The sequence below is a fragment of the Bidens hawaiensis genome, unplaced genomic scaffold (genome assembly GCF_021521415.1).
Source record: "Bidens hawaiensis isolate Kalapana, Puna unplaced genomic scaffold, B.hawaiensis_p1.1 tig00044352_1, whole genome shotgun sequence".
NCBI classification, from domain to species: Eukaryota; Viridiplantae; Streptophyta; class Magnoliopsida; order Asterales; family Asteraceae; genus Bidens; species Bidens hawaiensis.
Genome location: NW_027505893.1, coordinates 22,307 through 94,395, shown reverse-complemented (window position 1 = coordinate 94,395; position 72,089 = coordinate 22,307). Strand labels below are relative to the sequence as shown.

At 35.6% G+C, this 72,089-nt stretch overlaps 3 protein-coding genes and 1 pseudogene across 3 annotated transcripts; 3 read left to right on the top strand and 1 right to left on the bottom strand.

Annotated features, from left to right (window-relative positions):
- Positions 1-21,141: 21,141 nt before the first annotated feature.
- Positions 21,142-25,117, top strand: LOC143615806 (coniferyl alcohol acyltransferase-like). The gene is made up of 3 exons (XM_077088832.1): positions 21,142-21,661; positions 23,255-23,812; positions 24,709-25,117. The coding sequence occupies exons 1-3, from the start codon at positions 21,212-21,214 to the stop codon at positions 25,114-25,116; spliced, it is 1,416 nt and encodes a 471-aa protein (XP_076944947.1). The 5' UTR covers positions 21,142-21,211; the 3' UTR covers position 25,117.
- Positions 25,118-30,282: 5,165 nt separating this feature from the next.
- LOC143615800 (UDP-glycosyltransferase 76B1-like) lies at positions 30,283-32,864 on the bottom strand (annotated as a pseudogene).
- Positions 32,865-44,731: 11,867 nt separating this feature from the next.
- Positions 44,732-46,801, top strand: LOC143615805 (coniferyl alcohol acyltransferase-like). The gene is made up of 3 exons (XM_077088831.1): positions 44,732-45,213; positions 45,601-46,158; positions 46,394-46,801. The coding sequence occupies exons 1-3, from the start codon at positions 44,797-44,799 to the stop codon at positions 46,799-46,801; spliced, it is 1,383 nt and encodes a 460-aa protein (XP_076944946.1). The 5' UTR covers positions 44,732-44,796.
- Positions 46,802-52,898: 6,097 nt separating this feature from the next.
- On the top strand, positions 52,899-56,741 carry LOC143615804 (coniferyl alcohol acyltransferase-like). Its single transcript, XM_077088830.1, has 4 exons — positions 52,899-53,126; positions 53,773-54,084; positions 55,524-56,081; positions 56,217-56,741. Exons 1-4 carry the CDS (start codon positions 53,022-53,024, stop codon positions 56,622-56,624), a joined length of 1,383 nt encoding a protein of 460 aa, XP_076944945.1. The 5' UTR covers positions 52,899-53,021; the 3' UTR covers positions 56,625-56,741.
- The last annotated feature ends 15,348 nt before the right edge of the window (positions 56,742-72,089 follow it).

The window sequence follows — 72,089 nt, the reverse complement described above, 5'->3', positions numbered from 1 at the left end:
GTAAACTGTCTCTTCCAAGTTGCCATGGAGAAAGGCATTAGTGACATCCAACTGGTGAATTGGCCAAGACTTGGATAGAGCAAGAGATAAAATGAGACGAATGGTAGAGGGTTTTACGACCGGGCTGAATGTCTCACCACAATCAATACCTGTCTGCTGCTTGCGACCATCACACACTAAACGGGCTTTATAGCGTTCCAAGCTGCCATCGGACCTGAATTTATGTTTAAACAACCACATGCATCGTATAATATTCATGTCAGGGGACCTAGGTACAAGTTCCCAGGTCTTGTTTTTAATAAGTGCACTAAATTCATTGGTCATGGCATTGTGCCATTCAGGAGTGGTCAAGGCAACATGAGGATTGTTGGGGAGAGGAACGATGGTAGAGGTGTGAAGGTTGAAAAGTTGTTTAGGTTTATGGATGCCACTCATGGAGCGAGTGTGCATGGTACGAGGAGGAGGAGGATTTGGTGGTGAAGGTTGAGTAGTGGTAGAAGTGTTCGGTGGTGGGAAACTGGTTGTGGGATGGGACGTAGGAGATGAAGTGCCTTGGGGTGTTTGGGTCGTGTGGTGTTGTATATGTGGATGGGTATGTTGGGCCTGGGTAGGGGTTGAGGGTGAAGGGTGATGAGGTGTTTGGCTGTGGGATGGGCCGGTTGTGTTAGAAGTATGAGGGGGAGAGAATTGTTGGGTACTATTATGGATTGGGCTGGATGATAATGGGCCTGTAACGGCGGGGTTAGGAGTGTTGGTGTTTGGTGTATGTGAGTTTTGTAAATAGGTCCAAACAAGAGGGTTGATGGTGGGATTAAGAAAATCATAAGAAGGTAGAGGTTTGGGAGATTGAATGGCGTATGGGAAAATTGACTCTTCAAAGTGTACATGACGAGCAATGATAAGTTGATGAGAGGTGAGGTCAAGGCATTTGTACCCACGATGATTATTGGGGTATCCAAGGAAAACACACGGGTGAGATCGGAAGTTGAGTTTGTGGATTTTGGTGGAGGGGGTAAGAGGATAGCAAAGACACCCAAAAATGCGAAGTTGTTCGTATTTAGGGGTGCAGTTGTAAAGGAGGGAAGTTGGGGATTTAAATTTGTGGAGTTTGCTGGGTAGAATATTAAGAAGGTAGGTGGCGGTTTCAAGTGCGTGGTGCCACATGTTGGGAGGTAGGGAGGCTTGGGCAAGTAAGGTACGGATCATGTTATTAATGGTGCGGATCTTGCGCTCTGCTTTACCATTTTGGGAGGAGGTGTAGGGACATGAAAAACGAAATTGCATGCCATTATGATTGCAAAAATTTTTAAAGTTCTGGTTTGCATATTCGGTGCCATTGTCGCATTGAAATTGTTTGATTTTACGTTCAAATTGTGTTTGGATTAAGTTGTGGAAGATGGTGAAAGTATGAAATACTTGGGATTTATTAGACATTGGGAAGGTCCACAGAAAATTTGTAAAATCATCCAAAAATAAGATATAATATTTATGGCCACCCGCACTAAGTATGGGAGATGTCCATAAATCACTGTGAATAATGTCAAACGCAAAACTAGTTGAATTAACAGAATCATAAAACGGCAATTTAACACTCTTGCCAAAAACGCAAGACTGACAAAGTGTTTTATCAAGTTTTCCATAATCAATAAAAGAGTCCAATTTCAAAGACTGAAGCAAATTATTTCCTGGGTGACCCAATCGTTGGTGCCAGCGATCTTGAGAAACAGCAACTAACGTGGACGGTTGGGAGGTCTTGATGGGTAGAGGTTTAGTCAGAGGATAAAGATCGCCGGTGCTATTGCATCGTAGGATAGGAGCCCGTGTTTTGAGATCCTTCACAAGAAAACCAAAGGGGTCAAATTCCACAGAAACTAAGTTGTCAGTGGTAAGGCGACGTACAGAAATAAGATTTTTTATTATTTGTGGAGCAAAAAGAACATTATTTAGTTTTAGGGGTGGGTAGGGTGGTGGTAGGACTTGGTTGCCTTGGGCCACAACGGGAATGGACATGCCATTTCCAACAACAATATTTTTATTAGTGCAAGTATTAAAATTAGACGGGGAATAAATACCTTGTTCGTTGGCGGAGTGAGAAGATGCACCCGTGTCCATTACGCCATGGTCCGGTGGGTTGAGAGCCAGCGAGTAGAGAGCCCGTTCAATGTCAGTGGGAGAGTAATTGGTATGAAGGGCTTGATCGGGCCGCGGGCCTAATATCCCTTGAGAGGATTGAGAGGTGGGCCGTGATGGGTAAGGACATGGTGGGGAGCCCGTTTTGTTATTAAGAACCGAGGCCCATTGAGAGGTGGTCCAATTGTTTGGAAACACTATGTATGGGTGGTTTGGAGTGGGCTGGCTGTCGGCCGAAGATCTGAATTTCCTGTTGGACCCGCGTCCACGTCCACGGTTATTACGTGGTCTGTTGGAGCTAGTTTTGGATGGTGAGGTATTGGAGGACTGGGAGGGACCTGTCGAGTGAGATGAGTTTGAGGTAAGAAGGGACGTGGCAGCAGTAGAGGAGACACGAGAAAGTTGTCTCTTCTTTTTACTTTCCTCCAAGTTGAGGCGAGAACGGACTTCAGGAAATGATGGCAGCGGGCGGTTTTGTAAGACTGTGGAGATGCTATCGTATTGTTCCGTTAAGCCCGTCAAAACCTGGAGAACGAGCATCCGATTATCCACCGGAGAGCCCACACTATCCAGTTGGTCTGCAAGATGCTTGGCGTGATCGCAGTAGTCGCCCATCGAAGAAAAATTTTCAAGAGACAGGTTCGCGAACTCCTGACCCAGAAAAATGGCACGGGTATTTTTGTTGTCATTGAATTCCCGTTCGACAGCCAACCAGGCGTCGTGAGCAGTTTGTGTCGGCTGGATTATGATCCGAAGAAGGGGTTGCGAAACAGTGGCATAAATCCACTACTTCACGAGGGCATCCACGCGGTTCCAAAACTGATCAGCAGCAGCAGCCTGTGCTTCAACCAAGGCGGCAGCGGCCGGATCAGAGGGTAAGGTAGCCGGAGCAGGGGCAGGCCGGGGGAGCAGGTGGTCAGCGACCTCATATGCTTGGCAGTGAACCTGGAAGAGGGTTTTCCAGGTATTGAAGTGGGATGAATCTTTTTCAAGGAGGAGAGGAATATGGGTCTTGATGTTAGATACGGTGAGGGCGGGGTGTATTTGTTTGGAATCCATGGAAGAGATGAAGGGGAAAAGAACGAAGGAAGAGGTGGTTGCGGCGGCGGAAGAGGTGGTTAAAAGGTAAGGATCGGTACCAAAAGTGATACCATATAAGAATTGAAAGCTTGCCTTCTCATTCCCTTTCATTTAGAATATATAATACAAGCTATGCACAAATCAAGGAGATAATTTCTAGAGTTTGTTACACAATTATCTCTTTCTAAATATATAGAGAATATTATAGAGAATATTCTAATTATACATATTAATTAAAGTGTAATTGTAATCAAACGATATATATCAATACAATCATACTTTAAACCTTGTACTATGTATTCCGATATCCTTAATGTCCCTCGTTCATTAGATTTTAATCATATATTCTTATATCTAGAAGTTTATTGTGCCCTAATCAACATGATAATATCAAACAAACAAAACAAATCAATCAAAAAATACAATGATGAGCCTAGCATCGGAAGAATTAAAGAATTATAATCATGTATCAATTGTGAATGGTGTGAGCAATTTGTCTACGCATCTTGGGGTATACAATAAATATCAATGTAAAAATGATGTGTTTCTAAATTGAGCCTAAGATCATTCAATAATGACCACACTTTTATATATCTAATAGACTAATACATATATTTTTCTAAACTAAACGAAAGTTAAGTAATTCATTTTTTGTAAATGGCTTAATGAGAAAATGATTAAAACCCAAAGTTAAGAATAATAAAACAAGTTCGAAAAATTTAAAAACTGTTTTATAAAATTGGAAAATTTAAAGTTAATAAAAACGGATATTTTTACAAAGTAGAATTGCAAGTAACAAATGGTTAGCAAAATCCTCCGTGAGAAAACATCAAACATGTTATTGTTGGAATATCGTATGCCCGAGACACATAATTAGGTTAATGTGGCTAGGTGTGTTTGATCCAAGTCGGGTCATACCCAATAACGAGTTAGACACACACCAATTATGTATTTGTTAAGATAAGATCTATAAGACAAATACAGAACACGACACATTCAGAAAATCGGGTTTCTGAATACTTTCTTGAAAGTGTTAAATAAATTAATTGGTTAATTTATTTATTCAAATAATTATTATTGGAATGATTATTTAACTATATGTTCTTTTGTAAAATGGTTTATAAAAGATGGGGTGTTTATATATTTTATAAAGTATAAAATAAAAAAAAAATATATATATATATATATATAATTTTGGGGCCGGTTTTGGGTGGGCCCCACACCCCAAAGATTTGGTCAAAAATCATGTCATGGATATGGTAGAGATGGAGTGATTCTTACTTAACCAAAACCTAACCAAAGATATGATATGATTATATATATAGTATGAAAGATACTTTCAAGTAACACATATAAAAAAACCACAAGTCTTTCTTTCTTTCTTGGTTCTAGCTTACGGCCAAGATCAAAAAGGAGGCTCGGGTCTCGGTTTTTCGTGTTCAAGCTCCCTAACATAGCTCGGTGTGTGTTGGAGGCTCGGGGTATATTCTGTTTGAGGATTTTCCCTTTGAAAGTCTAGCATCAACATCAACTACATTTCTTAAAGGTTTAAGAATGTAAGTTTTACAAGCTTTGATAGTTTAGTTTTCCCGTATCATTTGATCCTTGCTTCGGGTTTCTAATAAATAGATTATTGGTAATCTTATAACATGAATAAATTAGGTTGTTCATGTACACATTTCCTATAAACTTGTAATATATACATATATAAACACATGGATACATATGTTTAGTTTGTTTATATCACGCTTCCGCCTTAATTGTGACTAGTTAAATGGTTAACTAAGTTTAAAATATCCATAGAAACCCAACAAATGGCATCAAGAGCCGGGATACAGGAAACTAAGCTTCGGGTTTTCGGTTTTATATTTTCCCCTTGAAAGATTTTATACAAAAAATTAACATGCATAATTTTTTTTGTATTTAATCTAGTTATATTTTTTGGCTTTGTTCAAAAAAAAAAAAAAAAAATAAAAAAATAAAACCGAGTGAAATGGGCCGAAGCCCATTTTGGATGAATGGGCCGAAGCCCATAAGACCTTTCATTGGGCCGAAGCCCATGTGTTTTGGATATGTGGGCCGAAGCCCATAATCAAGTTATTGGGTCAAGCCCAAATGGGTTGGGCTAGGCCCGATAAGGTCAAGGGGTTTTGGAACGGGTTCCTAAGACATAATGGGTTATGTTTGTTAAAACTAGACCGAGCCGTAGACCAAATGGATGTTTGTTATGATTGTTATTAATTATTCAAAGTTTTGGTTTGTAATAATTAATTAGGGGCAATTTTGTAATTATTTATTCATATGGGTATGTAATAAATAGATTATTTGTAATATCTTTATTTTATAGAAAAAAATGTATTAGGACATTTGTTTTGTAAATTTAAAGAAGATTGCAAAATTGGAAGTTTGGGCCTTATTGGGCCGGGTATGGTGATAATGGGTCTCACAAGCCCATTAAAGGGATTCAAGCCCAAAAGAACCTAAGCCCACCTATTGAGCCCAAATGGAAGCTTATGGAAGCTAAGGCCCAAGTTCAAGCCCAATGGATCACAACGGGGTTGAAGAAGATGCTCGAAGCATTTGGATGCGGGATCGAGTGGGAGCTACAACATCCTTGTGTCATGTGTCCCTTAGGATCGGACCTAAGACACACACTTGTTTCGGCTAACAAGTGTGGTCTAACTTAGTGGCTCGTGTCTAGTATAACTGTGTATGCTTGTTAATGATTATTTGATTATGTGGTTGCTAGATATTAGGATATCAACTTCGTCACATAGAATTAATTAACAAAGCATAAAACGGGTTCTAATAATTATCGGTAATTATGTGACACGTAGTTTAATAAAATGGATTTATTAACTAGCCGTCTCACGCCCATAATAAAATGGTTTTATTATAAATTAGAATTTTGAAAATGGTTTCAAAATAATCATGTTACTAAATGCATGTTAGAACATGATTTAAAGTTTTACAACTAGAATTATTAAAACTAAAAATCCCTTTTAAAATTAAGGATAATAAGTCAAACACCATCCTTTTGTATAACGCTTAACATATTAGTAAGCTCTTAGTGGGAAAAAGGTCACCTAACCGCGTAGAGTAAATTAATATGTTGAGGTAATGTTGGCATATAAATCGGAAAAAGGTCACCTAACCGTTTGTATGTTAATATTACAAGTTGATACAAGTAGGACGACTTAAATTAGAACCATGTGAAGAGGGTCACCCAAGCATGGGGTCTAATAGGTGTTGATGGGATAAACATGCCGACACGAAATATGATTTCGAACCGGTCCCATAAACTCTAGAAGTTGCAAAAGGGTTTGCAATTGTTATGAATAACTACCTTGATAAACCGACAATGGGAAAAAGGTCACCTAACCGGAGTCGGGTTTATCGTTGGATTCTAGATTTTAGTTATTAATTATATTTGGTATATATAAAAGGGTATTAATAATTAAAAAGGTAAAACACTAAAATGAACTTAATTAAAATTCTGCAGATGGCCGCACACGTCGACGACAACATAATCCCTAACGTCCAAAATGTATCTCTCCGATCTATTCTCGCTAAAGACCGTCTTAACCACAATAACTTTTCGGATTGGTTCCGAAATTTAAGGATTGTTCTAAAACAAGAAAAATTATATCATGTTTTGGAAACACCTATCCCCAATGAACCGGAAGAGGGAAGTGAGGTCGAATATATGAATTGGGTCCAACACACGGAAGATTCCATTCAAGTGTCATGCCTCATGTTGGCGACTATGGTTCCCGAAATCCAAAAGGATTTCGAAAACCATAATGCGTACGACATGATTACTCAACTTAAGGAAATGTTCCTTAAGCAATCAAGAGTTGAAAGGTTCGAAACGGTTCGAGCCTTGCATGCATGTAGAATGGATGATAATCAACCAGTTTCAACTTATGTACTTAAGATGAAAAGTTACATTGATCGCCTCGCCAAGCTCAATTGTCCCATCTCAAAAGAGTTAGCAACGGATTTGATCCTTAACTCCCTGTCGAAAAGGTTCGACACTTTCGTGTTAAATTATAACATGAACGGGTGGGACAAAAACATTGGAGAACTTCACTCAATGCTTAAAACAGCCGAGGCGAGCATGGGTAAAAGGGTTTTACCCGTGTTTGCGATCAATGAAGGTAAATCCAAGAATCGATCTCAACCCAATCCTAAGGCTAAGGTAGCAAAAAGAAAGGGTCCTCCTGTGCATCTTAAGGGTAAGGGCAAATCACCGGTTGTGGCAAAGAAACAAAAGGTTGTGGAACCGAGGGGTCATAAGGATGATCCTTGTTTTGGTTGTGGGGAGACCGGACATTGGAAACGCAATTGCCCGGTCTACTTAAAGGAGCTAAGAGACAAGAGGAATGCGGGGCATACCTCGGGTAATGTCTTTATGATTAATATTGAGCTAAATCTTATTTCTTCTAACACATGGGTATTGGATACCGGATGTGGAACTCATATTTGCAATTGGTTGCAGGGGTTCAAAAGGAATGAAGACTTAAAGAAGGGCGAAGTGAGTCTTTTCATGGGCAACGGTGCAAGGGTGCACGTGGTCGCTAGAGGAGACTTCACTTTATCGCTTCCAAGTGGTTTGGAAGTTGTTTTGAGAAATGTTTTGTATGCTCCTAGTTTGACTAGGAACATTATTTCCGTGCACCTTCTTAGACAATGTAACTTTGACTTTAAATTTGTAAAATCAGAAATGCATGTATCATCTAATGGTATCTTTTATTTTAAAGCTGTACCAAACAACGGTATTTATGAATTGGTTCATGACAATACCTCAAATAGCTCATTATATCAAACTTCCACTAAAAGACTCAAAAAGGATTTGAGTGATTCCTACATTTGGCATTGTCGTCTTGGACACATAAACAAGAATCGTGTAAATACTCTCCAAAAGAATGGTCTTTTGAAAACAAATTAGTTAGGTTCGTATGATGAGTGTGAATCTTGTATTCAAGGCAAGATGACCAAAGAACCTTTTAAAGGTACAAATGAAAGGGCTAAGGACTTGTTAGGTATCATACATACGGATGTATGCGGACCTCTCAAGCCCACTAGTAGGAATAGTGAAAGGTACTTCATTACCTTTACCGACGATTTTAGTCGATATGGGTATGTGTATCTAATGAAACACAAACATGAAGCCTTTGAAATGTTCAAGGAATTTCAAAATGAAGTACAAAATCAGCTCGACCGAACAATCAAGGTACTCCGCTCCGATAGAGGAGGCGAATACCTAAGTGATGCTTTTCAAAGTCATCTTAGAGATTGTGGAATTGTTTCACAGCTCACTCCTCCTGGTACTCCTCAACATAACGGAGTATCCGAGAGGAGGAATTGAACACTGTTGGACATGGTTCGATCAATGATGGCACGAAGCTCACTACCACCATCATTTTGGGGATATGCGCTACTTACAGCGGCTCGTATTTTGAATATGGCCCCGACCAAAAAGGTGGATCGAATACCCTATGAAGTGTGGCATGGAAAGGTTCCATCCTTTTCATATTTAAGGGTATGGGGATGCATAGTTTATGTTAAACGTGACACCCCAAATAAGCTTGAGGCTCGATCCATCAGGTGTATCTTTATAGGATACCCAAAGGATGATATAGGATATATATTCTATGATCCTAGTGAACAAAAAGTGTTTATTTCACGCAAAGGATACTTCTTAGAAACTAAGTTCCTTATGGAAGGACCTAGTGAAAAGAGAGTGGAACTTGAAGAGGTTCAAGAATCACTGGATGATACACAGTTGGTCGATACTAGCTTTCAACACGAGGATGTTGAAGGTGATCAAATGGTTGATCATACACACGTTGCTCGCAGATCTAGTAGGGTTAGTCAACCTCCCGAGAGATATGGATTTCTCGTGGATGGTTGCTACTTGGTCGATTCGGATGAACCGATCTCCTACAAAGATGCTATGTCACAACCTGATTGTGAAAAATGGCTTGAAGCCATGAGCGCCGAGATGCAATCCATGCACGATAACCAAGTTTGGGAATTGGTTGATCGTCCACTTAACTCCAAACTGGTTGGATGTAAGTGGGTCTTCAAGAAGAAGACCGATATGCATGGAAATCTAGATACTTACAAAGCACGACTTGTAGCAAAAGGTTTCACACAAACTCAAGGGATTGATTATGATGAAACCTTCTCGCCGGTCGCGATGCTTAAGTCGATCAGGATATTATTTGCCATTGCAGCTCATTTTGATTATGAGATATGGCAGATGGATGTCAAGACCGCTTTTCTTAATGGATATCTTGAGGAAGATGTCCATATGGTTCAGCCTGAAGGTTTTGTCGATCCATCTAATCCTGACAAAGTATGTAAGTTAAGGAAATCAATCTACGGGTTGAAACAAGCATCACGGATGTGGAATCATCGTTTTAATGAAGAAATCAAAGCGTTTGGTTTCGTCCAAAACGGTGATGAGGCGTGTGTGTATAAATGGGCTAGTGGGAGTATAGTCATGTTCCTTATTTTGTATGTCGATGATATACTTTTATTTGGAAATGATATACCAAGTATGGAAAGCGTTAAAGCATGGTTAAGTAGTCGTTTCTCAATTAAGGATCTTGGAGAAGCGACATATATCTTGGGAATAAAGGTCTATAGGGATAGACAAAGGAAATTGATCGGACTCAATCAAAGTGCATACATTGATAAAATCCTGAAAAGGTTCAGGATGGAAAACTCTAAGAAAGGTTTGGTACCTATTCCTAGAGGAACCGTGTTAAGCTCATCCCAAAGTCCTAGCTCTAAGGAAGAGCAGGATAGGATGAAGCATGTTCCTTATGCTTCGGCAATAGGATCTATTATGTATGCAATGATGTGCACTAGACCGGACGTCTCGTATGCTTTAAGCATAACGAGTAGATACCAGCACAACCCAGGTGACAGTCATTGGATGGCTGTCAAGAATATATTAAAATACCTTAGAAGGACTAAGGATATGTTTTTAATATATGGGTCTGGTGAGGAGGAACTCGTCGTAAAGGGTTACGTGGATGCGAGTTTCCAAACTGACCGAGATGATTCTCGGTCACAGTCGGGATATGTCTTCATTTTGAATGGAGGCGCTGTCTCTTGGAAGAGTTCGAAGCAGGATGTTGTCGCCTTATCCACTACAGAATCTGAGTACATCGCCGCTTCAATGGCAGCCCAAGAGGCTGCATGGATGAAAAAGTTCATCATGGATCTAGGGATTATCTCTACCATTCAGGAGCCCCTAGAGATATTCTGTGACAATGAGGGTGCTATTGCACAGATCAAGGAGCCTCGTGCTCATCAGAAAACGAGGCACATTGAGCGCAGATTCAACTACATAAGGGATGAAGTTGAAAAGGGAAAGATATGTATTCATAAAGTTCATACCGATCAAAATATTGCGGACCCACTCACGAAGCTCCTCGATAGGCCAAAGCATGAGGGTCATGTTTGTGCATTAGGACTTCGGTATTCTAGTGAGTGGATTTAATCTGTATTTAGTGTTTGTATAAGAACAAATGTAATGGGTATCTCATGATAATTAATTATGTTTTAATTTTTCAATGAGTTATGTTCTATATTTGCATGTTTAATCCATGAATGACTTATGTTGTTCTAAACGTCCGTAGTCGATCATACTTGTGGGAACAAGTATGAAGGTAAGACTATTATGAACCCGGATTGGTTGATATTCATGTGATGAATATAGGGCATAGGTTTGCCACCAAGGTTCATAGATATTTGTGGGATACAAATATTGGACATGATCCGCTCTCAAGGATCACTGCATGGAGTTAGTGCAACTGATCATAAGTAATCCTTGAGTAAAGGCGAGTATCATTGTGTCCTTTGACCTGAGATGCATATTGGATCTGGTTTTTCATCAAGTCTGATATCTTGACTCTCTTCTTTGTTATTTCGGTAACACAATGACGTGTAAGAAAGAGCTCAGATATCATATGAGATGTCAACGAGGATGTATGCAGTCAAGATGGGATTTGTTCCTCTTATGTGTTGAGAGTTTAGATGTCTAAGGCCTGTTAAGTTAAATCATTGAGAGAATGATCACTCTGTGTCTCTTCGATTTGACAGGACATCTAGTAACAAAGGGATGTAATGATAAGACTTACCTATATCATATCAAGTATGGACTTGAAGGGGATGATGTTATTGAATGGCACTTAGTCAAACACACTAGGGGTGGTGACCTGTTGTTAGGCGGTATTCACCATTAGCATTAACTTCCTATGAGTCTCGTGCAAGTGGGAGATTGTTGGAATATCGTATGCCCGAGACACATAATTAGGTTAATGTGGCTAGGTGTGTTTGATCCAAGTCGGGTCATACCCAATAACGAGTTAGACACACACCAATTATGTATTTGTTAAGATAAGATCTATAAGACAAATACAGAACACGACACATTCAGAAAATCGGGTTTCTGAATACTTTCTTGAAAGTGTTAAATAAATTAATTGGTTAATTTATTTATTCAAATAATTATTATTGGAATGATTATTTAACTATATGTTCTTTTGTAAAATGGTTTATAAAAGATGGGGTGTTTATATATTTTATAAAGTATAAAATAAAAAAAATATATATATATATATATAATTTTGGGGCCGGTTTTGGGTGGGCCCCACACCCCAAAGATTTGGTCAAAAATCATGTCATGGATATGGTAGAGATGGAGTGATTCTTACTTAACCAAAACCTAACCAAAGATATGATATGATTATATATATAGTATGAAAGATACTTTCAAGTAACACATATAAAAAAACCACAAGTCTTTCTTTCTTTCTTGGTTCTAGCTTACGGCCAAGATCAAAAAGGAGGCTCGGGTCTCGGTTTTTCGTGTTCAAGCTCCCTAACATAGCTCGGTGTGTGTTGGAGGCTCGGGGTATATTCTGTTTGAGGATTTTCCCTTTGAAAGTCTAGCATCAACATCATCATCTTCTTCAACATCAACTACATTTCTTAAAGGTTTAAGAATGTAAGTTTTACAAGCTTTGATAGTTTAGTTTTCCCGTATCATTTGATCCTTGCTTCGGGTTTCTAATAAATAGATTATTGGTAATCTTATAACATGAATAAATTAGGTTGTTCATGTACACATTTCCTATAAACTTGTAATATATACATATATAAACACATGGATACATATGTTTAGTTTGTTTATATCACGCTTCCGCCTTAATTGTGACTAGTTAAATGGTTAACTAAGTTTAAAATATCCATAGAAACCCAACAGTTATACGTCTTCATTTTATTTTTTTCTGAACGACAAATTTCTATCGTTAGGGAGACTTTAACATAAAGCCTCTTAACCCTTTGGTGTTTTAAAGACTTTGCTTTTGTCAATTTGCCATGTCTTATTACTTTAAAATCTTATTACTTTAAAATTTGGCATGCCTTATTGCTTTTGTCAATTTGCCAAGCCTTATTGCTTTTGTCAATTTGCTTTTGTCAATTTGTCATGAATTTGTTGAAAGTTGATTTTTCACACTTAATCCTTTCTAAATTTGGCATGCCTTATTACTTTAAAATCTTATTATGCTTTTAAGTTATTAAGTGATGTCTAACCTTTCTAAGCTCGTTTAAGAGACAATCGATTAGAAAGATAACAAGTATTGAATAAATTTTAAAAATCAAAGCAATCAACATGGTCCCGATACCAATCGACATCGATGGGAACACCACCCCGTGATGGTTGGTATTGAGACAAAAACTGAAAACATCTCTTTTGGATAATATGACTGTTTATAATTTTTTTTTCAAAGATAGAAATACAAATTTAGTCCGTTAAACATAGATGTATCAGATTCTTTAAAAAGTTTACTTTTAGGCGGTATCCTTTATAGAAAATGTTTATTTGATTTTCGTCTTTTTGACTAACGGCCATCCAAAAACCCAGTTAAGTGGTATTATGTGAGCTGCATGTGATGGGCAATTTTGTAATTTAACTTCCGCCTAATAACGCTCATAAAAGTTATCCATAAAATCCAAGTACATGTAACTTAAGAAACCAAAATTATTACCAAAAGATGGTATCTAAAGAACAAAAATACAAAATTCGAAGTGTGATTTTAAGAAATGAATGGATTCCAAGAAAAACGAAAGAAAACTAGTAGCTTCTCTCTACTAGTATCTACCAATGATTTTAACATGCATTATATTGGTAGTCAAGAATGAATAACTATTTCTTGATTTCTTTTCACAATGATTGCAAGAAGTATTTTTATTTTTCTATTAAAATGTCACATTATAACTGAGTGTGCAAAACGAAATCTAATGAGAACTCAGTCTCAACAACTTACGACTTGAAATCACTCAATATCAAATGAGAAATATGCATTGAAAACCAGTTGCAAACTTATCCATTGAAAACCATTTGCAAGCTTATCCATTTATAAAAGGAAAGAGGATGAGCCGAGAAAAATGGTTAAGAGCATCAAGAAAAAGACCCTCCATTTATTTACTTTTTTTTCTCTTTTTTATCAACAAGAATAATTTAAAAGACAAAATATTATCTAAAACTTTAATACCGCTTACCATAATCCACTTTCAAGGATGACTCAAGAGAGAGTGGAATAGAGGTAAACGAATTTCCATTGTTTTATAAACCGGTTCAAATCAGACGGTTGTATCGGCTAAACTGAATTTTGCACAGTAGGTCGGTATTCTGAGTCTGGTATTTTTGACTGGTTTGCTAAACATTGTACCAACGGTTTTTTTTCTAAAATACCGGTTTTTACCGGCAAACCGGTTTTAAGCCCGATAAATTTTTATATTCGCGGCCCATATTTTTTCAAAATAACTTTTAACCCAACAATTAACATTCAAATGTGTAAACCTTAGAACTATTTTTTAAAAGACTGAGTCTTTTGCATTATTTTTTTAATATGGATTAACTTTTGGATTATTTTTTGTTATGGAATCAATTACTTTTGGGTTATTTTTGTATTGAAGTTACATTTATATAAAATTATAAGGTAAATAATTCAACCAACCTGGTTCAACCAGTTGTACCATTTTTTAATCCAATCCATTACAACTAAAATACCGGTTTTAAAACATTGCGAATTTCTAAAAGGTAACAAATTACATGTAGATAATTTTTGTTTTGATATTGTTTAACGCTGAGGCTTGTCGTTTATAATTTTACATATGCATAAATGACATAGGAGTCACATACAAAGGGCTTCGGGATAAGCCTCTAGACGGCCTAGCCTTTTAGTACCTTTTTATATTTACTGGCATAAATATACAATTATAGCGACATAATGGTAGAGGTGCACAAAAAACCCGTATCCAGAACCGGACCTGAAAAAATACCCGGAACCGGTTTTTTTTTATACCCGGGTATTCTATACCCGAAACCGGAACCGACCCTACCCGTAGGGTATGGATATGGTATGCATTTTGAGGTCAATACCCGTACCCGGAACCGTACCCGATTTATACCCGTAAATACCCGGACCCGGTCATACCCTATACCCGATACCCGGTTATACCCGATACCAATTTTCTAATACCCGAAATAATACATGAGTTTTTATAGTATATTTTTATGTTTACTTCACAACTTTTATATTTATGTTTTTGTAAAACATATTACTAAGTAAATAATTTATAATTAAGTGGATTTATGGTTTTTGTAATATAGTTTAATTATTTTTATAAATTACAAAGCAAATTTAAATTTTAAACAAATTAAAAAATATATAAAAAAACCACAAATTCAAAACCGTACCGGTCGTACCCGGTTCCAATACCCGAACCCGATCATACCCTACCCGGGTACATAGGGTTGAGTTTTTCTCCTCAATATCCTACCCGATTTCTCTCAATACCCGATTTTCCAATACCTGATGATACTCGAAACCAGTTCCATACCCGAACCCGGGTATTAAAAAAACCCGATTTGTGCATCTCTACATAATGGTACTAAATTAAAAAGAAAAGACACGGCAATTGCAAGTCGTCAAAAATTTCTTTATTAACCATTCATATTTTATTAATACTAGAAAAGTGTCTGTATGATGTAGTGCACGCCGGGTACAAAACTAATTTATATAAATAATAATCTTCATCTGTGTTGTATGTATATCTTTAACTATGTTATTATCATCATCATTATTATTATTATTATTATTATTATTGTATATCTTTATTTTTTAATTAAACAGTAATAACAATAACAATAATCACAATCAAGATAAGATTAGTAATCACATAACATTTAAACTAATATAATTTTAAGCACTTGGTCCGGGTCTAGCTAGGGGTGTTCTTCGGGTTCGTTTTTCGGGTTTCGGGTTTTTCGGGTCGGGTTCTTCGGGTTTCAAAGTTTTAAATCTTGACCGGAAACCCAACCCGAATCTCTCACGGGTTTTTCGGGTTCGGGTTTTTTCGGGTCGGGTTAATCGGGTTTCGAGTATCCGAGAAAACACAACAAAAATTTTAAAAAACCTACAATGCTATATTTAAAACAACACATTATTCTTCGCTTGTAAGCAAATAATCAAACTATAAACCAACATAATTTGACAAAACAATCCAAAAGAAGAGTAAAACTAACTAAAAGCATAATCGTCTTCAATCGGGTGTGATTTGGTCTTTTGATTACGATTGCTATTAGTAATAAGCGGAAAACATAAATTAACAATAAACAATCGATCTTTAATAGTTGTAATGACAACAATCGATTATGACAAGATTTTGATAACGTTAGTGGCTAAGACTAAGCCTATTATACCTAAAAATATATTTAATTTCAAAACTAAAAGTTTATTCGGGTTATTCGGGTTGACCCGAAAGTTATAAATCAAACCCGAGAACCAACCTGAATTGCTTCGGTTCGGGTTCAGGTTAGTCTTTTCTCGGGTTCGGGTTTTTCGGGTCGGTTTAGTTCGGGTTCGGGTACGTGTTTTTTCGGGTTGGATTTCGGGTAAAAGTGACAGCCCTAGGTCCAGCCACCTAAAACATACTTACTATATATATAGATAAATTTCACATCAATGTTATAAGATGAAGTAGGTGACGCTAACATTACAAGGGCATTTAAGTAATTTACCTACGACAAGAAGATAATCACAAGTATAAGTAGGTAAGCCAATAGTCCAATACTAGAATCGATTATATTATGATTTGAAATGCAAAAGCAGCTTTGAGGAACCTTTAACAAGTTTCCAAATGTGGGTTTGCTTTGGGGGTGCATGCATGTATGTTAATCCTTCACTATTCTAAGAAAATTAAATCATGTTAATCAATATTTAAAAAAAGTATCAATCAAGGAAAAAGATTTACTAGCTAGGTAAGAGTTAAGATATACGTAAAAACAGTCCAGCAGATTCATGAACACTTTTTGGTCCATTTTTCTCTCAAATTTGTTAACTATAAGTCTATAAGTTAAACGGAATATCTGTTAAACCTATTTAAATAGAAGTTTGAGAGTTTAACTTATTTGATAGGTTTTATGTAGTATGTATTGTTTTTTATTAAAATTTAATGATATTTTTGTTTGATGGATTTTATTTTATTTATTGTTTTTGATGAGGTCGAACATGAAAATTTGATATGAGCTCGATGCTCGAACACGATATGAACATGAATATAGTGTCGAACACGTGAACCCATACATGACATGTGTATTTAGGTTTGACACAAACACGACTCGTTAAACGTAGTATGCGTGTTTTATATTGCACATTATTAAGTTAAAAAACTAAACCAAAAAATAAATATCGTTATATATTTATTTATAATATATATTTATTTATAAAAATTCGGTAGGTGATGATATGCCGTAAAGTGACCCAGAGATCTTCGTATACGTATACGTATAAAGTATTGAAAATATTAAAGATTAAAGATTAAAATAAAATTTAAATGTCTAGTTGCACTATGCGTGGTTAAGCCGCCTGGTTATCTTCTATAGTTACTAATGTTATCATCATTTCTAATTAAGAAATGTTAAACATCCTAGTTATATTGCTAATGATCATCTTAATGAACACTTTCTAATAATAATTATACACCTACAAAATTCAACATTGAATAGTTAAATTTTACGTGGAAACCACTATAAGAGGATGATTAGAAAGAAAGTGATGAAGATTGTTAGTTTTGGATTAAACATCTAAATAAAATAATATTACCCAAAATCAGAAATTCAAAACCATTTAATTTACTGAAAGTTTACGCTACATCAAAGCGGCTCTTGATTTAGGTGTCGAATCAACGTCAATGGAATTTTAAATAAAAAGAACTTAAAATTGCATGACGATCGATATCATGTGAATGAAAGAGGAATGATGAACTTGTGCAAAATTGTTAGAAAAAAAAACTTATGTAAAAAGGGAGGAGTGAATAAGATGATATGATTATTGTGCAAAATTGCAAGAAAAAAAAAACTTACGTAAAAGGGGAGGAGTGAATAAGATGATATGAGTAATGTTTGTAGCTATGAATATGAGTGTTCTTGTACATAGTTGTCATATGAATCCATGATCTCATATGCGTATAATTTTTTCATGGTTGTTTAAACTGTCTTAAAAAGTGAGAAAAAAAATGCACGCAATCATATTTATAAAATAATTCTAATTTGTTTTAAACTAGTATTAAGCCCCACCGCGTTGCGGTGGGGGCGAAAACCATTAAAAAAGTAACCTTGAAACATTTATCGAACCCGTGTTGATGGGCCGGGGTCGTTGGACCCGTGCTTTGTGGCGGGTTTGTTATACCGAACGAAGTATACCTAAAAACGTTCGGTCACGCCCGTTTTTTGTGGATTGTTAACATGTGAAAAATAGACCGAAAAATATAACATACAAAATAATAACTAAGTCGTCTTAGACTGAAAAGTTGAATGGGGAAAATAGATGTAAGAACGTTGAACAACACATGTGTGTTGCAACCATAGGTGTCAATAGCGAATTGCGGTAAATAGCGATACACTACCTATATGCTACATAGCGAATAGCGGGAAATAGTGACCGCTATTTCGTGTTTAGCGGTAAAGTAGTAAAAAAATTTATAGATATAAAAGTTAGCTATTTATAATCTTTATATATAATTTCAATTTTAAACTTAATTATGTATAGATTTATAAGTTTAAGGACTAAATGTAAAGTAGTAATAATAGAAGGGTTAAATATTGAAATACACAAACTAATTTCAAACTTTTTATGTTAAAACCGATAAGTTTTAGGGACCAACTACAAACAATTGAAAGATAAAAGGGGTTAAATGTTATAATATGTAAATTTATTTAAACCTAAAAACATTTAGCTGCGACTTTTTATGTTTTTACGTGATCAACTTGTTAGACTTAATTCCGCTAATTCAACACTTTTCTCTCTTTTGAAGACAGACATATTGGGGGTGATGTTTAATTTCTCTATTAATGTAATTAAAGTAGCGGTGGTGGACTGACCACTGTTTACCCTTTACCAACTTTGATTTGATCATGTAGCCAGGTTTAACTTCAATCTTGTTCTACAAGAAACCCTTTTAAGGAATAAATTAATTTGTCAACGGTGTCACCCTTCAACCGCCAGCTAACCCTTCAACATGGTTAGATTTTAAATGTGTTCTATTATTATTATTTTTTAAATATTCTAGTCATAATTTCTTGAATAAAATGTTTTTATTCAATCAACAACTAATATTATACAAACTACTTTTACTTAAAGTCTAAACTAAAGGAACGTTGATATACAGTAACGAGAGACGTGAGATAAATCACAGTGAGAGAATGAAAAAAATGATGTTTAGTTGTTTAATGGAATGAACCTATTACATACGTCATTCCATTCGTCATAAAGTAACCTAAATTTATTTTATCCACCCTGTTTTTTTTTTTTAATTTAGTTTCTTCTTTCTCTCTACATCACCTCCACCACCGTCACCATTGACCATCGCTGCCACCCGCCCCCGTCACTGCCTGCTGCCACCAATCATTGCCGTCGCCTCCCGCCATCGCCACCATATTTAATTTTTATTCTTTCGTCTTTTCTTACTTAACAAACAATACAAAATAATGATTCATTCAATTGCCGTATGATACCTAAACATCTCAATGAAATAATAATAATCCATTTCATTACCTCGTCTTCATACCAAACAGAAAGTTTGTACCACTTTTATTCAAAACTAATTAAACTAACATTAGATATAAAACTTTTACATCAAAAAACTACAAAAACAAATATTAAAAGCTATATAAAGTAATAATTTAACTAAATAAATAGTTGACTTAACATTTTATGAAATTTGACTAAGACCATCTGTAATGCAGCGTTATGGGGCGAGTTATGGTCCAAAACGCTGGAAACACCGCCCCCGGGGTTTTGGGATTTTTTTTTGCGCGTTATGTGTAAAATGCTGGAAAAGGACGAGAGTTTAATAAAAAAAACAATATTTAATTCAAACGGTCATATGACCGTTACTAATTAAAAAAATATATAATTTTTTCTATATATTAAACACCTTCATCCCCAATCAAAACTCATCAAATTTATAACATCTCTCTTTCTACTCTATACTTTTTCACACCAACTTTTCTATAAATGGATACTACATCTTCTATATATAATTGGTTGTCGGGCCCGACCAACAAGTCGAAGAGGCGGCGGAGGAAGAGGCGGTTACGAGTGCGATTATGCTCGCGACAACTTATATGAGTTCTGTTACGAGTGCGATTAGCTCTCCACCACCCCCCGTTTCAAAAAGAGAATATATCGAGTGAGATCGTACCGAAGCCAACAACCGGTTGATGGAGGATTACTTCTGTGACTCGCCGAGATACAAGAACCCGAAGACCTTTAGGCGTCGTTTTCGGATGTCTAAAAATTTATTTATGCGCATCACCAATGATTTGGAGCGTGAGCTTGATTACTTTAAGCAAAAGTCGGACGGTCGAGAGACGCTAGGATTCACGGCTTTTCAGAAGGTTACGTCAGCCATACGCGTGCTCGCCTACAGAAACACGGCCGGCATCAACGACGAGTATTTAAAGATGACCAATAAAACAACTCGGGACACCTTGGAGTATTTTTGTTACGGTACGTTTCGTTTTTTTAAATAATTATATCACTTTACTTTAATCAATTATTTTATAAAAGTTGTGTAAAATATAGGAACATTGAAACTATATGGACCACATTTTCTGAGAGCCCAACTAAAACGATCTACAACGTCTTTAATTACGAGGCACATACAAGGGTGCATGGTTTACGCGGCATGATAGGGAGTGTAGATTGCATGCATTAAATGACTAATTGTCCAAATGCATGGCGAGGTCAATACACACGAGGTGACCAAAATGAACCAACGGTCAGCCTTCAAGCGATTACTTTATACGACCTTTGAATTTGGTCGGCATTCTTTGGTGTCCCCGGTTACAATAATGACATAACCGTCTTTCATTATAACATACTATAATTTGTATTAACTATTTTGCTTAACAATGTATTTGTTTTTAAAATAAGTTATACGAATTTTTTAAATTATTTGAGTTAGCTTAAATAGGTGTTTATGAAAAGTAAATGCAAAACATGATGTAGAAATGTAAGGATGATCACATGGATGAAGTAAAAAAACGAATGTTTTTGTTAGATTAATTGTTAGATTAAGAATGTTTGTATGTAGACTTTTATGAGTAGAACAAGTGAACAACCATTTAAGAATCCAACTGACCTAGGGTTGTTTTCGAGCTAAAATGAGTCGAGCCAGGTGAGCTCGTGCTGAACTCAATATAATCACACTAACTATCAAAATCTAAACCATTTAATGCAACCAAATGTAAAGAAAGTTGTTTTGTTATTATGTAGAGATTTGACCAACTTAATTAATAAAAAAAGGTATTTAGTTACAAACCTCGACCTTTCCACTTAAAACAGTAGACATGGTACCCAATCTACTTCTATAAATAACCCCTCATTTTGTTCATGTATACTTGCACATGTTAAACACCTTTCTCTCTATTAAAAATATGGGCTTTGAAGATAGTTTTACAGTGAACATGACCGACAAAATAGTGGTGTGTGCACATGAACCTTGCAAAGACCATTGGTTACCCTTTACCAACTTTGATTTGCTTGTGCCACCATTTGATGTTGGTTCCACCTTCTTCTACAAAAAACCCTCGAATGGCCGCGGTTTCCTTGACATTGTTGATACCCTCAAAGAGTCCTTGTCTCGAACTCTTACACTCTACCCACCCATGGCCGGTGAGATAGCATGGAATGGAGCTGTCTTAGAGAATCAAATTCATTGCAACAACCAAGGGGTTGACTTCATTGAGGCGGTTGCTGATGTAGAGCTTAAGGAATTGAATTTGTACAATCCTGATGAGTGCATTGAAGGCAAACTAATGCCCAAGAAACTACTGCGTGGTGTTCTTGCTATCCAGGTAATGTTTAAATATTAATTTATCTTTATGTTAAAGCTTTTTAAGTCAGTTATGCATGCATTAATCTGCATGGACGATATGCAACGACTTCCTTTAGTCGTGGTAACGACAAATTTCTATTATACGGGGAACTTGAACTCAAGACCTTCTAATTTCTTAGCTTTGCTTTTGTCAATAGATCATCCCAGTATTGACTAATTTGTTACATCATTGTATAAATATTGGAATCTCATTAAATTTTAAATATTAAATTCTATGTTAATCTGTTTTATATATATTACAAGCTAGCTGACAAGCTGTGATATTTAATATAAGTAAAATCACACTACCATTCATGTTTATAGTTTATATCAACAGCCAAATAAAACCCACACTGATGTATATGGAGATTATTAATTTGAGAATATCAAATTTTTGTAAAGATAATCTAAATCATATTTTGTTTGAACGGTGACTTTCACAGTTAAGTTATCTCACTGCGCGAACACGTCGCGCCCCACCACCCCACTCAGGCCAACTATGTTGACATGATCGGGATCCACGCTGGCATCCGAGTTTGGCTTGGCGTTCCCGGTAAAACCCAGTTGGCTCACCTCGCCCGAAGGCACGACATGTTTTAATGCTCTGGTAAAATCCAGTCGGAATCAGGATTCGAACCCGTGACATCCGGGTCATCCATCATGTTCCTGGCCATTAGGGCAAGCCCCGCTGATTAATAATCTAAATCATTTAATAATACAATTTTTAATGTTTTTTTACAGTTTACATACACATGTGTAAGTTATTTATCTACATATTTGTAAGTTAAACAAATAAACGAACAATCTAACAATTTGTTCATTGATCACCGTTACATTTATACATTTCTTTTTTTTCCCCAACTTTTTAAACATGAAAATGAATGGTTAATTTTTGTTCAGCTTGTTTCGTGTTTCACACACAGACACATATATTCAAGAAATGTAAATTATATTTGAGAGAGAATTTGTTATATTTTTTGCATTAGATATATATATAGAACTACCTAGCTACAAGAACTTAAATATAACTAAACGTTGGTTTAATACATTAGGCAACAATAAAATGATCTAATAATAATAGAGAAGCGGGTAAGCGGACAACAAGCTGCGTCGTCACCCCATTTTAAATGTTAAATTCGATTCTACTGAAAACAAAGTTATCGTTTGTGCACAACCCGTTGAACTCTTTTCAGAAACGTAGCAGCATTGGGGGGCAAAAGACTCAAATGTATCGAAAGCAAAATGAAGTATCAAATATACATATCTAATACATAAAGATATTAGTGTCTATCATTAGTCAATATGTCATAATTTCTATTGATTAAGACTAAAAGTTACTTCTACTAGTTAAGACTAAGAGTTAAGTTATTTAATATAGTTCAAAAGTTACAAAATTCTATTTTTCTTGGCGGTTCGTAAAAAATAAATTAATTGAAACCTAAAAATGTAGACGATTTAGTAATTAAAAACCAAATAATATTTGATTTTTTTTCTTTGCTTCAAATTGACTTCTATCAATTTGGCACTCTTATAGTGAACTGACCACAATATGATTTCCCACAATACAATGCAGGTTACGAAGTTAAAATGCGAAGGAATAGTGATAGGTGTCATGGTTGATCATCGGATGGTGGACGGTTACTCAGCTAACATGTTCATCTCATCATGGGCGGACATGACTCGATCTAAAGCCTCATCTATGATTCCCTCATTTGGCAGGTCCTACCTTACTCCAAGGTCCCCAATTGTTTATTCTCCTTTAATCGACAATGTGTTCGCTCCGTTTCAACCAGAATCCAACCATGATAATGACTTATGTAAAGAAGATGATCAATATATACTTGTTAATCGCATATACTATGTCAAGGGTGAGCAGCTTAAAATGCTACAATCACTGGCAAGCAAAAACGGATGTAGGACGTCCAAGCTAGTGGCGTTCACTTCTTTCTTGTGGAAGGAAGTAGCATTGAGCATGGAAGACTCGGGGAAAAACAATGAAACATGTAATGTGGTTGTAACCGTTGATGGACGAAGAAGATTGAGTGAGGGAGAAGGAAAAGAGAAAGAAAGACTAATGGCTTCGTACTTTGGAAATGTTTTATCAATGCCATATGGGTCGAAAAAACCAAAGGTAACACTAACACAAAGAAATATTATCGATGGCCTAATTCGTTGGTAAAGGTTGTTACCAACGAAATCTATCAGTAATTGAGCTGCCATAAATGTAGTAGTGGGTAATCTGAGGAAAAAACGGTTTGGAACCGTCAGAACCAAGGAACTGGAACCGAACTGGTGCCTTAGAACCGCTAATGTGTGTTACCTTACGGTTCTCGGTTCTCATAATTTGTATTAAACGGTTCCCGGTTCGATTTTGGGTAAAACCGGCGGTTCTAGACTTGGAACCGAAGAACCAGAATATTAAAAACGTTTTAAATAAATTTACCAATTCTCATTTTTTATAAAGTAAGTTATTAACTGTCATTCATTCAATCATTTTTTAATTCAAATCTTCTTTCTTTACGTTCAAGACCTAGCAACCAATATTCATTTTGATTTAAGCTATTAAGGTAATTTAATATAAAATGATACGATCTTTCATTAATCTATTGTTGCTAATGATTTATTTAACTTCAACAATTATGTTTTAATAAAAAAAAATAACGGATGTTCATGTTATAATCTAAATTAGTTTTTACCGTGAAAGAAGACATGTAATTTTATAAACTTGTTTTTTGTAATTTACAAAGTTTGCACAACTCATTTTATAAATAAACGATCTAACCGGTTCTGGCCAGAACCGATTAGCGAGAAACGGCTTTAGCGGTTCTGGAACCGAACCAGTTTACTATAATAGGTTCCAGTTCGGGTTCTATTTTTCACTCATTTTAGAAACCTTTTTTTAGTAGCGCAATTAACTGAGTTAAAGTTAGAAACCTTTTTTTTTTTTCTTGAAACATCTAACATGAAACTCTAGCCCTTAAATTAGACAATGTTTTTTAATCTTATAAACTCTTTTTAACTTGATAGGAGTTAAAGGAGATGACACTAAGCAATGTAGCTATAGAAGTACTAGAGTTCTTGAAGACCGCCACTACAAAAGAGCATTTCTTGGACATAATAGATTGGGTAGAAAAACAAAAGCCACAACCATTAATATCAAAGGCCTTTGCCGGTAAAGACATGTCATTCTCGATATCAGCTGGACAAAGATTCGAGACCATGGACAAGATAGATTTCGGGTGGGGTAAACTTGCATTTGGATCATGCCATGCTCCAGCTGAAAGGAAGGACTGTTTTGTGATGACAATGGGTAGTCCAATAAACAATGAGGATTGGGTTGTCTACGCCCATATGCCAAAGAAACACATGGAATACATTGAGACACATGATGGTCATGTCATCAAGCCCTTAAATGCCGATTACCTCAATATTTAATACAACTTATATTGTGCAACTTAGCTAAGGTAAGCGGGTCTCTAATTCACATGTTGGGTAATTATTTATATTAATTTTGTGCGTATGTATTTATGTACGTTGTTTAATTATATATGTTGTGTAATTTGTGGTAACTTTGGTACATAACAATGTTTACGTATACACCCCTCTCCCTAAGACATATATGTGTTGCAATATTGGCTTCCTAGGTTATATCACTTTGTACTAAATTCACAATATAAAATGACAAGAAATTGCAAAGGACACTATATTAAAAATGGGTGCGACCACACGAAAAAGCTGTGATCGTAGGCCTTTGACCACTCATATTTTTTTAGCTCAATTATGACCAAAGGTTGCATCACCGTATGTGTAATACCATCACACTCACATTTTAGTCGTCGCATAAACTCAATAGTGGCTAATTAGTAATTAGTACAAATATTTGTTGATGAATTATTCATTTTGTTCCAATAAATGTGGCTAAAGGGTACCAACAACCACATTATGCATTTTAAGTTTGATTGTTTATGTTATATGGAAAAAAAATGTTTTGGCTACATCTATTTAAAAAAATAATGGCTAAAGGGTGGTTGGAATCAGACGTAATAATGTGAAAAAAGGGGTACCGACAACCTCATGAACGCATTGAAAGTGTAGCCGTTTGTTTTATATGGTCCTACAAAACTATCTTTTGGCCACATCTGTTTTAAAAATATGTGATTAAAAGATTGTTGGAATCAAGCATAACCGATGTGACAAAAGGGAAGCAAAGACAACACAAATTATATAAGTGTGGTTGTTTCTGTTATAAAGTCACAAACAAAAAAAGTATGTTTTAGTCACACCCATTTTGAAAAACCATGGCTATAAAAGGTTGTTGTAATTGAACATAAGTGTGGCTAAATGGTAGCAACGGCCACAACAGTGTATTATAAGTGTGACTGTTCCTATAATATAGTCACAATAAAGTTTGTTTTAGCCACATATATTTAAAAATATTGTGACTAAAGGCTTCTTGTTTAATTTTGTCCAAATAAGGGTCGCTAAAGGGTAGCAATGGTCACATGTTGTATCGTAAGTTTGATCATTTGTATTATATAGTCACAAAAAAGTTTGTTTTAGCCATATCCATTTCTGCAGCGAAAGTGTTGTTGTAATCACGCATTTTTGTCTCATTAATTGTGGCTAAAGGGTAGCAACTGCCTCATGAATTCATAGTAAGTGTGACAATTTTTATTATATAGCCACATAAAAGCACGTCTGAGCCACTTCCATTTAAAAAAAATTGTAGCTAAAGGGCTGCAACAACCACATGTAATTTTTTTTATTATGGTTCGTTGTTACCATTTTTGTTTAATTATCCATTTAATTTTACTTTGGGAAATAAAAATGCACTAAACATTACAAAGCTAAAATTAATTAACCAGATGATATATCTATAATATATATAAATGAAAACATAAAAATCCTACGTGTCGCGATGTGGTCGCCCCCTTTTTTTGAGTCATCAGAATTGCTTGATTTTTAAATGGAAGCTTCTCAAGCATTTTACCCGAATTCACAGGTATGAGTCTTACCAAACCTATATATTTCTTAAACGGGTTATAACATCTCATTAAATTAAAAATTATTCTCACCAAATTATTGATGTGAAAATCCTATAAAATAGGATATACTAAAATCTATTATATGTTTTTTTTTAAAATATTATTTATAATTAAGAAACAATTTTATAGTAAAAAAAATAAGCGGGTCTTAGGTCTTACCAAACTCAGATAACTTTTAAATCGGGTTATAACATCTTATTATTTGTGAAACCTTTTTATCATCAAACTCCAGTATATATTATAAATTTCATTACAATAAATAAAATTAAACCCAAAAAAGTATTTAAATATTAAAAATGAGTAATGTAAAACAGCACCCGTAATAAGGGAGATAAAAACTTATTAACATCCAAATCAACGCCTTTTGTTTAATTTGTTGACCTTATCGCTAATTTTATAATGCATTCTTACTAATTTTGTACCCAGAGCAACCAAATATGGAAACAAATATGAATACCCAAATAAAAACAAATATGTATGAATCCTTTTGGCAAAATTAATACATATCTCTTGAATGTTTGTTTTGTTCTTGTTCCAAACGAGATCAGCTCTTTGGCATAGCTCGACCTTCAATTCTTTTTCTTCTGTTTTTCATGTTTTTCTAAAACACATTCAGCTGACTAGGTTATGAAATCTTGCTTTCGGTTCATAGAATCTCGTGGGCAGAAAAGGTTTGCTTTTGCAAGAGGAGAACCTAGAGCCAAAGTGAAGAATTCAAGTCCCGATAGATAAACAAACACGAAGTAAAAGACTAACTCTCGTTTATGTTAATAAGAAAATGTAACTCAAAAACTGATTACAATATCTTAACCTAAACTCAGGTTGGCTCTTGATGAACCCTAACTTGGTTGCATTTAGATGAACCCTAACTCGGTTGCATCTCATGTGTCTCTATTTGAACCCTAACCCGATTTCATCTCACACGTTCTATAATGTCTAACCATAACTTGGTTTATATAGACTAACATAACCTTCTAGCCAAGACATTACCTATTATAATTACATAGCAATTAGGAACCATGTTGTCATTAGAAAACATAACCAACTATGACCAACTTGTCATTACTGGCCCCTCAAGTTCACCGACTTGTGACTTGGTGTCCGAAATTACGTCCGACGATCACCTCCCTAATTTTTTACTCGAAATAGGTTGTCTTAGACTTTAAACTTGTCACCTTCAACATGCTTATTTCGAACGTGATTTTGACCATCTTGGCTTTAGCACCATCTTGGCATCTCGGTCTTGATCTTTCCGGACTTCTCTTGATTCATGACTGTGTTCTTTCAGCTTTCCCGAACTCGATTACCTCTGTACATGTCCCCGACCATTCCCTTGGCCGTATGAACTGGCATATCTACTCCTTTGGCTGCGATCCCGGTAATCTAATCGAGTGGACATCAGTCTTTCTTGATCATCTATTGTTCTCGAATCAAAACATGCATACATCGATTAAATCAAACCTTAGCCAAAACATAACTCATTCAAACCGTATAAAAAACTAAAGCTTGAATTAAACACGCTTGTCCAACCTCCTTACTCCAGTCCGTTGGAGCAATATGAAAAACTCAGCCCAAACGAAATTTCAAAACCAAACCGTTTGTTCACGAAACCCAAATACCGCTTTATCAGAAGTAAAAAGATAAATCTTATGAAATAACTTTAATTGCAAAAACAATATTTTATATTCTTTTCTTTTATGCAACTTGTTTACACCCCTTTTTTGCTTTTGTGACAACTTTATGTTTCTTTAAACACAAAACTAAACCAACATACACAGGAAATCGATTAAACAAAACTTTGCAAATCTGATTTTCAAAAAAAAAAAAAAAATACAATCACGATTGAAACAAACCTTCACGATTGAAACTAATCACAAATGCTTCAGAATTGAACCTCACTCGTTCAATCAGAATACACCCAAACAAAAAAAATAATCAAACCTTCCTTGTTTGATTTGACGAATTTAGCAGCAAGCAATCAAGCCTAGCAAACTATGACTGGACCTATCTCTTTCTCAATCGCTAAACCAGAATCTGATAGAGAACCCGATGACACGATCGGGGACGACCTTCTTCCCCACCGCGATTATGTCTGACTCACATAGCAACAATGGGCTCTTTCTACTAGCGACAACAACTTAGTTGATTATTGATTTCTTAAACCTGGCTCTGATACCAACTTATGACTCGATTGATAAACAAACACGAACTAAACGACTAACTCTTGTTTATGTCAATCAGAAATATAACTCAAAAACTTATTACAATCTCTCAAACTTTAACTCGGTTCGATTCTTGATGAACCATAACTTAGTTGCATCTAGATGAACCATAACTCGGTTGCATCTCATGTGTCTATAGATGAACCGAGTTACATCTCACATGCTCTATAATGTCTAATCATAACTTGGTTTATATAGACTAACCTAACTTGTTAGCCAAGATATTAACTATTATAATTACATAACAATTAAAAAACATAACCAACTATGGCCGACTTGTCATTATTGGTCCCTCAAGTTCAATGACTTGTAACTTGGGGTCTGAAATTACGTCTAACAAGATTCAAAATGAACGAGCTTAGAAAGGTTCAGAAAAACCAGTTGAAAGATATCGTGAAAGTGGGAGCACATAGTATTATGTTTGTTGCAGGGTTTTGCAACAGCGGGACCACATATCGTGTTTTAGTTGATGTTCGAGGCTAACAGTGGGTTAGAATCAATATTCCAACTGTAAAAGTCTCTTTGGTAGATATTTTGCTTAAAAGGGACAGTGGTTGTTTCTCAGTTCATCTCAGAATCCGACGAGAAGCATGTAGAGAAGAGAAAGAACGAGTCAGGGGCATGTTTAGCCATGAATTATGTGTTGGAGCCTGGGGAGCTTCAACCGACCTTCAGTTAAGTTAACTGATGAGAGGGCCCCAGTAACCAGGAAAGTTGAGAAGATTACTAGATGTTCAAGTGTTCACAGAGGATGGAAGTTGTCGATTATCAAGCCTCCAAGTGGGAGATTGTTGGGTTATGGAGGCTCAACTGGTAGTCCCAGTTCATTTTAGAAGACATAACTAATGGCAGTAAATTTAAAGGGCATGCGGGTCGATTTTAATTTATGTTAGGCCCGTTTATTAGTTTTTTGGGGAACAAGTTGTTAACCATAATCTTATAATTATAAATAGATATCTTGTAATTGTAATTGTAATTCCAAATCATGAGTGGTGAGAGACAAATCAATAATGAGTTTCCTGGTTGTAGCCCGTGGATGTAGGTCGGTTTAAACTGAAGCACGATAAATCATCGTGTTCGTTTATCGCTTTCGTATGTGTGTGTTTGGTCGTGTGTTCATATCCTAACAGTAAACACCTTCTCGACCCCTCAATTTTATCCTCTATTACATACAAACCCGTGACTCACCAAACATATACTAATATTCATAATTCTTCTAAAGAAATTACAAGAAAAAGTAGGGGAAAGTAAAAACATTAAATACACGAAGAACAAATAAAAATTACTCTATGCTTTTTATTTGAAATTGAAATCATTTGAGGATACAAGTTTTAAATCCACAATTTTTCTCTCCATTATGTACATGAAAGAGAGAAGGATTACATAGATATAGTTAGAATGATGAAATATAGTTAACTAAGTTGTTTAATGACTGACTAGAAGAGCCACCTTCGGCAAGGGAGAGGTTTACCTTCTCCTTCAGACAACTTATTCTCTTACGCATTTCTTCTCCTTCTTGATCCATCATTACTCGTCTAATCGTCGTCTCAATTCCCACCCTTTCATACCCATCCTCCAACGATATGCCAATCTTCCAAACGTCACTCACATATCTTGCGTTTATTGGTTGGTCAGAAAAACGTGGGGTACAAATCATGGGAACTCCTTCACATATGCTTTCTAATGTTGAATTCCATCCATTATGAGTCCAAAAACACCCTGTTGCCCGATGAGCTAGTACTTCTTGTTGAGGAGACCATTTCACTATGCGTCCCCTCTCGCCCATTTTTTCAAGGAAGTTTTTTGGTAATGACTCGAGCCATTCTGTACCAACAACCATCCCTGGTCGAACAACCCACAAAAATGGTAACCCAATATTAGCCAACCCATGGGCCACCTCTTGAAATTCTGACTCAGTAATATGTGCAAGACTTCCAAAACTAACATATACGACCGACATGGGACGTTGTTTATCTAGCCATGCGAGAATGGTTCTGTCTTGTTCAATCAAGCTGCTCGTAGACGCTGAGAAGTACTTGTGGAATGGACCTAAAGTGAAGCTTGGAACCGAAAAGTCTTGGGAGATAGCTTCTAGAGCCAATTCTTCGAGTTCTTTGAAGGTGTTCCATATTATCCCTGATGATGCCTTCATTTGATTAAGCATGTTAGTGGCAAAGTCCCGCATACCTCGTGGGTTGGCTCACTGGCTGTAATCTTTTTGACGTCTTTAAGTTTCAAAAGTTTCAAAAATGGATATTCGGGCAATGATGCTTCATTATCTGAATGTGAAACATCGACACAACATTCAAAAAAGTATAAATTAAAACCCCTATAAAGATATTATTGTGATGTAAACATTACTATTTTGAAGTGAAAATGGTCTTCTGCTATATATGAAGGACAATTTGATAAAAAGCTTCTCAAAATAGCCATTTGAGTTTCTACTTTTCAAATATAGTCAAATCCAAAAAGACCCGATTGAAGGTCCACACAACAATACAACCAAACAACTTACACATGTACTGAATTTGATATAAAAATCCTATAAAATAATGATATACAAAAAATTAATATCTGGTTTTTTTAAGTATTAAATTAAGAAACAGTTTTATAGTAAAAAAGGCGGGTCGCGAGTCTCACCAAACCAAGATAACTTTTAAACCGGGTTATAACATCTCATTTATTTGTCGAACCCTTTCATCATCAAATTTTAAGTATATTATTAACTTGCTTACATTAAATACAACAAAAATCCTAAAAAATATTAAAATTTAGAAACGAATAATGCAAAACAAACGAAACTTTTAAAAGCTCTCTGGTTGCTCTCTACATTCTCTCAAGTCACCAGATTGTATTATTTGTAAATGGAGGCTTCTCATGCATTTGACCCGAATTCACGGGTATGGGTCTTACCAAACCCATATATTCTTTAAACGGGTTATAACTAAATTAAAAATTAATCTTACCAAATTATTGATGTGAAAATCCTATAAAATAGGGATATACTAAAAAATTATTATATGATTTTTTTAAATGATATTATTTATAATTAAAAAAACAATTTTATAGTAAAAAATAAGCGGGTCCCGGGTCTCACCAAACCCATGTAACTTTTAAACCGTGTTATAACATCTTAGTTATTTGTGAAACCCTTTTATTAACAAACTTTAAGTATATTATTAATTTCCTTACAATAAATAAAGTTAAACTCAAAAAAAGTATATAAATATTAAAAAAACAAATAATGTAAAACAGTCCCCGTAATATGGGGGATAAAAAACTCGTTACACATAAAGATATGAGATGAATTAGAACGATATCGATATATTTAACTGACCTTATTTTGTCAGGTTAAAGCAAGCCTTTTTATCGTAAGCGGGTAAAGCGTAATAAGAAAGGGCGCTTCCGAGATTGGTTGTTCGAAGAACCATCCAAGGTAGCTTCAAATCATCAGCCACAGCCTGCGTGAAGTAGAAAGCCGCATCTGAGATTACACAAGCAACCCTTTCTTCACTTGGTTCAGTCAACAACCCAGCGAGACAATCCCTAAACGGATCTACACAACTTTTATTTAAGTACTCAAGATAATAGCTAGTGTCTCCTCTAGTAGACAACTCGCTAGCTATCTCGTAGAAGTGGTCCTTGATGGGCTTAAAGATGAAGTGAGGATAGTTGGAAGGATTAGGAGAGTTGTATTCAGCATGTATAATGGTAATCTTGAAACCACGCGTGTGGAGAATGCTAGCTAACTGAAGCATAGGACTGATATAACCCTGGAAAGGTAGCGGAAACAATATTATTCTCGTGCAAGTTGTTGATCGAGGAGTGATATCGCGGCTTCCATTGGTTGTCTCCATATTTATCAAGGCTCAAAGCTGTAGAGCCAAGAAGAATGAAAGTTTATGAATTAGTTTTCACATACCACATCATATGATGGCTATATTTATGTTTTTTATGGCATATGTGTTTCATGTGATTAATTTGTCAAAATATGAGTGTTGAGTATGATTAAAACGTTCCATTATATGCATAGTTTACCTGCTATTATAATGTTATTCAATATTGATGACTCAAATAGATTTGACTCCTAGCTACACCTGTTAAACGTGACCTGAAAAATATATTGTTAAGACCGTGACCTAATAATATAATATCATACGTGACTTTATAATCATAAAATATAATTAGTAAAAGTTTATAATAATATAAAAGTTAAAATGCCGGTTTGATTTACACGAAGGCTTACAATCTCACGCTCTAGCGGTAAAGCTAAATATAAATGTCGTTTATTTTTGTCCAACATCAACGAGCGAAACAAATGTCGAAATCGATATACAATTCATACATGAAAAGTAGGGGTGGAAAATGGGTCGGGTCGAAATGGGTTAGGGTCAGAATGGGTCAACTAAAAAATGGGTTGTTTTGGTTCGGGTCGGAACGGGTTAGGGTCAACAGGTACGAGTCAGAACGGGTCCGGGTCAGAATGGGTCAAAGTCGGAACATGTCAAAATGGGTTTCGGGTTGTTTCTTTTAGAAACGAGGACAACGGACTAAATGTTTTAGTTTTTGTTACATTTTTTGTTATTGTTTCATATTTTGAGTTATGATTTTTTTATTAATTTTTTGAAATTTTTTAGGTTTTTTTTAAGATTAAAAAACCCCTAAAAAATTCAAAAAACGAAATAAAGAAAAGTCATAACTCAAAATATAAATAAAAAACAAAAAAAGAAAAATGTATTCGTCGTTGTCCACATTCATAAAAAAAAACCTCGACAAATTAACCGAAACAGTATAGTCGACGAAAACGAGACAAAAAACCGAAATCGACCTGTCCAATGCTAAAACTCGTGTCGGCACGAAACCTGATTTGAGCCAAAACCTAAACCGATCTCGTTCCAATCCAAAACCCGTTTCAAACCCGAACATGCCACTTTTCCTTAAGGCACTACCCCATATCGACCCATGTATTTAAATCTGTCGACCCATTTTGACCCGAAAATAAGAATGTGAAATTTCAAGTGACCCATTTTAACTCATTTAATTAAAACATATGACCAAAACCAACCCATATAAATTTTAAAACAACCTAAATTGACTCATTCGAAATGGTTTGGGTCAATGTTGCCACCTCTAATGAAACGGTATGACTTGGTCATATTTGAGTACTCAATGTACCCTTTGATTCTCAGTACGCATACATCTTTACAAGGGGTCTCGTGTGCAATCTTTTTAACATGTTTTGGTCGAGTTTGAGTGTCTTTCCTACTCTGGTAGAAAGACAAAATGGTAAAAAACGTCATTTATGTTTGCATGGTTTTTCAATGGACGTCATTTGGCATACTTAATAACAGAAAACATCCTTTACGTTTCAAAACCCTATCACATTATGTCCTTTGGCAATAACCTAGTTAACTTTCTTGTTAAATCTGGTCATGTGCATCCCACATGAGGGTATTTTTGTAAATCTATAATTATATTTAACAAGTTTTTTCATCCGCGCTTCGCCGCGGAGGCGTATATTATATGTTGAATATAACACTAATATAATAAAACTTGCATGCACAAATGTATTAGTATTGATATTTTATTATAACAATGGTTAATGGTTAAAAAATGATAGTATGGAAAAATGAGTGGTTGAGAATTGATACTTGTGTATAAATGTATCAGTATTGAAATTTTATTATTATAACAATGGATGAAAAGTGATAGCATGATAAATGAGTGGTTGAAAATTGATAGTTTAATGAATAGTAAATTTAGTTAGATGATGAAAAATTGGTTTTTGATATATATATAATAATCAAACAAAAAAACATGAGTAAAGTGCCATGTTCGTCTTTGTGGTTTGGCAAATTATGCGAATTTAGTTCAAAAAGTATATTTTTTGCATATGAACCCTTCACATTTCGCAGTTATTGCCAATTACATCCAAATTACTAACCCCGTTAAATATAATCGTTAAGTCAGGGCTAGACATATCTTTTCATCCTTTCTTTATTATAATACTTATTTACTGAAGTGTGGTTTTCGTCCCTCTAGTTTGTCCAAATATGAAGTTTTAATCCAGTAGTTTCAAATTTGCAATTTTCTTCCTTATGGTTTCATTTCACTTGCAATTAAACCCGAATTCCCTAATATTTTTAAGTCTAGTCATTAAACCCATCAGTGTGCCATTCACGTGAGGGGCAGTTTTGTTCCTTGTTTTTTATTCCTTTTTCTCCAAATACACCCCAGCCCCACAGGTGAGGGGGCTTGCGAATTAGGACTAAAGTTTATTTATGGAGAGAAACGATAAAACTGGTTGTCACGTGAGGGGCATGCAAATGGGTTAGCGACCAAAATTAATGAGGTTAATAAATTCAGGTTTGGTTGCAAGTGAAATGAAACTACAAGTATGAAAATTGCAAACTTGAAACTATTGGACTAAAACCGCAGATTTGGATAAACCACAAGGACGAAATCCGCAGTTCACTAAAATAAGTATTATAATAAAGAAATAGTGAAAAGACATGTTTAACCCTAAGTTAACGATTAAATTTAACGGAGTTAGTGATTTGGATGTAACTGGCAAGAACTGGGAAACGTGAAGGGTCCATATGCAAAAAAGAAAAAAAACTTTTTGGACTAAATTCGCATTATTTGTCAAACCATAAGGACGAAAATAGCACTTTACTCAAAAAACATCTTCTTCTCAAAACAAAACCTCTACGATTCTTTTTCTCTGATACCACCACCAACCCAACACCCAACAATACCAGTTGCCGACAACCGCCGCACCTCTGGACTACCGCCGCCGTCGTACCACCGCACCTATGGACCTCCACCGCCGCACCTCTGGACCACCACCATCGCATCTCAAGACCACCACCGCCGCACCTCTGGACCACCACCGCCACACTGCCGCTAGCATACGGTTCCACCTTTTGCCATTAGCCCACTACTCCTCTTCGTCATCCACACCATCGTCATCCGAGTGGAGGTCCGCCAGAGCCACCTACTACGCGGCAGCCGACCCACGACAACGTCGGCGGCGCGTGCAGGTACAACGACCAACCGACTGTTGTGATCACCACCCCTCTCTTTTTTCCCCAATTTCTGATTTGTGAAACTACAAAACCCTAATTTCTGATTTACCCCAAATTGCAACTCACGATTTCATATAAAGTTGATGTTGTTCAGTTGAATGATTTCAATCTCCTATTGTTGGCTGGTGATGTTTATGTTGCAGAAGAGTGGAACGGTCGTGGTGTTATAGATGGAGATGAATATGAAGGTGGGTGGAAGGGGTGGCGGCGGAAGGTGGCACTAGCATCAGGTGGTAGTTGTTATTTAGTCGGTGATGGACTGATGGTGGTAATGATGTGTTCTTGAATGTTGAGATAAGGAAGATGAGGGTGAGTGGTGATGGTGAGTGAAATGGTGAATTGTAGTTGCCAGTAGATTGAAAGAGAGTTTAAGAGAGAGAAAATATTTTAGAGTTTTTAATTTTAATAATTAAATAGATATGACAAAATTACCCTCATGTGCCTTGCACATGACCTGACTTAACAAAAATATTTAATTGGGTTAGTGTAAAAGGATATATCATGATACAGTTTTTAAATATGAAGGATGTTTTCTGTCATTAAGTTTGCTAAAGGACAACAACTGAAAAAACATTCAAACATAAAGGACTAGTTTTGCCATTTTGTCATGGTAGAAATTTGGAGGAATATTAACAAAGACCTTTAACAAAGATATATTTACACAATTGTAATTGCCTTATTGTGATTAACAATTATTGAAAGTCAAATATGCATACATATCTCAACCTGTTTTATATCGATATCTCTTCCTCGTTTAAGTCACTCTTTCTCATTTGTCTTTGGTTTGCTTTTATAATTCCTTTGTATTTAAAGGGGTTGACCTGCTTTATTTTACTCTAATAAAAAACAAATAATAATAAACTTTTGGCACCATTGATTTCTTCAAAAATTTCCATTAATCTATAGTACACATGATTAGTTAATTTTTTTTTTTCATTAATCTATAAATTCCCATTGGTGTTGAATTGTGTAAATATAAATCCCGAACAAACATAATGTACAAAACTAATTGTATGATATTGATACGGTGTTTTGGAATAAAAAATCTTTGACCGATACGGTATCAGAATCATGCGATCTTGTAATGGATTACTTTTTGGTGTAGTGATCAAGGGTATATAGGTGCACATAAATATCGTGTATATAGTCTCACCACCAAGCAATTTGTTATCATCCCTTCCATCCCCGGAGGCCAGAGACTTCGTGAAATCATCCGTTTTATGGCTCTAGCATATCATCGAATAGAGTGTGCCACTACAAAGTTGTTTGTATTCGTTCTTTAGAGCATTGTGCAGGGTTATTTCAGATTCAAATATGCTCATCTAATACTACGAAATGGAAGATTTCTAACGAATCTTTCTTTGTGCATAAACCCATCTTCCGCCACGGGGCTTACTAGAATGGAGTTGTTTATTGGGTTCCCCTTTATCACGATTACATGTACTTTAAAATAGATGATGAACAATTGCGTTTCCCTTGCCGTAGGGGTTGGTGCCTTCCAAAGTTATGACAATGTATTTTGGGGAATCAGGAGGTCATCTACATTTAATATTATACAATAATCAAAAAGAAATATGTGTGAATATGTATGAGATGATGAGCGATCATTCAGGGTGGTTTTTCAAGGGTATCACCGATGGCCTAATTTTGTCGGTAAAGGTGATTACCAATGGAAATTCGGTACTAACTACGTACTAACTGGTTATCCGAAATATGTTAGTAATAACCTAGTTTACTACAGATTGTGGATTGATATTACCGACACACTTTTTTGTTGTATAATTAGCGGAGTTAAAGTTAAATCTTGTGTTTTTTTTTCTTGAAACGTCTAACCTAAAAACTAAAACTCTTAAATGGCACAATCTTTGTGAGTCTTTAACTCTTTTTTTTAACTTGCTATGAGTTAAAGGAGATGTCACTAATCAAATGTTGATATATAAGTACTAGAGTTCTTGAAGACCGCCACTAAAAAGAGCATTTCCTCGACATAATAGATTGGGTGGAAGAACAAAAGCCACGATCATTAATATCAAAGGCCTTTGCCGGGAAAGGTATGTCATTCTCGATGTCAACATGACAGATTCGAGACCATGGACGAGATAGATATTGGGTGGTGATGGAGGCCCAAGTATTGAAGGGTGCCATGTTATATTTGGAGGCCCATGATCGTGTTTCCAAAGGTGACCCACGAAAACGGACATAACTTGGCCTACGAAGCTCTGTTTCAAGCCAACGACAAATCAAATCGAAGCTTGAGACGAGGAGCACGTTGTGGCAAACAGCCTACGACGCCTACGACAGTTTGGCCCTTGTCCGAAGCCCAAAAACGCATCCTAAATAAAGTTATGGGCATTTTTATGTTTTTTCAACAGTTTTTACATTTCTATTTTTGGGTTTATGTTTGGCCCATGACCTTGTTGGGCCCATTTAGAATTTGGAAGTTGCTTATGTAATCTGAAAAGTCAGACTTAAATTTTATCAATAAATATTTTTCTCTTCATTTTCCTTGACATTTGGGTGGGATTTGCGAGTTTGAGAAGTTCATCTCGGGCATTCACAGAATCAACGTGATTCGATATTCATTATCGTTTACCGCTGCATCAGGTGGGGTGGGTAAACTGGCATTAAGATCTTGCCATGTCCCATCTGAAAGGATGGATTGTTTTGTGATGACAATTGGCAATCCAATAAACAATGAGGATTGGGTTGTTTTCACCCATATGCCGAAGAAACACATGGACTACATCGAGGCACATGTTGGTGATCATATCATCAAGACCTTAAATGCCTATTTCCGATCAAAAACACCCACTCGTATAATACCTTATTCTTGTGTTGCATAGCTAGAGTGATATCGATGTTCCATTCTGATTAAGTGTGTTTGCTTGCTATTAAACATTGATGGTGCTTGGTTTAAACGTATACAAGCTGATGGCTTCAGTACTAGTGTGTATTTGATTTATATTCTAGTTTATGGAAATACTGTTTATTAAGCATGGAGATGTTGTCTAAGTACTAGATTTCTACTTGAAGGAAACTTTGTAGTTGATTAAGAGAGGAAATATATCTCATCTCCTCTCCATCTATTGATGCAAATAATGTAACATGTTGTTTGGATTAGAGCTAATGTGTCAACATTACAGAAAACTAGAACAAAACATAATGTTCTAATTAAAACTCATTCCCTTGAGAACTTGTGGCAGAATTAGAAAAATACAATAAAACAAACGCCACTAAGCTAAAAGTTGTTCATATATGGAAAACAATAGTAGTGATGGCCAAATCGATAACAAAAAAGCCAAGCAATACAATGATTTAGAGATCATGAATCAATATGAACATAAATGGTTACTAGTAATAAGAGTGGATAAAAAAGTTAAGAGAGCAACTGGGAACTTAGCAAAACGATCAAAACAATTTGCGATTTGCGAACATTAACGCAGAAAAACCATATGGTTAAATAAGTCATGTATATATATATATATATATATATATATATATATAGGGTAAGGATCCTAAGAGAACCCTTTGCAAATTGAGAACTTTGAGAACCATTTTGGACCACTAAAAACACCTTTAAAAAATATTTAAAATAATCATAAAACAAAAAATAACAAAAATTTTAAAAAAGTAAAAAAACCAAAATTCTTATATTTCATTCTGGTTTCATTAAAAAAATAAAAAAAATACAAAAAAAACAAAAAAAAAAACGTCGTATTATACACATATGTATAATTTTATATAATTTTAGTTACGTAATATACACATATGTACAATATCATTTATCTTAAATTATACACATGTGTACAAAAAAAAAACATGTAAATATACATAATGTATATATTATACATATGTGTATATAATTTAGTTAAACCGAGTTTTTTTTAATGAAACCGGGGTGATAAAATAAGAGTTTTGGTTTTTATACTTTTTTGATTTTTGTGTTTTTTTTTTATTTTATGATTTTTTTTATTTTTGGGTTTTTTGTGGTACAAAATGGTTCTATCGAGTCAGCTCGTGTTAGTAAACCTCTATCGAGTCCTAACTGAAAAATTGATTTGTTTATTTAATTATTATACATTAAAATTACTAAATTAATTTAAAACAAAACTGAAAGAACTTAAAACAAAGGCAACATAAACTCTCATGAAAACTGACATATGACACAGGGAACCACCTAGGCAAGCTATCCTAACGACACTCAACGAGACTCGGGATCTAACGTACACATGTAACCGGTTTCTACTGATAAACTAGACAAAACTAAGGGCAACTAGATCTCCAGTCGATCTCACTAAGAACCCCAAAACACATCTAGAAAGTGGGATACAATCACAGTGAAATTTCCAAGTACTCTAATGATAAATTTCTTGTCGGTCTTAGTATATCACAAGCTCCTCTCAGGTTCGTACTTTTAACAAACCTAGGAAAAAAGGGGTAATTCAATTTTAATGATTTTAATAACCCAGACTACAAATTAACATAACTGATTCTAGATAACCAATCGATGTCTCGCAATGCCTAACTAAACCAATAAAGCAACAAGATAACCCAACTCTCAATATCTAGGTTAGACTATTAAGAGGTGGACAACAAGGATAACTAAGATTGATATACGAATCCTATGGAAGGCCTTAACCACAACAAAATCGAAAACACCAAGAAAACAATTTAGACAGGTAATCCTAGATTACACGAAACTAATTCTTGCAAACAAGATCACACGGGACATCAATTCATTCAACCATGAACAATCATAGAAATAAAACACACAAAATTATGTCATAAAAATCAGAACTTGACAATAGAAATCCAACACATGCTCGTATAAAACCCGATAAACTAGTTAAATTATCATTATTCTTTTATTCAACCAAACCTAGGTAGTTCTAACAAGTTTAGCCTCTCATAATAATAATAATAATAATAATAATAATAATAATAATAATAATAATAATAATAATAATAATAATAATAATAATATACGAATCATTCTAATTGCCACTTCTTATAAACTCACGAGAACTTGGCACTCATTATAAACAATTTTTAGCCCAAGTCACCTCATTGGGCTCATTCTAATTGTTGCACAGCTCTCATGTTTTTTTGTTGCTTGTTTTAAAACCAACGAGAGTTGATTAACTAGAACTGGACTTAAGCATTTTATTTACGTTTCAACTAATAGAATAAATAATTCAGACTTGAACCAATTTAATTGTCACAACCATGATTTATTTTATTTTCTAATTTTCTCGCCTAAGTTTGTTTTAATTAAAAAAAAATTAATCTTTTTAGCCCGTTCTCTCGTTAACATATCAAATTCAAATACAAATTAACGGAGAGTAATATTGAATTAAAAACGAACCCGAAGGCTCTTAAAACGCGTGGGAGAGATTTATAAAATATGTATAATTTTGAGCATGTCATAGCCCAACCACCGAGCAAAACATAATTGATAGCATGAATGTGCAATCGAATGCGCAACCAAAAGCATGAAGGCGCGTGTAACAAAAAATATAAACATTACAAAATAAAGAAACTAGATTACATGTAAGTGGTTGTTAATTAGGGACGAAAAAGAGTGTAGCAGGTTCATGAGGTAATTCAAGCAGATGCTTAGAGTTTTTATGTTCACTTCTTCGCTCTGTATTATTTATATACATTGCATAATATCGTGCGTAACTATTTATATATGAATAACTGTGTGAAACTATATTACCGTTTTGATTTGGTTCAAATTTTCTTTTGTTTAGACCGCAAACCAAATTAACCAAACATGTTTAGCATTTTTAACATGTTTGAAGATGTATAATATGTCAACTTACAGAAATCTTCTAAAACAGTTGGCATCTCCAAGTTGAACTTTGTAAGATATTTGTTAAAATGTTAAATCATATCCATTTTTGTATGTATTGTCAAAGTTCATGCATATATACATTTAACAAATTTATCAAACAAGTGCCATCTCCAAGTTGGGGGGCACTCATACTCTCATACATAAGTTGAAATTAAGGAATCATTTTTAGTCATCACCAACAATGTATAAAAAGTCAACTTCAATCCGCAACGTTTAATGTCCATTGCCAATTTTTGGTGCATGTTTAAATACCTAATATTAAAGTTGGTGAAGTAAATGATAATTAAATCAATTATATATAAGATAATTAAATGATTAATTTAACAAGTATCTTACTAAATGTGTTGCATGAGATAGCTTATTTATTTCTGAAAATGTCATATATCAAATATCATATATATTTAAACTAAGCATAAAATATCATATATGCATCTAAATACAGGTTTAAGTATCATATTTACCCATTTGATTGAAAAACAATTCAAAAAATATATTCATTTTACCTCATTGTTCGAAAAATTTAACATTTCATATTTTTGCATGTTTAACCCAAATAAAACTTTTATATTTACCCATAACTATATAAATTATTCTAAAAAAATATAAGATTCAACACATTTCTTTTAAAACAATTCAATATATGATCATTTTACCTTATAGCCGATCTAGTCGACCGTGTGAGATGTTGATCGAATATTGTTTGAACATGAGATTTCTTTTGTGTTATTCTATGCCGGCATGAATGTCCCTCTACCTATTCAGCTTACGTGTCATTCACTAGTTGGTTCCTTAGAGATTTACCTTGTTTTTATATCATAAAGTCGATGCTTGTTTTGTGAATATATTTATCCCACTTGTCTATTTATAAAACCTAGTATACAAAACGAGTAATAAAATTATTAGGATGTTAATTTAAAACAAAATTCGTTAAGAAACTAAATCCTTTGTTTTAGAAGTATGTGACATAACCAGTTGAAATTAAAAACTACAAATTGCATTAAATAAAAATGAATCTTTTCAGACATCTCAACACCCAGCACTATGTACAATTTATCATGTGAGCAACGAAATTGTCAAGCTAAAGAAAATTAAAACTTAATTTGAAACTTCTTCAACAAAATAATAATTGACAAAACAATCAAACAAAACATATGACATTAATGATAGAAGATTCGACACCATATGGTTATAAACTTATAAAACAATTAAGTTACCAAAACTATATAAGTGTATAGTAGTGTTTGCTAAATGAAAATTATTAACTTGTAACATAAATATATTAACAAAATAATGGTTTTTAGTTACATTCAAGACTTCAAATACAAAATACAAGACTTCAACTTAGGATTTGCGTTAACAAATACATGTGTAACAAATTAATGATGGATATATTAGTGACTCAAATGATATCTATTGTAATTTTATATTGGAATAACAACAAACAAATTTTGACGGATCTAAGTTTTTTTAACGAGTCATAATCCAAATAGTAAATTTACCATTAAAATTTGCATTACTCTATTTAGAGCATCTACAACGTTGGACCTTCGCGGACAACACAACATACCTCTATCTCTCTCTCATATGATTAACACTTGTTGGAATATATCGGAAATTATGAAAACAAAATAAAATTTGAAATGTTAAGAAAAATTTAAGACACCAAAAATGGTTTCAGATTTCTCCAACACCAAGGTCACCCCTGCAGCTGCACCTATCCATAATTTATTATGTTATGCAACATACATGATTTACAAAATGTCAAAATAAAGAAAACTATACAAACTTGTTCAAAAAAAATATTAATATAGCAATATCCCTCACTTGTAGCATAGTGGTAAAATGTTTGGTTCTCCTGAAGACCCACTTAAGTTCAATCCCCACTAGCGGCTTTTTAGGTGGAAAACGGTTGTCAAGTGACAGTTGGCGGTTGACTTTTCCCGGGAAACGGCCAAGACAAACTCTGAAGCCTGTATATGCCCAGTTAAGACAAAATAGTCTGGTCAGAGTAGAGCAACGAGACTCTCAAAATTAAAGAGTGCGGTGACCTAACATACAAGAAATTCGGCATTAAAAAAATAGTTAGATAAGCAATCAAACCAAAGTATATCATTAATGGTAAAAGATTCGTAATTGAAATGGTCACAATATTCCTAAGCATGAGACATGCAACATGAATCAACTAACTACTACATATACATATGATTGAAAAACAGCTATTTAAGTTACCAATATTATTTAATAAATAAAACATAGTTTTTGACATAAACGTATATTAAAATTAAAATGGCTGTTAGGATAACTCAAAAAAAAAAAAAATAACACGCACTCTATGGATTTGTGTTAATCATAAACCTTTTGTAACAGCGTTTGAAATTATCTCAAATACATGATTGGGCCTTCTTATGACGGGATGCCAACCGTCCATATTGATTTTGACGCTCTAGGATTTGCTCACCCAGGAACACAATTTCTTTGAATCAGGTTTCGAACTTGAGACCTCAATTAATTAGATCTCAAGCCTTAATCATTATTCTGTCACCCCCATATGATTGGAACAGAAGGTCAATGGTGCGTTAACTATGGATTTGTTTTAAGCACCAACTAATAGATAAATGAAGGCTAAGTGCCAGATATGATATCTACTCCTGACTTTTGTTTATACTAAATTAGCAACAAAAAGATAGATATGAAAGCTTAAAATTAGTCAAACCAGATAAAAAGATATATATGAAAGCTTAAACTAAATTATAATTGTTTTAACGGCGGATGCAACACCTACTCATGACTCAATACTATGCTATCTATATATACCTTCCATTTGTTAATAGTTAATACCAACCTGCATCTCTTTCTATATCATATTCATATCTCTTTCAATTCTTATCTTAAATTTTCAAAACATGGGTAGTGATGGTAACTATTTCTTTGTGAAGGTGATTGACAAAAGAGTGGTGCATGCAAAAGAACCATGGACTGACCATTGGTTACCTTTTACAAACCTAGACTTGCTTGTTCCACCTTTTGATGTTGGTTCTTTCTTTTGCTACAAGAAACCGGCACATGGCGATTTCCCGGACATTCTTAAAACCCTTAAAGATTCGTTATCTCGAGCTCTTACGTTGTACTACCCGCTCGCTGGCGAGATCCTGTGGAATGAGGCGGTTGGAGAGAATCAGTTTCGTTGCAACAACCGCGGTGTTGACTTCATTGAAGCCGTTGCGGACGTGGAGCTTAAGGAACTCAATTTGTATAATCCTGATGAGAGCATTGAAGGTAAATTAGTACCAAAGAAGCTGCATGGGGTGCTTGCCATCCAGGTAATTATATTCTAGTTACTTGTTAATATATGTAGTAATTTAATAATCATGTTTAAAATGTTTTATAGTGACAACTTGATGAATATGAATATCGTAAAAGGTTTAAAATTTTAATGCATCATGCCTCATGGAGATAATTATCATGCTAATGATTTCATTTGGTGTTATGAATCAAACAAATAAGTTTTTATATTAATAATCATGTACCAAATACAGCCAACAGTTTTGTAGTGACAACATGGCACACATGATCATTATTCAAATGTTCTCTAGGTCAACGTTAATACCATGTAATTGTATCTTAGTTTATGAAAAAAAATTATATTAATATGAATGGAATCAACTTATAGTAATAGAAGTAATATTATTGTCTACCATAAAATGCAGGTTACCGAGTTAAAATGTGGAGGTATAGTGATAGGATGCATGTTTGATCACCGGGCAGCTGACGGATACTCAGCTAACATGTTTATCTCATCATGGGCGGATATAGCTCGATTTGAAGCCCCGTCTATGGTACCCTCTTTTCAAAGGTCCATCCTCAATCCAAGGTGCCCAACCACTTATTCATCATCAATCGATGACGTGTTTGCTTTGTTTGAACCACCAACAAAGCCGGATCACGAGCAAAACAGTAGCGGTGATGATCATGTACTCATTAACCGCGTATATTACATTGAGGCCGAGCAACTTAACAAACTACAATTGTTAGCAAGTGAAAATGGTCGAAGGAGCTCAAAACTAGAGGCATTCACTTCTTTCTTGTGGAAGATAGTTGCACTGAGCATGGAAGACTCGGGAAATCACAATAAAATGTGTAACGTGGCTCTTGCGGTAGATGGACGGAGTAGGTTGAGTGAGGGAGATGGGGAAGAGAAAGAAAAACTAATGACTTCTCACTTTGGCAATGTTTTATCAATGCCATCTGGCTTGAAAAGATCACAGGTAATGAACTTATTTAAGGGTTACTTATGTTTTTTGGTTTGTAAAAGATTATATACATAATGCTGTCTCATTATTACTAATTTAGATGAACATATAATTAAGTTCTGATAAGAAACATATGTTTTGTTCTCAAATTTCTAGTTTTGCAGTAGTGCAAAAAATTAATACAATTCTATAATAAAAATATTTTATTAAATGTTTTAAAAAACGAATTTGCTTTGGTATTTGACATTAGGAGTTGAAGGAGATATCATTAAGCAATATAGCGACGGAAGTTCATGAGTTCTTGCAGACCGCCACCACGAAAGACCATTTCTTGGACCTAATAGATTGGGTGGAAGAGCGACGCTCAAAACCACTAGTAGCAATAGCATTTGCCAGCAAAGAAATGTCAGTGATGGTGTCATCAGGAACACGGTTCCACATCATGGACAAGATGGACTTCGGATGGGGTAAAGTGGTGTTTGGATCATGTCACGTCCCATATGGCAGGCAAGACTGTTACGTGATGACATTGCCAAGTCCAACCAACCACAACGATTGGGTAGTCTACATGCATTTGCCAATGGCACAAATGAACTACATCGAGTCCCATGCCGGTCACATGTTCAAGCCCTTAAATTCCGATTACCTCCAGATTTAACACATGTTATCGTATTCTTTACATGTATATTGGTTTGATATTTGTTTTATGTTAGAAAATATATTGTTCGTTGGTATGACAACAATAAAATGTTTCTCACGATTAACTATGTTAATTAGTACATCTAAGATCACATTATCGATAATAACAGTAAGTAGTTTGACCTCCTTTTTCCTTCTACGCACATGAAAGCCATCCACAGTAAAGTTTTCTAATTGCTGTTGAACATCAAGAACCATAATGCGCGTAAATGCACACCACCATGCCACGGCCCCGTCTATGATCAATTGTTCTGTCCATTAGTTCCGCATTTGTGTCTCTTTTAATGGATCAAATTAGGACAGCGATTACATTTCAGCATCCATGATTTCCTTAGTCAGCAAGAAACTTTTGTTTTGCATATTTAGTTTCTTGTATGTTGCATATTTAGTTTGTGTAGGTTAATCATTAATTAAAAAATGATATTTGTTCTTATATATTATAGAAATGTGAATTATGTTTTATTTTCTTAAGTAAAATCGACTAAAGTTCACCAATTAGATGTGATTCTGGCTGAGATTGACCACCTTTGATCGATTCTTACTAACCATGTGGAGTTAAAGAAACTTGTCTCGATGACATATCTTGTAGCGAGTACTCTGGGAATACTTGGCCTTGTAAACATACTTTTACAACATTGTCTTATAGTGACCATTTGTGCTCGTTGGCAAAAAACTCCGAAACAATCTATCCCGAAAACGTGTCATCATAATAGGCTCCATATAAAAAACATAAATTGACGACTTGTCGTCGTTATAGGTTCATTTATTTCATTTTCACTTTTCTTTTAATCAGCATAATTAATGGCCGCCAACGGGTTACTATTGACTTTATGGTATAAATTTTATTTGCCAGAACAGTTAAGGAACCCTAAGCGACGATAAGTGCCACGAGACCACCCACAACAACTTGGACCTTTAGTGATTACACTTAGGCAAAAACCCTAAAGGCGATGACATATCGTCGCTATAAGGTATAAAAATTTAGTTGTATCAAATAAACTTCCTTGAAGTGTGTACTTTTCTTGCTCACTTCTATACCGAAAGTTCTTAAAGAAATCGGTGCATTGTGATATAATTTTTTTTATATACAAACAAAAAGATTGTTAGGTGTAAAAAACTATATGTGTACAATATTGGTAGACAAACATTTTGATTCATTGTATATTTGTATTATAAGTTTTATTTGCATGTTGAACTAACGAACATCGATCATGGATATCTAAAATATTGATAGTATGTTGGTCTTCTTAAGTTGTCTCATTTAGTTTTGTTGGTTCATTTTGAATAGTTTTAAAAATAGAACCAACTTAAGCATATTAATTAAAAGATTGAATAAATAAAGAGAGAAAATGATTATGGTTGTAAAAACAAATTAAAAACTTTAGTAAAAGAATTTTAACCTTCTCCAAATTAACAGGATGAAAAACATATCAAGATCAAAATATTAATGAAAATTCTAACCGGCCGGTGAAGAAAGGAAATATTCAAAGGAGCATATTATATATATTCAAAGGACCATACAATACGCAAAACGAGTAATAAACTTATTATGATGTGAAACGAAAACAAAATTTCTTAACTGCAAAAAAGGTTGATCCATTTTTTAATCATAGTTTATTGATCAACTCGTGATAAATTCGTTAATAAAAAATAAACAAATGTATATTAATCTATAATATATATAAACGAAGACCAAAAAATTCTAGGTGTCGCGATGTGGTCGCTCCTCCTTTTTATGGAAGCCACCATATTGCTCGATTTTTGAATAGTGAACTCTCATCGGTTTGACCCGAATAACTAAATCACGGGTCTTAACTAATTAATATCTACGATCCAAGCTTAATTCATCCATCTGCCCCAAACCTTTGATTGATTTTGTGGCTTAATCATTGCAGCTCTTCGAGTGATGACTTGCAAAGTATTTGTGTTCCTTTGTGCTACTCACGGGTTCTCTTTCTCCCTCTCTCAAACCCTAAAGCCGCTGGTCGATTAGGTCAATGGAGCCACTGCCTAACAAGGTCAATGGAGTCGCTGCCTAACAAGGTCGATTAGGTCAATGGAAGTGTGATAATATATTTCTGTTGTAGGTTGAAGCTACATACACTTTTGGGACCTCAAATTACTGGATTTAGAGGTGGAGGAGGTTAAAACTTTATAGTATTATATATTACCAAAAGTTTTGGGAAAACCTTCTCCAATAGCTCCTATTCAAATTTTTGTGAGGTAAATATCCATCTTAAACTCATATATTATTATTTAAAAAAGCATTAATTGTTGGCAGGAAAATCTAGGGACAAAAGCATTGATTCCTGTTTCTGTTTACAATCAACACAGGTATTAAGATTACAACAATCATCTAATTCTTCGTTAATTGTGTTTATTTACCGTATAGGTTGTGTATTTGTGTCTTACTCGTGTTGTCATGAACTCTAATTTCTGGTTTTTGATTGCGTTTCATGTAAGCATGTTTCTAATTGTTTAAGTTTGCTTTCAGTTAATTCACTGTTTGATCTAGGTAAGCAGTTAGGTGAATGAACTATAAAATATTAGTCCAACGGACTTCATGAAAAATTTGTGGGTTAGTTTTCCATATCTGTGGTGAGGTACCACAACCAAAAGAGATCTTTTTGTTGCAGATCATGTTATGAGTTTTTCCAGCTATTTGTTTAAATTTTTAAAACTTTCCATTAAACAACCTGCAACTATCAATAATTTTGTCAAGTAAAGCAACATTATTTACAAAATGTCAAACTAATACTTAAATTGTAAGTTGTTCATCAATGTATTAATAGTTGATAAACAATCAATCAACGAATATTTGATTAATGGTAAACTATCCGTAATTGATATGGTCAAAGAATATTTACAAAATGTCAAACTAATACTTAAATTACGAGACATGTAACATGAATGATGAATCAAGTAATCAACCAATAAAACAATGGTTTTTAGGATAATCAAAAAACATAACTTTCATGACAAACAAAATCATCTATAGAATACATTGTCGATCAACTTGGGAATTTGCTTTAACAAAATAAGTAACGAATTAATGTTGGATAAGTGGAAATGATATATATCTTTAACGGGGTCGAAACATTGTTTTACTTAATAAAGTACTAGCAAGAAGCTTAAATGAAACTGACATAAAACATAAATAAAAAAAATAATAATAAAGAATGAACAAAATGGAAAAACTACACTATTTGACACTTCAAAAGAAAAGGAAAATAAAAGAAAAATGTTGCCTTGATTTCTTCCATTGTTTTTATAGCCGATATCGTCCATATTAAAGATTTTATCATTCCTCTCACACCAAATGATATTATATCTACTGCTAATTTTTATTTTATATATTGGATGAACCTTGCCCAATTTGTCGCAAGGTCTGTTTGGATTCTTTTGGTGACCATGCGGTGCATTGCAAAGAATTGTCTGGCTTTAAATACAGACATGATCTGGTTAGGGATGTTCTGTGTGATGTTCTTAAACGGGCAGGGATTTCTGCTAAAAAGGAGGCCCCTGTTAACTTTCTCACGGATCCTATTGAAGGGAGGTCTACTTTACGACCAGCTGATATTCTTGTGTTCGGGTGGGCAGGGGGGAAACACGCCTGTGTGGATCTTACAGGAGTGTCTCCTCTTGTTGGGCTCAGGGACCGTGGGTTTGTTGTGGGTCAGGCTGCGTTGAAGGCTGAATCGGGCAAAGTTGTTAAACACGAGAAAGCTTGTTTAGATAATCAACATGTCTTTCTACCATTTGCCTTTGATACATTTGGTTTTCTGGCTCCAGAGGCTGTGAAATTTTTGAGTAGGGTTCAGCGCGTCATACACGGAACCTCTTCAGCTTCTAGGTCTCAAAGCTTCGTTTTTAGCAGGATTGGCTTTGCTGTTCAAAAGGGGGTTGCGGCGCAGCTTGTTGCCCGTTTGCCTGCCACTTTATTGTAATCGTTTTATAGTAAATTATATAAAACTTCGATTATATTGGATTATCAACAAACAATTTTTGGCGGATTTGATTATTTATTTATTTATGTGGATTCGACTATTGACGACGCAGGATACCTTTTCGTAGGCTAGCATACACGAGATCATGCCTAAAAAAAATAAAAAGGTTACCAACAGAAGAATCACCTAGGGTGACAAGGCAATGGCAAAAGAAATATGAAGAAATCCCCTCCAATAAGTGAAGGTCGGTCACTATCAAGGCGTTAGAAAATGACCCACTGCAATATTCTCGTTATTCAGTATAAATATCCTTGTACTTAAAGATAACAAGACATAATAAAAGAAGAGCGGTGTTTTGATTATATTGAGTGAGAAATCATTTGTAGAATTAATCATTCAATATAAGATCGTTCTTCTATGATCTTCTTTGTTGAGTTTTGCTAGCTCTTCATCTATGCTTGAATTTGTTGCTTCCATTACAAAGAAGAGGAGGTTGGTAATCCAAATATATATATATATATATATATATATATATATATATATATATATATATATATATATGGTGTTAGTCATGTTGCTATAGTATGATTAACTTGTTAAAGTAAATTTTATAAAAAAAAAGAAAAAGAAGTCATTTATATAATGTAAGAAAAGTCTTTTTAGACCTCTCAACAACTTAAATAGACACCAAGTGTTGCTCCTGCAATTATCCTATAGTTTATCATGTAAAGCAACACGATTTACAAAATGTCTAACCAAAGAAAATTATACTTAATACTGAAACTTGTTCAAAATAATGTATATTAATAGTTGATATATAATCGAACTAAAGCATATCGGATCAATAATAAACAATTCGCAATTGAAATGGTCACAACCTAAGCATAAGACAACTAACATAATTAACTAATTAATTACTATGCATACAAACATATAGAATTGACAATCGGTAAGACAAAATGGATAAATCTAGGGAAATAATGTCGACCAAGTCACGTACCATTTAAGTTTAAAGTTTAAAACTATTGGATGGTGATAAAAATTTTTATATGACCATGATTATTAATAAATTATTTTGTTAAATGTTAATAGCAAAAATGTGTGGAATTTTTTTTATTTCTTTTTTAAACCTGACAAAGAATTTAGTTGTGATGAAATTACCATGTACTTTGTACTTTGTAAAGAGGAAATTACCACATCAACTATCAAATTATAGAGGTAAGGTAGTGAAATTATCCAAATAGTCATAAAAGATCATTCGCGGGTCATTCAGGACTTCCTTAACAGTCACCAGCAGAACACCTCCATCACCCGTATAACTCAAGTCAGAGGAAGGATGATGAAAAGCTCCAAAGACCATCCACGGGCTACTTAAGACTTCCTCAGAAGTCACCCGCAAGACATTCTCATCAGGTGCGATATGACAGAAGAGTGAAATCAGCAATTCCGTTGTAACCAACTCCCTTTTAAAAGATTTACGTAAAGATCCTTTCTTGAAGGAAATTTGATATAGTAAACAATCAAAGGATGACAGCTGGCAAGACTGTTATAACCGTGCACATGGCCAGTTGTATCACCCTATCAAGAGCGGACATGTGTTCGGTTTGTTACAAAAAAAATCTTCTAGAAAGGGACATATGTAACAATAATATCCCCCTAACCACCGGCTATAAATACTCCTTTCATCATCATGAGGTATTCATTCACACTTCACGTATTACATCAATCACGCTAATTACTTTCTTTCTCTAAGAACGGTACTTATTCTCACGCCAAAGAGTGGTTACGGGAAGACTCTCACTCTTGTCCTTCGCGTAACTAGCTCACGGTGTTCTGTTTTGCAGGTTTCCGTCACTGGGCTTGTTGAGCTTTTACTCATATCGACGTATTATATGTTACTTGACCCGTATTCTGTGGAATGATCGGTCTAACCTATCCGAGTTTACATTCGTGCTTCTTCATGAATGAATATTTAATATGTCACGCACAGAATTAGTCAACCTAGGGAAAGGAATATTAATATGTCAAGTAGCTTTATATAATATGAATGCTTAGTTTTTATAAGTAATAATATAAGTTAAATTAACAATGACAATGATTCGAACCTATCAAGGGACCTTCCACACGGAAATGTGACTACTATATATACCTTCACATTTGCTAATACCAACCTGCATCCCTTTCTAAATCATATTCATATCTCTTTCAATTCTTATCTTCAATTTTCAAAACATGGGCAGTGATGGTAACTATTTCTTTGTGAAGGTGATTGACAAAGTAGTGGTGCATGCAGAAGAACCATGGACTGACCATTGGTTACCCTTTACAAACCTAGACTTGCTTGTGCCCAGGGGCGGACCTACATAGGTCCCATTGGTGTCCCGGGACACCAATGTTTTTTAAAAAATACTTAGAGACGATATACTAAATTTTGTAAGGACCCCATAAAAATTAATACTTGGAACCCATACTATTAAGGCTAAACTAGTATAGTGGAAATTCCCTTGTTTTTTCTTTGAGAGGTTGCAGGTTCAAGCCTTTCCATACTCAGTTTTTGTTGTTTTTTTATATCCTACTCAATATTAGTTATTTAGTTAGGGTATTTGTGTTTTTTTTAGTTTTTCTCATATAGTCATTGTCACCATCCAACATATATAATAACAACATGGGTTTTACATATTCTTTTATTAATTATCTTATTATGTAAGACCATATATATATATATATATATATATATATATATATATATATATATATATATAGCTTATGTTTATGTTTTTCGAGTATGAATAAAAATGAATTAAAAATGTATGTTCTATCTAGTTTCTAATCTAGATTCTTTCTACTTACTCGTTTCCAATGACACCATATTTCCGTGTTTTATTATGTTACTCGTCTCGACCCGACCCGAATAACGACCGACCTGAAAATTTTGTAAACCGAAAAAGTTGGGACCCCTTGACAAAAAATCCTGGGTCCGCCACTGCTTGTGCCACCTTTTGATGTTGGTTCTTTCTTTTGCTACAAGAAACCGGCACATGGCGATTTCCCCGACATTCTGAAAACCCTTAAAGATTCGTTATCTCGAGCTCTTACGTTGTACTATCCGCTCGCTGGCGAGATCCTGTGGAATGAAGCGGTTGGAGAGAATCAGTTTCGTTGCAATAACCATGGTGTGGACTTCATTGAAGCCGTTGCGGACGTGGAGCTTAAGGAACTCAATTTGTATAATCCTGATGAGAGCATTGAAGGTAAATTAGTACCCAAGAAGCTGCATGGGGTGCTTGCCATCCAGGTAATTTCTAATTATTACTAACTATGTTGCAATATATGTTTTTAAATTTCTTTTAGTTCCCGAGACTCAGAAACCAACAGCTTACATGTTTAATAGACTTTGTCTCTGTAAAACGTCAATTTTTATCGACATGCATCCAATAGTTTTAAACTTACAACATAAGTATCTTAACTATACATTAAACCCGAAACTGAATAGCTAATTTATATTATATTATGTTATTAAAGTAAATCATGGTTTTCACATGATTTAGAATAAAAAAAATAAATAAACTAAGATCCGAAGTTCATTAAATTTGGGGAAACTAGTTTAAACCTTAGACAGAGTGAGATATTTGTTGGGATGGTTAGTCCAACCGCTATATGTGTTTCGCTACGAGCTATATACGATCAACTATCATGAGTTTCATTTGCAACCGGTCGCCACTTGTTAGGGCATTCTCGGCAGATTCTCTATCTCTATATCTTTAGTTACACTAAAAAACACTATATTATTTTTCTCATATATGATTACATATTTTTTTTACATCTTTATCAGTAATCTTTATATTTCATTCACTTACAATCACTTTCAAATATATTAAAAAAATTAATAGAGGATGAACAATGTTCTTTTTAAATTTACTCAAAATTACCTATTTCTTTAAAATTTTCCCTCATCTCCACTCACAACCACATAACATCCTCTAAAAATTTTTAAAGAACTTCCTAACATAATTATAGAGGAGATGTCGAGAGTGCTCTTAATAAGACAAACAACTTTTTTATTTTAAATATGTAAAATTATAAAGTATGTGTTCAATTGCAAGCACAAGAGATTCTGCATGTTAATATTATAATTTTTTCATGTGTCCTTTTTAGTATTTCTAACGTTTTTTATATAGTATGCAATGATTATTAATCATATTTCTTTAACAAATGGTTTGTGTTGGCCGGAGTAAAAAGTCGGATTGAGTTTGATTGTTTAGGTGAAAGAAAGTAAAAAAGTCGAATTGAGTTTGTCGGATTGAGTTTGATTGTTCAGGTGAAAGAAAGTAAAAAAGTCGGATTGAGTTCGAGAAATTAGTCTTTTAATGAAAGGTCAGTTTAAGTTGGTTTGTGACGGTGATGAATAGTCTACATATCTACAAACAATACAACGACTCATGTATGTTTGTTATTGGGTCCTACTAGGGACACCAGACACCCTCTTATATATCCGAATATGTATGTGTCGGACTGTCGGTCATGTTATGATTATTTGACATTAAAAATCCAAAAAGTTGATATAGCCAACAGTTTTATAGTAACAACGTGGCCCATATGATCATTTATCAAATATTCAAATGTTTTAATAGTCAACGTTTATACCATGTAATTGTATCTAGTTACTTCATATTAAGTATATGAATATAAATCGAATCAACTTATTATAATAGCATTGTCTATCATAAAATACAGGTTACCGAGTTAAAATGTGGAGGTATAGTGATAGGATGCATGTTTGATCATCGGGCAGCTGACGGATACTCAGCCAACATGTTTATTTCATCATGGGCGGACTTAGCTCGATCTGAAACCCCATCTATGATACCCACTTTTAATAGGTCCATTCTCAATCCAAGGAGCCCAACCACTTATTCATCATCAATCAACGACGTGTTTGCTTTATTTGAACCACCAACAAAGCCAAACCATGACGAAAACGATGTAAATAGTGACCACGAACTCATTAACCGTGTATATTACATTGAGGTAGAGCAACTTAACAAACTACAATTGTTGGCAAGTGAGAATGGCCGAAGGAGCTCAAAACTAGAGGCATTCACTTCTTTCTTGTGGAAGATAGTTGCATTGAGCATGGAAGACTCGGGAAATCACAATAAAATGTGTAATGTGGCTCTAGCGGTAGATGGACAGAGTAGGTTGAGTGAGGGAGATGGAGAAGAGAAAGAAAAACTAATGACTTCTCACTTTGGCAATGTTTTATCAATGCCATCTGGATTGAAAAGAGCCGAGGTACTTAATGAACTCGTTTAAGAGTTAATTTGCTTGTAAAGTATTAGTGATATATATCATGTTTTCTTAACCACCTATATGATGGTATGCATTTTAATGATGGATAACCTAATTCACTTTGATTTGAAACATTAGGAGTTGAAGGAGATGTCATTAAGCAATATAGCTACGGATGTTCACGAGTTCTTGCAGACAGCCATCACAAAAGATCATTTCTTGGACGTAATAGACTGGGTGGAAGAACGTCGCACAAAGCCACTAGTAGCAATTGCATTTGCTAGCAAAGAAATGTCAGTGATGGTGTCATCAGGAACACGATTTCACATCATGGACAAGATGGTTTTCGGGTGGGGCAAAGTGGTGTTTGGATCATGTCATGTCCCATATGGCAGGCAAGACTGCTATGTGATGACATTACCTAATCCAACCAATCATAATGATTGGGTTGTCTACATGCATTTGCCAGTGAAACAAATGAACTACATTGAGTCCCATGCCAATCACATGTTCAAGCCCATAAATTCTGATTACCTTCAAATTTAATGTGTCGATATGCATAATTTCATGTTGGTTTGATGTTTATTTTATTTTGGAACGAAATATTGTTTGTTGTTATGACCAAAAAAAATGTATACTGAAGTTGCTTGTTTTTGGATTGTTGATGTGTATGTGTTAACATAATTTATTATGAAAATGAAGTTTATAATAGATTTATTCTGAACTATGTTATTGATCCTTGTATGACACAGGTGAAAATATAAAGATCATAGATTAAACACGTATATAATTTCAAACATACAAAAATGACATTAAATAGTAAAATGTTTACAGACAAAATTTTAAACTTTAAAACATAAACTTGTAAACTACAAAATAATTCCTTATAACCCATATTTGTTTTTCGTTTATAACTTTAAATAGTTTATCTAAAATAAGAATTTTAAGCTCGTTTCTACTTTCACTTTTAATAAAGCTATATAAAGTTGACTATGTGTAAAAATTGAGTCTTTCTAGTATATGTCAACTCTTTTTAGAAATTGACTTTGACTTTTGTTGATCGTCACTGCAAAACAAAGTGGAACGGGAAACTGTCTTCTCCTAAACTTATTCAAAAGTCTCTTATCTGAAAGCGTTAGACTGCTACGAGTAATATAAGTGTGATAATGTATTTGAAATTGCTTAATTATCCATAAATATTGACATATTGTTTGTTGTTATGAAAAAAAAAATGTATACTGAAGTTGCTTCTTTTTCGAATGTTGATATGGATGTGATAACAGAATTTATTATGAATATGAAGTTTATAATAGATTTATTCTGAATATGAAGGCATAAAAAATGTATAATACTGGTTAGAGAAAGTGACCTATTAAAGCGATTTTGGAAGTTTTCAGATATGTTTTTTAACAAAATTTTTCAAAAGTTTCTTCTTATTAAAGAATCATTTTATATGTACTTTTTAAAAACGTTTTAATTTTTTGCAAAAATTTTCATTAATCTTTCAAAAATTTCTATTTTATATTTCTATAAAACATCTTTTTAGTTCTTTTTTTAATATTGTTACATTTTTTTAAAAGAGTATTTTACAAAGCTTTTTTTTTATAAAACCTTTTTAAAAGGTTATTGGATTTTAATAATACTTATTATCTGGTATTAGCCAACAATAATTCTTTTTCATTTTATCGTCACTAGCGGTACCAAATTTCTTAAGGTTGACCCATGGTGGTCTTCCATTATAAATGACTTAACGACATTATAATTTTTTCCGAATTTTAAACTAATTTTTAGGGCTTTTGATAGAAAGAAGAAAACGAATCAATTGATGTAAAACTTAACTCAAAACTAGGGATGAGCAAAATCGGTACCGCTACCGATTGGTACCGGTACCGGGTACCGAAATCGGTACTGAATCGGTACCAAAGTTATAAGTTTCAGGATCAGTACGGTACCAGTATTTCCCGATTTTTTACCTTCAGTACCGGTATATTCCCGGTATCGTCCCGGTACCGGTACCGAACCGAAAATTTCGGTACAGGTACCAAGAATTAGCGAAATTTGGGATCGGGGTTTCGGTACCGGTACCGGTACGGTACTGTGCTCATCCGTACTCAAAACAGTGATCCAAACGACTTAAGTTTTGTTAATTGAAAGTTCAAACACACGTATTGAAGCAAAAATCAAGTCGTTTGAATCACTGTTTCGAGTTAAGATTTACATCAGTCGATTCGTATTCTCCTTCCTATCAAAAGCCCTAAAAATTAGTTTAAAATTTGGAAAAAAAAATATAACGTCGTTAAGTCCTTTTTAACGGAGACCATTGGGGGCCAACTTTTGAAATTTGGGACCGCCAAATGAATATGGATTATTATCGATCAACACCAGTCAATACGGATTATTAAAATCCAATAAACCTTTTAAAAATTAATGATTTTCCAAGGAAGTGTATGATAAGTTTTTGTGATTTTTTTAAAAAAAGGATGACGGGTATGAGAAGGTAGTTCAACCTAACACTTTAAACCTCTCACCACACTTTAAACCTCTCCCAGATTTCATTGTCATGATTTCAATATGTATTTTTAACTCAACTATAATAATAGTACTTATAATAAGGGTGTAGTATATAATCTTATCCCATATAACGTAACGTCTACTTCACAATCTTCTAAACGGTGATTTGTTTCTATTGACCCATTTTTTGCACACTAAGGAAAACTTATGTATCGTCACTGATGAGAAATTAGTAAATTAACATATAGAGAGAAGTATGAGCTTGATGCATATTAACTTCTAATGGAGTTATGTTTTAATTTAGCTTTTGTATATAGTCAAGTTTACAATATTTAAGTAGATGGAAAGTAAATAACTATAAATCAGGATTAAATGGATTGCGCTAAACCGGAATACGAGATTACCTGATTATGTCTTTTTTTTCTTTTAACTGTGTTTGAAACCACTTCCAATACTCAGGTGAGTTTTTCTGAGATGCAACATGACCTGTCTATACTGATTTAACACTTCATTCCTGACTCACCCAAGAACACCATCAAGAAAGAAACCCGTCACAGTGGGAATACTCTCTTGAGTAAAGTTTCAAACTTGAGACCATGATCCAAAACATTAACCATCACCCTCATGTTATTGAACTGAAAAACAACTTATCTAATTATGTCTGATTTAAAGTACATTTTTAAAGAGTAAGATATGAGATTAGGTATGAAAGTTTTTTAAATGAGAATTTATTAAATGTTCATGTATATATTTAATTTCGGTCAAAATCTAGAGTATGCAATAAACTAAAACCAATGGGTTTAGACTTTAGAAAGTCATGTACGGACCTTTCTTAATTTATTACGAATTTATTAACTAAAATGTATTATGACGACTTAAGTAACTAACACATAAAGTATAGAAGCTTAAGAGTTGACTATTTATGTAGAAAGGAACATGCATAAAGAAATTAATATTTGGTTATTCATACTATTTTTTGAAATTTATAAATCAAGTTTTTACATATAAAATTAACATGTGTTTTGGATACCTAATCTAAGAAAGCAGCTTTTGTATCCTCGGAAATAAAGATAACGTTTGTCTGCATCCCACTCTTACTAGACCATGCATGTAACTACACTATGGATGAAAGGTATAATGGTTGTTGTTGTGTTTGGTTACCACATATGAATCCTAAATAGCAACAACACGTTGAATTAGCGCTTGTGACATCAAACTTTAATATTTATATACGTAGGAGCAAGATTTAAAAGTACAATATAGGGATGTTCGGAGTAAAAAGATATATAGTTTATACTTGATTACTTGAACACTAATGATAGTACGATGATGTTCCTTTTAAACGAAACTTGTAAACTCTATAATTATCTCTAATTTTAGATTATCCGTTGCTAATTACCTATTACTATCTTCTTATTACGCAAGTGATACTTATTTTTGTATCAACATATATATATTACTTAACAGTATATTTAACATGTCACATTTTTTTTAGTTTTTGAAAAACTAATGATATATCCAATAACTGTGGGTATACCAGACTTCTAACAGGTAATTACACCCAATAAAAACCATACTCATATCTAATATCTTACTAACTACGAAGGGAATTAGCAGACAATTATCAAGACACGTTTAAACTTAGTCAACTAGAGAAAACAGTATTCAATATGAAAAAGAGCTACAACTAATTAATTAGAATACTTTGCAAATAGTTCAAATAAATAATGACAACTCGAACTTATCCAAATAGTTCAAATAAAAGTAAACAAACTTTGCTAAGAGCAGCGGATGCGTAACGTTGTGAACCCACACACCCACTGGCCCAATAATCATCGGCTACCACCTCAGCCGTTATGAACCCATAGAAACCCGAACCTACCGGCGTCATGTTACCCGCCCAACCCTCTGCTCCCTCACTCCCCTACATGCACAAACATGCTCCTCTCTCATCTCCTTTCTCCCAATTGTGTCGCCCTTTCGCCTGGAATTGACACCTAGTGTGGAAATTGGGGAGGGCAGCGGCGGCGTACATGGGGTATCCAAGGGCACTACCTGTTGCCCACCACACCACCCTAATGTTAACATGCACCCTTTTCTTTATCTATTGTGTGTATCTTTTGTTGATGTCAAACCTTCACCCTTTTGGCCTTTTCTTTATCTACAATTAGTATGGACCATACTCATATCTAATATTTATTTATTCATTCTCTTCAACAAATGAGCATTAACGTGGTACCAAATATGTTAGACCATGCGTAGTGGGCGTTTTAAGCCCACAAAACACCTAAAGTGTTAGGATCAGACGGGTCACACACACGAACACAAATCACACACCACTCGGCTCACAATCAAAAAACAACACAAAGATTTATAGTGGTTCGGTCCGGCTCTGACCTACATCCACTCTCGGTAACTAGGAGGTTTTTATTACTTGTTTGATGATGTAAAACAGATACAAGACCAGTCTCTTATATAGAGATTATATAGGAATTTGTCAGAAAAAGAAATTAATGTTGCAGAAGAAATTGATAACACACAGTTGTCTTCAGCCACTTCTTTTGACAGGCTGCAAACATGGTTGCAGTTTTCACACATGTTTTTCTGGCTCTGTTTTTTTTTGACAAACCACAAGAGTGGCTTCACACTCAACAATCTCCTACTTAAAGCCACAGAACAATCTTCACCTATACTTCAACCGTGCTTCTGTAATTCTGTAAGAAACTTCTGATCTTAGTACATTCCTAGTTACCCGACCTTCTCTTCAATTATCCTGAAGGCCAGTTGAAGCTATGCAAAGCTTCAACTTCTCTAAGGGGACAACCTTAGTCAACATATCAGCTGGATTTTCAGTTCCTTTGATCTTCTTCAACTTCAGAGTACCATCACTAACTTTCTCTCTGATGAAGTGATATCTCAGCTGTATGTGTTTCGTCTTTGAATGGAAGACATGATTCTTTGCAAGATGAATTGCACTTTATTTATCATAGAATAATGCACAATCATCCTGTTCTTTGCCAAGTTCGTTTAGAAAATTCTTCAACCATATAAGCTCTTTGCTTGCTTCAGCAAATGCCATATACTCTGCTTCAGTGGTTGAAAGGGCAACACTTTTCTGTAGTTTAGACATCCAACTTACCGCAGTGCCTCCCACTGTAAAGACATACCCGGTAGTGCTTTTGAATGATTATTTGCAACCACCAAGGTCTGCATCTGCAAAGCCTTTCATAATAACATCTTTCCCTTTAAAATGCAATGCCACTTTTGAAGTCCCCTTCAAATATCTTAGCAACCACTTAACTGCTTCCCAATGTTCTCTACCTGAATTAGACATAAACCGACTAACAACTCCCACTGCATAAGTAATATCTGGTCTCGTGCATACAATTGCATACATGAGGCTACCAACTGCAGATGGATACGGAACTTTAGCCATTTCTGCTTTGTCTTTTTCTGATTTGGGTGAATGATCTTTGTAAAGCTTAAAGTGGCCTCCCAAGGGTGTGCTTCTGATCTTGGCATCTTTAAGGCTGAATTTATCTAACACTTTCTCAATGTACTTCTCTTGAGAGAGTGTCAAAGAACCATCTTCTTTGTTTCTGAAAATACTCATCCCGATTATTTGGTTTGCAGCTCCTAAGTCTTTCATTTCGAACTCTTCAGACATTTGCTTCTTTAACTTCTTGGTTTCTGTCATTTCTGAACCTGCAATCAACATATCATCTACATAGAGAAGTAAAATGATATAAGAACCATTGAACTTCTTTATGTAACAAAAATGGTCATTGTCACATCTCTTGTAACCAACTCTTCCCATGAAGTTATCAAACTTCAAGTACCATTGTCTAGGAGCTTGCTTCAGACCATACAATCTCTTCTTCAATTTACACACCAAGTTTTCTTTACCTTTAACCTGAAAACCTTATGGTTGTGTCATGTAGATTTCTTCTTCTAGATCACCGTGTAGAAAAGCTGTCTTGACATCTAGTTTCTCTAGATGCAAGCCTTCTGCTGCTACAAGACTGAGAACAAGTCTGATAGTGGTCATCTTCACTACTGGAGAGAATATCTCATTGAAATCGATTCCCTCCATCTGCTGAAAACCCTTGACTACTAATCTTGCTTTGTACCATTTGGTACCATCATATTCATCCTTGACCCTGAAAACCCATTTGTTTTGAAGAGCCTTCTTACCAGCTGGAAGCTTTGTTAAGTGCCAGGTCTTGTTCTTCTCAAGCGACTTAATTTCATCTTTCATTGCTATCTCCCACTGCAATGAATCTTTCAACCCCATAGCTTCAGAGTAACATTGAGGTTCACCATTTTCAGTCAAAAGAATGTATTTGACTGATGGTGAGTACCGGTTTGGCGGTCAAGTGGCTCTAGATGATCTTCTTTGTTGATTTTGAGGTGTTTTTGGGGATTCTGTAGTTTGAGGAGCAACTTCTTCTACTTCTTCTTACTCAGAATCATTACTAGAATCATCCCTTGAGCTTCCACTGTCGCTTGACTCATTCCCATTTTCTGGAATGTCGACTGAAGCTTCTTTTCTTTTTTCACTTTCAAACTCAACACTTTCTTTCTGAACTTCTTGTCTCTTGGTGTTTCTGTCTTTGTATAATTCGTTTTCATTAAAGACGACATTCTTGCTTCTGATTACTTTTATGCCTTCATTATCCCAAAGCCTGTAACCCATTTCTTCTGACCCATAACCAATGAATGTGCACTTCTTGGACATTGAGACTAGCTTATCTCTTTCACCACTTTCTAACAAATCATAAGCACTATAACCACATACTCGTAAGTGTTCGAGACTTACCTCATTTCCTTGCCCCATTTCTTCAGGCAACTTGAAATCTAAGGGAACGGTTGGTGAACGGTTGATCAAGTAGGCTGTAGTGTTAACTGCATCGGCCCAGAATGTTTTGGAGACTTTTACCAGTATTGCCAAAGGGGTATGTTCACCGAGCCGGAGAAAAAGCTGAGTATGGGTCGAACCAATGAATCGGATCAGAAATTCTGTTTTGGAGACTTCCATACAATATTTTATAAATATAAGAAAAAATCGGATCAATAATTATGCCCTGACACCACCCCGGGGCTCGTTCGAAATTTTGCCAGTATTGCCAAAGGGGTATGTTCACTGAGCCGGAGAAAAAATGAGGATGGGCCGAACCACTGAATTGGATTTGAAATTAGGTCCTAGAGACTTCCATAAAATATTTTATAAACATGCGATAGAATCGGATCAATAATTATTCCCTGACGCCACCCCGGGATACGTTCGAAAATTTGCCAGTAATGCCAAAGGGGTATGTTCAGTTAGCCGGAGAAAAAACAGAGTATAGGTCAAACCACTGAATCGGATCAGAGATTCGGTCTTGGAGTATTCTATACAATATTTTATAAATAAACGAAATAATTGGATCAATAATTATGCCCTGACTTGCCAGTATTGCCAAAGGGGTATGTTCAACGAGCCGGAGAAAAAACTGAGAATTGGTCGAACCACTGAATCGGATCAGAAATTCGGTCTTGGAGACTTCCATACTATATTTTATACACATACAAAAGAATCAGATCAATAGATATGCCCTGACGCCGCCCTAGGACCCGTTCAAATTTTGGCAGTATTGCCAAAGGGATATGTTCACCAAGCCGGAGAAAAAACTGAGTATGGGTCGAACCACCATATCGGCTCAGAAATTCGGTCTTGGATACTTCCATACAATATTTTATACACATACGAAAAAATCAGATCAATAATTATGCTCCGACGCCACCACGGGGACCGTTCAAAATTTTGCCAGTATTGCCAAAGGGGTATTTTCACCTAGCCGGAGAAAAAACTGAGTATGGGTCGAACCACTGAATCGGATCAGATATTAGGTTCTGGAGACTTCCATACAATATTTTATAAACATACGATAGAATCGGATCAATAATTATTCCCTGACGCCTCCCCGGGGCCCGTTCGAAAATTTGCCAGTAATGCCAATGGGGTATGTTCACCGAGCCGGAGAGAAAACTGATTATGGATCGAACCACTTAATCGGATCAGAGATTCGGTCTTGGAGACTTCCATACAATATTTTATACACATACGAAACAATCGGATAAATAATTATGCCCAAACGCCACCGCGGGGGCCGTTCGAAATTTTGCCAGTATTACCAAAGGGGTATGTTCACCGAGCCGGAGAAAAAATGAGTATGGGTCGAACCACTGAATCGGATCAGAAATTCGATCTTGGAGACTTCCTTACAATATTTTATACACATACGAAAAAATCGGATCAATAATTATGCCCCGACGCCACCATGGGACCATTCAAAATTTTGATATTATTGCCCAAGGGGTATGTTCACCAAGACGGAGAAAAAACTGAGTATGGGTCGAAGAACTGAATCGGATCAGAAACCAGTTCTAGAGAATTCCATACAATATTTTATAAACATACGATAGAATCGGATTCAATAATTATGCCCTGACGCCACCGCGGGGCCCGTTCGAAAATTTGCCAGTATTGCCAAAGGGGTATGTTCACCAAGCCGGAGAAAAAACTGAGTATGGATCGAACCACTGAATCGGATCAGAAATTCGGTTCTGGAGACTTCCATACAATATTTTATGCACATACGAAACAATCAGATCAATAATTATGCCCTGATGCCACCGCGGGGCCCGTTCGAAATTTTAGCAGTATTGCCAAAGGGATATGTTCACCGAGCCGGAGAAAAAACCGTGTATGGGTCGAACCACGGAATCAGATCAGAAATTCGGTCTTGGAGGCTTCCATACAATATTTCTTACACATACGAAAGAATCGGATCAATAATTATGCCCCAACGCCACCCCGGGGACCATTCAAAATTAAGCGAGTAATGCCAAAGGGGTATGTTCACCGAGCCGGAGAGAAACTGAGTATGGGTCGACCCACTGAATCGGATCAGAATTTCGGTTCTGGAGACTTCCATACAATATTTTATAAACATACGATAGAATCGGATCAATAATTATACACTGACACCACCCCGGGGCCCGTTCGAAAATTTGCTAGTAATGCCATAGGGGTATGTTCATTAAGCCGGATAAAAAACTGAGTATAGGTCGAACCACTGAATCGGATCAGAGACTCGGTCTTGGAGACTTCCATACAATATTTTATACACATACGAAAGAATCGGATCAATAATTATGCGCTGACGCCACCTCGGGGCCCGTTCGAAATTTTGCCAGTAATGCCAAAGGGGTATGTTCATCGAGCTGGAGAAAAAACTGAGTATAGGTTGAACCACGGAATTGGATCAGAAATTCGGTTTTGGAGACTTCCATACAATATTTTATAAACATACGATAGAATCGGATGAATAATTATTCCCTGACGCCACCTGGTACCCGTTCGAAAATTTGCTAGTAACGCCAAAGGGGTATGTTCACCGAGCCGGAAAAAAAACTGAGTATGGGTCGAACCACTGAATCGGATCAGAGATTCGGTCTTGGAGACTTCCATACAATATTTTATACACATAGGAAAGAATCGGATCAATAATTATGCCCAAACGCCACTGCGGGGCTCGTTCGAAATTTTGCCAGTATTGCCAAAAGGGGAATGTTCACCGAGCTTGAGAAAAACTGAGTATGAGTCGAATCACATAATCGGATCAAAAATTCGGTCTTGGAGACTTCCATACAATATTTTATTCACATACGATAGAACTGGATCAATACTTATTCCCTGACGCCACCCCGTGGCCCGTTCGAAATTTTGGCTTTATTTCCTTAGGGGTATGTTCACCGAGCCGGAGAAAAAACTGAGTATGAGTCGAACCACTGAATTGGATCAGTAATTCGGTCTTGGAGACTTCCATACAATATTTTATAAACATACGATAGAAATTGATCAATAATTATTCCCTGACGCCACCTCGGGGCACGTTCGAAAATTTTCCAGTATTGCCAAATGGGTATGTTCACCGAGCCGGAGTAAAAACTAAGTACGGGGGGAATCACTGAATCAGATCAGAAATTCGGTCTTGGAGACTTCCATACAATATTTTATACACATACGAAAGAATCGGATCAATAATTATGCCCTGACGCCGCCCTGGTGCCCGTTCGAAATTTTGCTAGTATTGTCAAAGGGGTATGTTCACCGAGCCGGATAAAAAACTAAGTATGGGTCGAATAACTGAATCGGATCAATAAATCGGTCTAGAAGACTTCCATACAGTATTTTATACACATAAGATAGAATTGGATCAATAATTATTCCCTAACGCCACCCCAGGGTCCGATCGAAAATTTTCCATTATTGCCAAAGAGGTATGTTCACCGGGCCGGAGAAAAAAATGAGTATGGGTCGAACCACTGAATCGGATCAGAAATTTGGTCTTGAAGACTTCCATACAATATTTTATAAACATACGATAGAATTGGATCAATAATTATTCCCTAACGCCACCTCGGGGCCCGTTCGAAATTTTGCCAATATTGCCAAAGGGGTATGTTCACCGAGCCGGAGAAAAAACTGAGTATGGGTCCAGCCACTAAATCGGATCAGAAATTCGGCCTTGGAGACTTCTATACAATATTTTATACACATACGAAAAAATCGGGTCAATAACTACGCCCTGACACCACTTCACGGCCCGTTCGAAATTTTGCCAGTATTGCCAAAGGGGTATTTTCATCGAGCCGGAGAAAAAACTAAGTATCGGTCGAACCACTGAATCAGATCAGAAATTCGGTATTGGAGACTTCCATACAATATTTTATAAACATACGATAGAACAGGGTCAATAATTATGCCCTGACGCCACCCTGGTGCTGTTCGAAAATTTGAAAGTATTGACAAAGTGGTATGTTCACCGAGCCGGAGAAAAAACTGAGTATGGGTCGAACCACTGAATTCGTCAGAAATTCGGTCTTGGAGACATCCATACAATATTTTATAAACAAGTGATAGAATCGGATCAATAATTATACCCTGACGCCACCTCGTGGCCCGTTCGAAATTTTGCCAATATTGCCAAAAGGGTATGTTCACCGAACAGGAGAAAAAATTGAGTATGGGTCGAACCACTGAATCGGATCAGAAATTCGGTCTTGGAGACATCCATATAATATTTTATAAACATACGATAGAATCGGATCAATAATTATGCCCTGACGCCACCTCGGAGCCCGTGCTATATTTTTCCAGTATTGCCAAAGGGGTATGTTCATCAAGCCGGAGATAAAACTGAGTATGGGTCGAACCATTGAATCAGATCCGAAATTTGGTCTTGGAGACTTCCATATAATATTTTATACACATACGAAAGAATCGGGTCAATAATTATGCCCTGACGCCACTTCGGGGCCCGTTCGAAATTTTTCCAGTATTGCCAAAGGGGTATGTTCACCGAGTCGGAGAAAACCTGAGTATGGGTCGAACCACTGAATCGGATCAGAAATTCGGTCTTGGAGACTTCCATACAATATTTTATACACATTCAAAAGAATCGGGTCAATAACTATGCCCTGAAGACACTTCGTGACCCGAACGAAATTTTGCCAGTATTGCCAAAAGGGTATGTTCTCCGAGCCGGAGAAAAAACAGAGTATGGTTCGAACCACTGAATCAGATCAGAAATTCGGTCTTGGAGACTTCCATATAATATTTTATACACATACGAAAGAATCGGATCAATAATTATGCCCTTACGCCACCCCGGGGCCCCTTCGAAATTTTGCAAGTATTACCAAAGGGGTATGTTCTCCGAGCCGAAGAAAAATTGAGTATGGGTCGAACCACTGAATCGGATCAGAAATTCGGTCTTGGAGACTTCCATACAATATTTTACACAGATACAAAAGAATCGGATTAATCAGAATGCCCTAACGCCAACCCGGGGCCCGTTCGAAATTTGCCAGTATTGCCAAAGGGATATGTTCTCCGAGCCAGAGAAAAAACTTAAGTATGGGTGGAACAACTGAGTCAGATCAGAAATTCGATCTTGAAGACTTCCATACAATATTTTATACACATACGAAAGAATCGGGTCAATAACTATGCCCTTTCGCCACTTCACGGCCCGTTCAAGTTTTGTCAGTATTTCGAAAGGGGTATGTTCATCGAGCCAGAGAAAAAACTGAGTATCGGTCGAACCATTGCAGCGGATCAGAAATTCGATCTTGGAGACTTCCATACTATATTTAATAAACAGAATCAGATCAATAATTATGCCTTGACGCCACCCCGGGGCCAGTTTGAAATTTTGAAAGTATTTCCAATGGGGTATGTTCACCGAGCCGGAGAAAAAACTGATTATGGGTCGAACCACTGAATCGTATCAGAAATTCGGTCTCGGAGACTTCCATTCAATATTTTATACACATACGGAAAAATCGGGGCAATATTTTATAAACGTACGAAAAAATCCAGTATTGACAAAGGGGTATGTTCACCAAGCCGGAGAAAAAACTGAGTATGGGTCGAACCATTGAATCAGATCCGAAATTTGGTCTTGGAGACTTCCATATAATATTTTATACACATACGAAAGAATCGGGTCAATAATTAAGCCATGACGCGACTTCGGGGCCCGTTCGAAAATTTTCCAGTATTGCCAAAAGGGTATGTTCACCGAGTCGGAGAAAAACCTGAGTATGGGTCGAACCACTGAATCGGATCAGAAATTCGGTCTTGGAGACTTTCATACAATATTTTATACGCATTCAAAAGAATCGGGTCAATAATTATGCCATGAAAACACTTCGCGACCCGAACGAAATTTTGCCAGTATTGCCAAAAGGGTATGTTCTCCGAGCCGGAGAAAAAACCGAGTATGGTTCGAACCACTGAATCAGATCAGAAATTCGGTCTTGGAGACTTCCATATAATATTTTATACACATACGAAAGAATCGGGTCAATAACTAAGCCCTGTCGCCACTTCACGGCCCGTTCAAATTTTGTCAGTATTTCGAAAAGGGTATGTTCATCGGGCCAGAGAAAAAACTGAGTATCGGTCGAACCATTGAATCGGATTAGAAATTCGGTCTTGGAGACTTCCATACAATTTTTTATAAACAGATCGGATCAATATATATGCCTTGACGCCACCCCGGGGCCAGTTTGAAATTTTGAAAGTATTTCCAAAGGGATATGTTCACCGAGCCAGAGAAAAAACTGAATATGGGTAGAACCACTTAATCGGATCAGAAATTCAGTCTCGGAGACTTCCATTCAATATTTTATACACATACGAAAAAATCGGGTCAATAATTATGCCCTGACGCCTCCCCGTGCCCCGTTCGAAAATTTTCCAGTATTGCCAAAGAAATATGTTCACCAAACCGGAGAAAAAACTGAGTATGGGTCGAACCACTGAATCGGATCAGAAATTCGGTCTTGTAGACTTTCATTAAATATTTTATACACATGAAGAAATCGGGTCAATAATTATGCCCTGACGCCACCTCGGGGCCCGTTCGAAATTTTTCCAGTATTTCCAAAGGGGTATGTTCACCGAGCGGGAGAAAAAACTGAATATGGGTCGTACCACTGAATCGGATCAAAAATTCGGTCTTGGAGACTTCCATACAATATTTTATACACATAAAAAGGAATCGGGTCAATAACTACGCCCTTACGCCACTTCGCGACCCGTTCGAAATTTTGCCTGTATTGCCAAAGGGGTATGTTCATCGAGCCGGAGAAAATACTGAGTATGGGTCGAACCGCTGAATCAAATCAGAAATTCGGTCTTGGAGACTTCCGTACAATATTTTATACACATACGAAAGAATCGGATCCATAATTATGCCCTTACTCCACCCCGGGGCCCCTTCGAAATTTTGCAAGTATTGCCAAAGGGGTATGTTATCCGAGCCGGAGAAAAACTGAGTTTGGTTCGAACCACTTAATTAGATCAGAAATTCGGTCTTGAAGACTTCCATAAAATATTTTAATAACATACGAAAGAATCGGGTCAATAACTATGCCCCGACGCCACTTCACGGCCCGTTCGAAATTTTGTCAATATTGCCAAAGGGATATGTTCATCGAGCCGGAGAATTGCTAAAGGGGATTTTCACCGAGCCGGATCAATAATTATGCCCTGACGCCACCCCGGGGTCCGTTCGAAATTTTGAAAGATTTGCTAAAGGGGATGTTCACCAAGCCGGAGAAAAAACTTAGTATGGGTCGAACCACTGAATTGGATCAGAAATTAGGTCTTGGAGACATCCATAGAATATTTTATAAACATACGACAGGATCGGATCAATAATTATGCCATAACGCCACCTCGGGCCCGTTCGAAATTTTGCCAGTATTGTCAAAGGGGTATGTTCACCGAGCCGGAGAAAAAAATGAGTATGGGTCGAACCACTAAATCAGATCAAAAATTCTGTCTTAGTGATATCTATATAATATTTTATAAACATACGATAGAATCGGAACAATAATTATGCCTTGACGCCACCTGGGGGCCCGTTCGATATTTTTCCAGTATTGCCAAAGGGGTATGTTCACCAAGCTGGAGAAAAAACTGAGTATGGGTCGAACCACTGAGTCATATCAAAAATTCGAGCTTGGAGACTTCCATATAATATTTTATACACATACGAAAGAATCGGATCAATAATTATGCCCTTACGCCATCCTGGGCCCCTTCGAAATTTTGCAAGTATTACCAAAGGGGTATGTTCTCCGAGCCGAAGAAAAACTGAGTATGGGTCGAACCACTGAATCGGATCAGAAATTCGGTCTTGGAGACTTCCATACAATATTTTACACACATACAAAAGAATCGGGTCAATAACTATTCCCTAACGTCAGTTCGCCCCCCGTTTGAAATTTTGCCCGTATTGCCAATGGGGTATGTTCATCGATTTAGAGAAAAAACTGAATATGGGTCGAAGCATTGAATCAGATCAGAAATTCGGTCATGGAGACTTCTATACAATATTTTATACACATACGAAAGAATCTGATTAATAATAATGCTCTAACGCCACCCCGGGGCCTGTTCGAAATTTTGCCAGTATTGCCAAAGGGATATGTTCTCCGAGCCGGAGAAAAAACTTAAGTATGGGTGGAACGACTGAGTCAGATCAGAAATTCGATCTTGAAGACTTCCATACAATATTTTATACACATACGAAAGAATCGGGTCAATAACTATGCCCTTTCGCCACTTCACAGCCCGTTCAAATTTTGTCAGTATTTCGAAAGGGGTATGTTCATCGAGCCAGAGAAAAAACTGAGTATCGGTCGAACCATTGAATCGGATCAGAAATTCGATCTTGGAGACTTCCATACAATATTTTATAAACAGAATCGGATCAATAATTATGCCCTGACGCCACCCCCGGGGCCAGTTTGAAATTTTGAAAGTATCTCCGGTATGTTCACCGAGCCGGAGAAAAAACTGAGTATGGGTCGAACCACTGAATCGTATCAGAAATTCGGCCTCGGAGACTTCCATTCAATACTTTATACACATACGGA

Excerpts from the sequence above, each read along its gene's own strand:
- LOC143615806 (XM_077088832.1), top strand. The coding sequence starts at position 21,212 with ATGTTAAACACCTTTCTCTCTATTAAAAATATGGGCTTTGAAGATAGT. Across the intron at positions 21,662-23,254 it reads GTGGTGTTCTTGCTATCCAG|GTTACGAAGTTAAAATGCGA; the intron begins GTAATGTTTAAA and ends AATACAATGCAG. Across the intron at positions 23,813-24,708 it reads ATGGGTCGAAAAAACCAAAG|GAGTTAAAGGAGATGACACT; the intron begins GTAACACTAACA and ends TTAACTTGATAG.
- LOC143615805 (XM_077088831.1), top strand. The coding sequence starts at position 44,797 with ATGGGTAGTGATGGTAACTATTTCTTTGTGAAGGTGATTGACAAAAGA. Across the intron at positions 45,214-45,600 it reads ATGGGGTGCTTGCCATCCAG|GTTACCGAGTTAAAATGTGG; the intron begins GTAATTATATTC and ends CATAAAATGCAG. Across the intron at positions 46,159-46,393 it reads CTGGCTTGAAAAGATCACAG|GAGTTGAAGGAGATATCATT; the intron begins GTAATGAACTTA and ends ATTTGACATTAG.
- LOC143615804 (XM_077088830.1), top strand. The coding sequence starts at position 53,022 with ATGGGCAGTGATGGTAACTATTTCTTTGTGAAGGTGATTGACAAAGTA. Across the intron at positions 53,127-53,772 it reads TACCCTTTACAAACCTAGAC|CTGCTTGTGCCACCTTTTGA; the intron begins TTGCTTGTGCCC and ends CTGGGTCCGCCA. Across the intron at positions 56,082-56,216 it reads CTGGATTGAAAAGAGCCGAG|GAGTTGAAGGAGATGTCATT; the intron begins GTACTTAATGAA and ends TTGAAACATTAG.